This window comes from Diuraphis noxia, unplaced genomic scaffold (genome assembly GCF_037042655.1).
Source record: "Diuraphis noxia isolate RWA-SAM2 unplaced genomic scaffold, SU_Dnox_SAM2 contig0003, whole genome shotgun sequence".
NCBI classification, from domain to species: Eukaryota; Metazoa; Arthropoda; class Insecta; order Hemiptera; family Aphididae; genus Diuraphis; species Diuraphis noxia.
Genome location: NW_028301713.1, coordinates 59,693,012 through 59,765,100, shown reverse-complemented (window position 1 = coordinate 59,765,100; position 72,089 = coordinate 59,693,012). Strand labels below are relative to the sequence as shown.

Below are 72,089 nucleotides of genomic sequence, written 5' to 3'. Positions count from 1 at the left end.
TAATACTTTATATTATCATAGATATATACATAATATACCAGCTGGTTTGAGGATAAATCGTTATCATTACGCGATTTCATAAAAATTTAAAACTCAAACGCTCAAAACATTTTTCCTATAATGACGCTTCAAATTTTCTCTATAGCTAGGTATTTGAAGCAAAACTTAGTGTTAAATTTTATAACCTTAGATATAAATACAAACAATATTATGAGTTTTGAACTACAAAATAATTTGCAAATATTCATGGTTTTGACGAATTTTTGTCAATATTTGAAATTCAAATGCTAATAAAAATTTAATTTGAATTTCCGGTGGTCATTTTTTTTGTGATAAAGATTGACAAATTTTTAAGGAATCTTATATTATATTTTCAAAACTTAGATTTAAAAAGAAAATTTTTTATGAATTTCTAGCTTAAAACAATTAATGAATTTTTGTGATTATTACGTATTATGTCAAAATTCAAAATTTGAATGCTTATAAAAAAAATTGTGACTATGAATTTATTTTATTTTTTAACTGTTATTGTAATAATATGTTAAGAGCCTTGTATTAAATCTTCAATATTTTCTACCCAAAAAATAAATTTTTATCGATATTAATTTAAAAAAAAAACTAATAACGATCGAAAGTTGCATATACCTATGAATAGTACAACATAAGTCAAACATTTTTGAAAATTTCATGGCGGATAGACTATACTTATAAAAACATTCGGTGAAAATTTCATGTATCAATAGTCATTTGTTTTAAAGTTACATCAATAATCAAAATCGATTTTGTCGAAAAATGAGTGTGCGTAAAATTTCCCATTTTTCCCTTAATTTTTAGTTGGTTTATCCCGATTATTTAGAAAAATATACAAGAATTACCATGAATTAAAAATCGTAAGTCACAATTTTTTTATAAGCGTTTATAGTTCAAATTTTTACGAATACTGTCGAAAACGTGAAAATATGCAAGTAATTTTGAAGTTGAAAAATCATAATTTTTTTTGTTTTTATAACTAAGGATTAAAAATACAACAATAAGTTTTCTATTAGTTTTCCTTCAAGTTGCTATAGATAAAACTTGAATTATCATTATATGGAAAATTTTAAGTGCGTTTGAATTTTAAATTTTTACGAAATAGCGTAACGATGACTATTTATTCTCAAACGATTTTAAATATTTGTTATTATTCAAAAAGTATATGTAGTAGATACTTGAACATTTTACCAGTTATTTAGATTGACATTTTCCTTACATCATTTAATTATCAAAACTATTTTAACTTTTGTTGAGATATTTATAGACAACTGAAATTTTCAATTTTTCTGAAAATTTTCTCTTGAAGTGTCGATAACATTTTTTTGGCCCTTTCAAAACACTTGAAAATTTAATACAAAGTTCCTCATAAGTCATTCTTATTGTGATTAAAAAATTATAAAAATACATAGACACAATTTTTTTTATTAGCATTTGAAGTTCAAATATTGACTTAATACGTAAAAATTACAGCAATTTTCAAATTATCTTAGATAGAAATTCATAAAAGTTTTTCTTTTTAGATCTAAGATTTGAAAATTAAATACAAGGCTTCTAACACATTGTAACAATAGCAGTTAAAAAATATTAAAAATACACAGGCACGATTTTTTTTTAGAAACATTTAAAATTCAAATTTTGACTAAATACGTAAAAATTACGGCTATGTTCAAATTATCTTAGATAGAAATTCATAAAAGTTTTTATTTTTAAATCTAAGATTTGAAAAATTAATACAAGACCCTCTCATATTTTTCAATAGCAGTTAAAAAATAAAGAAATATATATGCATAATTTTTTTTTTAAAAACATTCAAAGTTTGAATTTTGATAAAATACGTAAAAATCACAAAAATTCGCAAATTATTTTAAACTAGAAATTCATAAAGTATTTTCCTTTTATATCTAAGATTTGAAAATTTAATACAAGACTCTTAACATATTTTTACAATAGCAGTTGAAAAATAAAAGAAATATATGGTCAACAATTTTTTTATAAGCATTTACAATTCAAATTTTGACTAAATACATAAAAATTACGGCATTGTTCAAATTATCTTAAGATAGAAATTCATAAAAGTTTTTCTTTTTAATTCTAAGATTTGAGAATTTAAAACAAGGCTCATAATATATTTTTACAATAGCAGTTGAAAAATAAAAGAAATGTATAGTCCAAATTTTTTTTTACATGCATTCAAATTTTAATTTTGACAACATACGTAAAAATCACGAAAATTCGCAAATTATTTTAAGCTAGAAATTCATAAAAAATTTTCTTTTTAAATCTAAGATTTGAAAATTTTTAATAATCTATAATATATCCTAGACAGATAAACCGTCTTCGTTCAGAATCGTGTTTCGTATACAATGATACCTCATTGCATTCAAATATAACCTACCCTAGTCAGAGGTCCACCTCACCCTCAATGTACAGCAGAGCGATACCGACTTACCCGCTTTTCTTAAATATAATTTTAAGTCATTTCAGAATAATATTTTTGTTATACGTTTTTATTTTTTAAGTTGTTTGCTTTTTTAAATTACAACATGCATTTTTAGTTTCATACTACGAATCAGAATATTATTGAATTATTTTAAGTATATCGATCTATAAAAATCAAATTTTGGACAAGTAGTTTTTAGTTTATTACCTAGTTCTATTTTATAAATATTTTAATGTTAGAAAAAAATTGTTTCTTATCGACTTGAAATAGTGTTGAAAAAAATATTTGCAAAAACATCAAAAGTTTTTTAAAAATAATTATTGTTTTAATTTATAATTAATATTTAATATCAATAGTCATATTTTATATCAACTTTACTTGTATTGGACCCATAAAATATATTTGATTTTGATTGATAATATATTTCATTATATAGTGTATATAGTGGAATTATTAACAGTACATATAAGACAATATATTAATATATCTACTAGCTATTATTATTTATTATCATGAAATGTGTATAATATTAATGACTAGTGGCGTAAAATTTCAGAAATTTAATATTCAATAATTTAAATTTAAATTTTTAATAAAGCTTATTTTTTTTTACTTATGTCGTGTAAGAATTAGGAATACTCATTGAATTTTTAAATATATTTCACAACGTTAAAAATATACTGTACACATTTTATTTGCTTAAATATTTTTTTTCTTACAAATTTCTGAATGGAAATTGTAGGAAATTAGTTGTCATGTAATCCTACTTACATACTCACAATAAAATCTGAATGATAGCCAATGGGCAAAATTAACGTGAATTCTAACTGGTAAAATCATATTCTAAAATGGAACAAACTAGAGAAAAATATATGATTATTTAATTAAAATCTACGGAGAGCTTTATCACATATAAATCGTTTTTCACATGATATCACAGTGTTTTTTGTGTTTTTCACTCCTCTATAATATTATGTTGTTGACATTTTTTGTTCTCTAATCAAAAAGCTATTTTCATTATATTGAATTTAAATAATTTAATGTAATGCTATTTGTGATATTTTTACATCAGTCAGAAAAACCCCAATGTATGTCTGTACAATATACACAAACTCAATTTCCACAAGCCGCATAAATTAATTGTACGATAGCGTGTTGATATGTTTATTAATATTTGAATATTACACCTACGAAATAAAAGCCGATTAAAAATAACAAAACGTTTATTCGTCTAAATCGACACAGGATAGCAGCATAGCCATCTCATTATTTATAGGTACAATCTTTAAATATGGACTTTGATTCGGGGTTGAAACGGCTCAAATTTGATGTCCAGCTGCTTTTTCTATGCCGATTGCAGAAGGCTGGTGTGCTCAGAAAGTGCGGAGATCCGACATCGGCACGAAGCACGTCCAGTCGGACACAAAAATGAGGAGCTAGCTCGGGACGAACGCGTACAGTATGGCGATAACAGTGGTATGGGAGTGGGTTGAACTCTACGAATGTCTAAAGCCGACAGCGACGTTTAAAAGCGGGTATACCTATCCAAACACTCGTAATAAAAGTTATAAAATCACAGAAATTGTGGTCTATATCATTAGCGCCACGCAACAACAAAACATTCTCCGGACGATTCTCTTCGTCTATATAGCACCGCAGTTACCGACTCCTGTGTCACTGCAACCGCTTCGGGTTATCACATCCTGAAAACTATCCGTCTCGTGGACTGGCGGTTTCGTCGAGGTGATTTTAGAATCAGCCACGCCTAACCGTAACATAATGTAACTTGCCTCATTGTGAGTAGCATGTTATTTACTTTAAATAGACTATTTATTTGTCAAATAAAGTTTTGATAATTACTTTGTTTATTGGTCAAAAACAGATGAGGTGTAAGTTTTATGTACAAAATATATTGTATAGATTATAAATGTATTCAAATAAGAAATATTTCATTCATGGTAATGTATAATTCCAATTGTTGATTTCTCATTATTCTATCGAATTTTATTTGAAATTAATCCATTGTATAGTATGTAGGTACCTACGCTTTGTTATCTATTCTAGTAGGAACTTCGATGTATTATAATAATGATCGCAGGGATTTGTCTAATGGGTTTATGGAGGAAAATTAGATTGTAATCAATACGAAATTCCGCTTACAAAAACACAACCATTGCATAGTAATTTAAAACTTCTGTCAAACTGGCTAACACGGTGTTTTGTATGTGTATGTAATATATATTTATCTATTAAAATTAACTTTAACTGATAAAATATTTATTGGAAATGGGTTTTGTATAATTTTTTAAATTTTATAAGCATTGCATCATTCAATGTAATGGAAAAATAAAATTCAACGATATTTATGTTTAAAGGAATGAGTTTTCAACAAAACTATTTTTCAAAGTATATTTGAGCTTAATAAATAAAATAATATGTATAGTATACTTTTTGGAATATAATAACTTAGATTTATTTTCAATGGGGTTCAGAGGTCTAATATTTGCAAAAGTCAGCTTTATATTTTTTTAGAAGTAAAAATAATATTTTGTATCAATAAATACATACTTATATTAATTCAACAAAAAATATTGTTTATTGCCCTTAAATATCTTCAAAACTAAAATTATGCTTATATTGAAACTATCATAAATCCTAACTAAACAAAAGTATGTATATATTTTTTTAAATAACAATATAATACTATCATGTTTAGCAGAATATATATATATATATATATATAATTACGTATAAATCATGTTTATTATTATAATTTTGTAATGTATAAGCGACTGAGCCATTGTCTGACAGTTTTTACTTACATATTAATTTTTTTCCATATATATAATAAGTCAATAACAATAATATAAGTGATCCAATATAATAATAATAATGATAATAATAGTTTTGAATATATGTTTACAATACATGTTGTGATAAATTAACATTGTTTATACATAATATATGTATACAAAAAATAAAAATATAAAACAGATACATGTTCTTTCAAAATTTTCTATAATGTATAAATATAACAATTTATGCATTTACAATTGTAGTCCAACATATAATTGTATAAAATATTGTTGAATTCTCTTTTGTATGTTAAGACTTATCTAGCTTATAAGAACTTCAATAGTAAAGTCATGCAAGTTATGATTGAGTTAAAAGTGTTAAGCTATAGTGTTTTTCTTCTTAAAATAAAATAAAATAATAAATATTTTCGGCTTTAATGTACCAATAACCAAATATTATTTCGTAAAAATCGAAAAAATACAATTTTTCATTGAACATATTTGACATCAACGGCAAAGGCCATTAGTCACAATTAGTATATATAATTATTTTTTTTAGATTTTATTATACAGATTGGGGTTTGTTTTTAAGAATTTGAGAATCCATGCGATGGTGGTGGAGTCCGATCCGAGAGCTGCGTCCAATGTGATGGGTACGTTTGAATTTCTTCCTTCATCCATAAATTGATGGAATTCCGTGATTGTGTGGCAGACTGTTAGTTCAGTTCCACAAGAAATGCAAAAGTTTAATTATCAAGCTAAATAAATATATTTATCTAAAGATAAATAAGTTAAATATTTATGAGTAAAACTCAACATTTCCGAGGAAAGCTACTAGCTACTATGAACATGATATTTATAAACGTAATTTATTAAGTTTGGTTTGTATGGATGGAGTTTAAATTACTTAAATTATATCATTAAATGTCACTGATATTTCTCAAACTGTTCACGCCACGCGGGGTCGTGTTGTTCCCCAGGTAATATTATCAAATATAGTTTCTTTTATTAAATATATGTATGTTGTTTGTACGGGGCCGTTGGGGCCAAAATACGATTGCATAATAGCATGAGATTCGGAATACAGTCGGTCGGCACTCTGACTGTCGATCGTCGCGAATAAACGCTGCAACGGCGGGCACGTTTGACGTCGGGAGGCGTACATGAGCTACCAACCTCCCGCCGACTGTACCGGCCGGATCTATGTATTATGTAGAGCACGGGTCAGACTGGTCCACAGAGCCACCGGTCGCAATAAGGTACACGATAGCTACAAACTTGCCCAATCGAACTATTCTTGGTGACCCGTGTGTATTCTGCGAAGAGTATTTATGTATAATGTCATAAATGCTCATTCCACTGGTAACAGTATGAGGGCTCACGGTGAGCAAAGACGAAGCGTTCGGCAACCCGCGCGCTCTAAAGGAGCCCGAGTCTGCACGCCGGCTACGGTGCCACAACATGCAAAACGGCCGGTCCCGTGTTCTGTAACGGAACGGACGCGCCAGCGCGCCTTAGCGAATCACAGGCCGGCGTTCGCATATCTTCAAGCGCTTTAACGAATCACAAGATCACGGTAGGCGTGGCTACGACAGCAACAACCAGCCACAGACCACCATTTAGGCAACTACAGCAACAACACCGTTATACACACAACGGCATTATAATCGGACGGCCGAACAAGTTTGCCGAGTGAAAACAGCACCGTTGAGATCAGGTGGCCATAACAACAAGGTTATGTAGACTCGTCATCACTTATTGCCTGATACAATGAAAGCTTACGGAACTCTGATTGACATGTATAAATACGAGTGCATAGCACAAAATCGGTCAGTAGTCAGTCCTACCTCACCGTAGCAAGACCTACCCAGGCAGACTTGCGCGGTTCGGGACCTTCTGATACGACACATCTACGCCATAGCAAGATCCACCACGGGCAGACTTGCGCGGTATAGAACACTCATGACACATCTACGCCGTAGCAAGACCCACCACGGGCAGACTTGCGCGGTATAAAACACTCACACGGTACAGATACTCCGTAACAATCCTCTAAACAACTGAACCAGCATCAATACAGTCCACTCAAACAATTCCTGTACGGAACATTGGTCATCTTCGAACCGGATCGGGATGGCTGCCGAGCTAAGAGATCTCGTCAGTCGTCGGGGAGTTATGAAACGGCAGATCATTGCTTTTCAGAAATTCTTTGACAACAGTAACTTCTCAGATCCATAGAAAATCATGGAACTGGAAATGCGAACTACGAGGTATGAAGCTGCTTACGAAGACTTCCTCAGCACTCAAACTCGTATAGAGATATTAGATCCCCGTGAAGAACAGCTAGACGAACGCTCGGCTGTAGAAACAACTTACTACGAAACTATTTCAGTATTTCACCTGCCATGGTTCTTCTTGAATCGAAAAAAACGAATCAAAGAAGAGCAACCGAATCCTCAAACCACCAATAAAAAAGAAACATATAAATATAATAATGCATAATTAATAATTATCCAATATTAAAGGTTTTCTGTATTTATTTTTACTGAAACGATAAAAAAATAAAATTTATCTATGTTAAAATGTTAAATAGGAATAGTAAAATGTAAAATATTTTTTAAATAAGGTTCTAAAATGTCAGGTGTGCAGAAAAACAATAACACGACAACTGCTAATCAATATTGTTTGGTTAAAATATGTTTTGTGTAACAGATAAAAACAATAATTATTATTGTTATAAAAGTGAAAAAAATTATGATAATGAATTATATCGTGCGAGTGTGAAAAAATTGGTGTAAGAATGTAATATCTATTTACAAAAGTTCTTATAAAATATATTATTCAATGAGTGTACTCGGTTTCTTAGTAAAAAGTTTTTGTGGTTTTGTTTTGTACGTGCTGGTTTTTAAAGAACAATGTTTTAGTAAATACATATGCTATCAAAAATGTTTGGTTTCGAATGTAGTTCAATCTTTAAATTAGTTCTTTTGAGAAAACATTTTTGAAATATTATATTATAATGCTCCATGTACTATTATGAATCGTTTAAAAATAATTTTTCTATTATGGTGTATGAGAAAGGAAAGGTTTGTATAAATATTTTACTAAATATGAGTAAACAAAATTGGACGTTCAGGGAATAGAATAAAGTAAATTTTGTATTTAAATCAGACCTTTTGTAATGTTTTGTCACAGTAGAATTTCCTGTTGTCCTTTTTATGTATATTACTTCAAGTTTTTTATGAATGCACTTTATGACCCTTCGTCTCCCTTTCCACCAATGTCTCTTCTTTAACTCATACCTTCAATATCACAGAGGACAGCTTGCATTCCTCTGGGTATTCGCTTGAGGCGGCTTTGAAAAGGTTCAGACCCTTCGATAACTAGGACATTGAATATCGTCCTTTTGTTAACGACAATTACATACAATATGAAAATCGCATGCTAAAAACTAATTGTGGACAATTATTGAATACCAAATCGTAAGTCAAAGTTTACATAGTGATTACCATTTGCGTCATACATTATTTTATAAAATATACCTACTGATAGGTAATAAGATACACATTATCATTTAAAACTATCGTGAAATTTAATTTATATTTGAATAGCCAAATGATTTATACATGTATACCAATTTATTATATTATAAGACATAATAAGTAATTAGTGCGTATAGTAGTTATTAGATTCCTAATTTGTTTGTTTATAGCATTATAACATAAGACAAAATTAGTTTTAACAATCATATTATTATATATTAACATATTATAATAATATATTGTGTTCATTTTACATAGCATAAATATTAGTTAAATATTTCAAATTTTAAATATATGATTGTTGACTAATTTTTATTACAATTATTATATTATTTAATAATTAATATTTTGGATCCATGAGATTTTTAGATTTTAGATATGTATTTTTTGCGTCTCATCATATGACAAAAATCTTGCAAATTGTTTGGTTAATAAATAATTTATCAATTACAATATACTTAGTTCCAAAAATAATATTTTGAAAAAAAGTAATGACTTTTAAAATTAATTTACTCAAAAAATTTTACATATTGATATTTAAAATAATTCATGAACAATTTCAGCAATAAAAAATAAAAATAAAAATGTTTGTATACTATACATGTAGCATAAGTACCTATAAATTAAATATGTATAAACAAAAATAAAATATCAACTAGAAAAAATGTTATTTTATCTATTAGGTCTTCCTGTTACACTCTGAATTAAAATTTGATTTTTGTATTATCCGAAGTCAATACACATATAAACAACTAAAGTTATATTAATAAATTCTTTGATACTTGGAAGATATTTATATCTTATTTTTTCATATCCTTTAGGTAACTAAAGCAAAATATGCATTTTTTCTCAGCTCACAAAAACTAATATTTTCTGTTTATACCTTTATAGGGTTGACGTTAGTTATACATATAATACTAGAAGTTTAATTAGTAGAAATATGGCATACACTTTTTTCACAAATATATTTTGTATAAAAAAAAAACAAAAAATGTTCGGCACTGGCAATGCCGGTTGGACAGTTATTATATTCCATAAAATAAACATGACAGAAGAGAACATTTTTTTAATTAAAAGTCTCTGGATATGCACACAAATTCTTAATGACCAAACAAGAATTTCCCTAGTGTACAACCTTGTTATCCTAACAGTTTAAGATAAAATAACAGAGTACTACATCAATATGACCTTAAAATGTATAATACTCCACCAACATATTTGACGCATTAGGGACAAACACCGAAAACGCCACAGACATAACGAATGGAAAACCTTCATGAAAAAAACTAATTTATGCATTGAGTTTAAAATATGTAGCTGAAAGATAACAAGTGTTAATCATACCATATGTATTTTATAGATTTAATTAACTTATTAACTTTGATATGAATTTATGATTATTGTAATATCGAACTCTAGTAATATGACTATTAATTGTATACAACCAAATTTCATATTATTTAACACTATTTACAATAAAAAATTAGAATCTTTGATGTTGATACGTTTATTATTTTAGTAAAAAAAAAAATATACATCTGACAATATTTGAATAATGTTAAAGGTAACAGGATAAAGTGGAATTTACAATATATTCATTTTATCAAAAATTGTAACATTTTATTTTTGAAGTAGAAGCAGATTCACAATGTATGAAAATAGATTAAAAAAATCTTTACCTGCAGAAAATTAACCTAATGCAATGTTATTTACTTTGAAAATGTCAAGTTTATTTAGTAAGTTTTCTAAATACAATTTAAACTGCACTTTGCAGCATATTTACTTTGAATACATCCATAAATATATAAAATATATATTCTTATGTTATGGTAATATATTACTCCTTATAGTTATGCACCGAATACATGTTTACTATAAATTATGTATAAAAATATAATATGTATACGACATATCGTATAAATAATTTATAATTCATGGGTTTTGTAATTTTGAATGACATAATATTGACTTAACTTTGAGTTTAAAACTTAAGAATTCATGAAACATTGATCATAGCGGATTTCAAACCCAATCAAAGCTATCATGTAATATATAAAATATAAAAACAGTGAAGAAAGTTGTCTATTTTTTTTTATCCTCGTATGAGATACGTCTCACGTACGGACGAACTGTCCAAACTTTTTCTACCACAGAAATATAAGTAACAATTGAACAAGATAAATAAAAACAAAAATGTCAAATTCCGAGTATCTTCGAGTATTTAGCTTTTGTTTTTACTACTCACAGACACGATAAAAATGTTGAGCGGCTAATATAGGTCGCCGGGAGCAACCGTGGCATGTCAAAACAATGAAAATAAATACAAATACCTTATCTAGTTTGGTGTGGTGGGTCCGGAAATTTCATTTTCGTCCTTCTGCCGCATGGAACTCGACAAGCATTTTATTTAAACTCGTCTAAAGCGCTTAAAACCTACCCACATAAATCACATTTCACAGTCCTTCCCGTCCCCCCCCCCTCTTTTTTTATAACCCAACACTCCGATGGTAAATTTTGATAAATTCATTCCGCTCTCCTTTTACCTACGTATGTGTATACAGTATATTATATGAACACCGGTCGGTTTAGAATCTCGCAGCTGCTGGCTGCTTCAAATAATAATGATAATAATAAAACGTAACGATCGACAAACAAACCAAAAAAAAAAAAAAAATCAGTAGCGTGATTTTTATCCGAACCTTATATCATAGTAATGATTGATTTAAATTGTATTCTCTGAACAATGTGCGAACATACGTCGCCAATGTCCTCATTTTTGACGGACACAGGGACGTAATTATTGACAGATATTATAACTTTAGACCCGTATCACGTCACTACGCTCGCTAACGTCTTGTCATATTAATTATCGTTATCATTATGGCTGATCACGTGCTCATTCATTCAAACAACTAATTTTCATTGGCATAATAACAATAAATAGGTACGATATTATTTATCGTACTACGCTGTGTGATTGATTCGATTAAAGATAGTAGGTTGATACTATAATGATGATATTTTAAATTTTTTCACTTGTGGCACGCGATCATATTCGATCGATTATACATTCAATTCTGATTTTATAGTATTGTGATAAATGATAATGAGCAAAGTACACTAAGTGTTATATATTATATCATATACAGGATAAAATGAATCTTGAAATCTTTTACTCTTTATATATCAGAGAATATGGCATCATTATAGTTTTTAATTATGTATAACTAGCTGAATTACCCGTCGTTGCCGGGCTTATTAATTGCTGTTATCTGGTAAGATTAAATATTGTCTAGTTAAATTAAATTTAAATAAGATTGTTTAAAAAAATATGTCATATTATATTAATTGTTTATTAAGCTGATTTTTATCGTTAATATAATATTTCTCTATAAACTACATTAGCTGTAATTCCTGTTTTCCCAAAATAACTAAACTCGTGGGCGTTTTGACTCTGGAGCATGCCACATACAATTGGCCATGTGAAAAATAATCTTCTCTTATATCGATCCCTGTAAATTTCAAGGTTTGCCCTTGTGATTTGTTTATTGCCATGGCAAAACATACTTTTAGAGGGAACTGCATCTCTTGAATTGGAAAGGATAATTTTATGGTATCATTGGTATGCGAGGAATAAGAACTGATTCACCTTTTGCAGATCCAGTCATAATAATAGCTTCAATCAAATTCTTTTGTAGACCAATAATCCGTAGAGGTGTTCCATTGCACAATTTTGGTGGACTAAGATTTCTGAGAAGCACTATAGGACAACCAATTTATAATATTAATAAATGTAGTGGAAATCCAGGAGGGTTGATTGAAATGAGAAATTCAACTGGATAATTAAACTGCATCGTCTACTTCCAGTACTGAATTCACTGATCTGTATTCCATATTTTTTGCTTTGAAAGAGTAATAATATTTTGTTTATGTCTGCTTCTGTATCATTTTTTGATGTCAGTATGGCCCTCTCACATAACCAGTACATTGGTTTATCTTTGATGTGTTCGATTCCTGAATATATTTTGTTTGTGAGTTCATGTAAAGTTTTTACAACAGTACCTAATCCGGTCGGCCAAGTAATTTTCCTTCATATTCCGGATATTTACCATATCCTATTTTTAAGAATAACTTAGAAAACTGCTTAGCAGTCCTGTCTCCTTTTAAATGTACTCACATATTTATGATCAAAGAAACTTTTTCTATTAGAAGCCACAAATATTAAGACTCGATGCATGCCTTAATTTCATTAGCTCGAGTTCCTCTTGGTACGACTGGTAGAGTTTGTCGAAAATCTCCAGCCAGTAGTACCGTGACTCCTCCCATCAATAAATTCTAATTTTTCAGATCCTTCTGACAGTTTTTTAAAGCTTAAAATCCTTTCTTATGAGACATTGGACTTTCATTCCTAACTTTCGCCAAATTTGATCATTTATTAATATTGCGCGTTGGAGTCTCGATGGTGTTCAAATTCAGTAGCAACTTGAAAGCAGAATGAGCAGTTTTTACTCCATGTAAAAGCGTAGCAGCAATTTCTGATGATGCAGCTGCAATTGCAATCCCATATGAGCTTCTTACTTTAGCCAAAAGTAGATTGATTAAGTGGGTTTTACCGGTTCCACCAGGAGAATCCAAAAATATACATTTTCCTAAATTTAATTTGATGCTATTTAATATTTGTTTGTAAACAAACCACTGTTCCTCAGTCAATGAGTGTTCATTTTGCTTTAAAATCTCATGTAAATCAATTAAATCAAAGCTTGTTTCTTTTAAATATTTTCTATTTTCTAACAGCCCATAAAATCTTGTGTAGGAGTTGCCAAACCATATTCTTTTAAGCTCATTCCACCTAGATTCAAAACAAAATCTTCAATTAATACCAAACGTTTATTGTTTATTATAAAGTTCATCGTCTTTTATATTAATTTCCATGTGTTGTCTATGGTATTGTCATCGGGTATCGTCCAAAAAATCGTCCTTATACTTATTTCAAAGCCTTGAAGCGTCTGATAGATCGCAAAATATTAATATTAAACCGAATAGTTCTCTAATTTTATCAGTCGAACGACATACTGCTGCTTCTCCTAAAGCTAAATTCCACTGATTGCCATCTTCTAATGATCCAAGGGCTCTACATGTTGCTTGAAATGTCGGATATTCAGTGTTATTTACAGTCTTCAAAAATGAATACGATGTTGGGCCTTTTACGTGATGAAGAAGAAGACGAAGATGGTAACATTCAACATTCTTTGAGCGGGTTGTATAAACTCTACTTAAAGCTGTATCATACTTTATTCCTTCTTTCTAAACTCGCGACTAACCCTCGAAATTTTGGTCATATTTACGTCTAACCCACACATAATACTGTTATCGGCACTAAATTACTTGTATCTCTAATTTACAATTTATAATCGGTTTTGTTGGGCGCCAGTTCACAATGAACACATTTTCAGTTTTAAATTAAACAAATGTTGATTTATTTTGCCAAATGATAAGTAAATTTAATTAATACATTACTAATAAAGTTTATAACAAAATAATTCAAATATTTTCTTCGGCCAGTATATTATACGAAATATACTGTAGCATGAATATAATATAAATCACACGGCTTAATTATACAATACAAATGAGTCTCAATCACAATTAATATTTGAATTACTCACTACAGTGTTAGTATGATGACGTGGTCAAATTCTTATAATTTTCCTTCGCAGCTCGGTGGACATGAATAAGAGCATACGTTATCCCGGCGTGTTCGCCTGGACCTGGTAAAGTAGTTGTTCGTACTAATCGACGATGTTAGATGGCGGCGATACTGATAAACAATAAGCAATTTCAGTAGACGGCTACGGCGAGTTTGGATTCGACGGCGGCGATACTGGGCACGAAAAGTAAAACATCGCGAACTTAGAGCCTACTATTAGCCTTGGCCCAGCAGAGTAGATACGAGCTCCACTAACCGACCTATTATATTATGGCAACTTGTGGATAAACCAATGTTCTTGCAAAATCATCGGTTTGACACTTCAAAAAAAAAGCCTGAAGATTAGTTGTAGGTGGATTTTTTATGCTTTCTGTGACATTATCTGCTGTAAAGTAAACACGTTGTCCATTTTCTAGGTGAACATCAAGATGAGTAATAGCTGGATACCTATCGCGTATATGAAAACCTAAAATTTTCCAAGGTGCTTCGGAACTACTGATATACCTGCCAATTTCATATGTTTTTATTTCATCTGTATTGTCAGTTTTTCCTAAACCAAACACTGCGTGATCGCTACCTTTTGTGACATATTTGCATACATATAGACTTTATGGAACTGGTTATCTCAACATTTATATGAGCAATAAAAGTACGCAACAAAACTGGGTTGTAGGAACAACCCACCTGTTATCCAAGTCAAACGACTTAATACTCGATCACTTTGAAACTTCCATCGTTTGTAGATTGCCTTCTATATATTGGATAGCCGTCTTCTCCTCTTTGAGTTTCTTTAATGAAGGTAACTGAATAACGTTTGCTGTAAACACCTTCTTTCATGCAAGGAGAATTTCTGTTCAAAAGACCACATGGTCCATGTATCATGTTAGCCTTTGCTATCTCGTATAATAAAGGATATATAACTGGATTCGGAATCTCAGCACACACGAATTCATCTATTATATCTGATGATATTCGATTCTCCAACCATACCAATATGTGTACGTGAGGTAGGCCTCGCTTCTACCATTCAATGGAATATATATGGAAACTCAATTTCCCAAAAAAATCACCTTTTAACCATAATTCTGTATGAAAAAAAGTCAGAAGCTGATACAGTTTTATCCTTAAGGGGAAATTTTTTATTTGTATCCTTCTGAGTATTATTCAGAGTATTATTCAATAAAACATCTAGTATTCATCTTCTCCATAACAAAACATTAGATGATATTGAAGTGCGTTGTAGGATCTGTGTAATTCACTTATCTGTTAGAGTGGATTATCATGACTTTGAATAATAATATCTTTTTTTTCAAATTGCTGTCCAACTATTACTAAAGCCACTTCATTAGCCGTTGCTGCGTTGTAACAGCCTTTGTGTCCATTAACAGGCTTTCTATTTGCGTTAATCACCACTACTACATCATCTCTACCATGGTTTTAAATTCTCGAATATACTTATTTTCAGTATGCAGCATATTTTGTAGTTGTTTGACCAATGTTCGTTTAACTTCTGGATAAAGAGAACATCTAAGTTGAACTTATTTTTCATCATCACCAACAAAATAAATTTGTAAAAATATTGGGGTTTTCTGAGTTCTTTGAATCAAGCTGCCATACAAATGGTATACTTGGCTTTAAATTTTAAAAAATGGCATAAAACTTGTTTAACACCAAACGATGTCATTTGAAAACAACCATTATATTTCCTTGTTCGATTAATGAAGTGATCGGGATGGTTACCAATGGGTAAACTGCGTAAATGTTTCTATTGTCTGTAGAAAGATATCAAGTGATATTAACCAAGATTTAGTGGTCATTTTTTTTTTTTAATGCATTTAAATGCATATTTTATTGATTTTAGAAGCATATTTGTGTATTTTTTTAGAGCTATAAGTCCCTAAGCCTAATTATTATTATAATAAATTTCAAATACATATGGGAAAATATTGCCAGCTGCAAACAATTCACAGTAAACACCGTAGACAGTAGGAATTTCCATATCATGAACATAATCCTCAGCAGTGGAAAAGTTGTCATTATATGAATTGTAAGACATATTAACAAAGGTATTGCAATATTATCAGAGATTAATTAATTATAGATATATATATATTAGTGATGGGTCAAGCTCTTATTTTTTAAATCGAACCGAACTTGAACTGAACTTTAAATATTTTTTTTTGAACCCGAACCGAACCGAACCTTTATATTTTCTACCGAACCGAACCGAACCGAACCTAGAATCATTTTAAGTTGAACTCGAACTCGAACTCAACATTATTTATTGATATATATTATATATAAATAAATAATTAACAGAGACATACTTAACAATTGTGTTTTGGATCTCCTGGCATCTTTCTTGAGTCTTATATAAGTGAAAAGAAATTGAACGGAAAAGGCAGGCACCATCACCGACCATTGGTACAACTATTTAAGATGTCAACATCCCATTCACAGTAATTTCTTCAATAGATGACATTTTTTATAAATGAAAGTGAAAAAAATAACTGAATAATAAATAGTATCTTATGCCAATTATTATATTAGCAATGACAACCTCTAATCAATATATATAGAGGTACAAATATATATAGATTTCAATTTTGTTTATGATTTGCGTCACTTGCTAGTAAAAATTATATACTAGAGTTATATAATTATTAAAAATTTTATAATTTTTCACGGACTTACTAAATAATTATAATTTTAAAACTTGTTAGAAACAATATGAAGGAATGCAAATACAATTAGGAACATCAATAGAGTGTATGTTTGCTCCCATTAGTAATACTCCAGATAAAAAACGCGAAGGACTACACATTGGTATGGTTTTTTTTGTTGTTGTTGAAAATTGGTGTCCCTAAGTAGATTCTATTCAAAATAATAACTACATTATATTGAATTATAATTGAATTGGGAACAACTGTCGTTCAATATCAATACTTCGGTCCTTTTGTTTTTATTTGTATGCATAATAGTAAAAATAATGTATGGTTTAGTAAATTATTGGTTATTATTGTCAATGACATGTAATAATGTTTATAATATAGTATGTGAGACTGTTTAATGAATGTGAATCTCGTTTTATTCAAAAATAGTAGTATTCTAATAAAAAGTATTAGAGAAGGTTTCAGCCTAATTACAATTTTAATTTTATGTTACTTATAAACTCTGAAAATATTACACACTATAATTTTTCTAGTAATATTGTTATAAATTATTTATTTTGTTGAGACTGCAGTTTTTTATTTTTTATACGTGACATGCCTAATTGATATTAAATGATATTAATAATATATGAATAATATTAATTGATATTTTACAATTATTTATGCTGGCAAAAAAATGATATTATTGCTGGGACAATGTTAAATTAAACCTTATGTGAAAACGTTACACTTTAAGTATATGTCTATAATTTTCAAGATTTTCTACATTCCAAAAAATATAAATAAAATTTATTTTGATAAATATTTGCTGTCAATCATTTTGATGTCAGTTCCAACTTGTATGCCCAACCTAAAACCGTAAATCATTATTTTTTTTTGGCACAATAGGTTAACAATAAATAATAATTTTTAGTTCTAAAAAGCAAAACTTGTGTATTAACTATATTATATAATAATGTTCAATTATAGATTTGTAAATCTCTGATTATAAATGTTAGCTATACATTTAATATATAAACGTATAATGTTATATCAGAGCAATACTATTCATATATTATGTAAACAGTGAAGCTGTATATATATCTGCTACATAATTTTAGTAAAATATTTGTGATATAAATTATATAAATTAATACATGTGGATGTCATGGTACTATAATATGTGATGATTTTTTTAACAGTAAACATTCATTATCTCGAAATGTATGAACGTGTTTGAAATTTATTTTTTTCATAATTTTTAGTTATTATGAAATAAAATCGATGTTTTTTAAATGTTTTAGTATCATGAAAGCCAATGCCCATTTTTATTTTCATATTCTAATAAGATATCAAACTATAATGGCTTATCAGTATTATATAAGATTAAAATATAGAATAAGCATGTTTTGTTTTCGGATAGCAAGTCAAATAAATAGTTAGGTGAAATAAAAATTCTTATTTAGTAGAGAACAGGAATAGTAGTTTGCAACTAGCAGCCATATATGGTGTTGTTCAGATGTATGTAATTAAATTAAGTTGATTTCGGCAATTGAATCAAATCAGTAATTATAAATTGAATAAAACACAAGTTTAAATTACAATTATAGCGAAGTACCTACAATTTCTATAAGGGATGAAGGAACTTAGAATTCAACGACCATGGCACATCTGGTATATTATGCTGATCTTCGATATTTCTGTTATACATTATAGTATATCTATTACCGTTTTCATATATCAGAGGTCCTGAAATTTGGTGAACGCCCTTGATGTTGTTTTCTTAAATGCCGGTATGTATATCATTACTCGAAAAGTGACTGGCGAACGTCTCTTTAATTAGTATTAATTGATGCATTAAGTCCACGAGACTGATTAAAAAGTATTTTTGGAATTTAAGTGAGGAGTAAAACGGAGTGGAGTGAATCTGGTTTATACCACAATATGCTAGTCTACTACTCCGTGGCTTAAAATACTTGTAACTAATTAATTTCTCATTAAAAATTTGAGTTTTTCTTATAAAAATTCTCAGAAAAATGGAAAGTTTAGGAATGTTAAATTAAATTGTAAATTTTTAAAAGAAAACGTTTAAAAAAAAGCAACAATAAGATATAGTTAGAAATATTATTATTGAAAAAATAAAAAACAATTATTCCATTATGATTTCTAGTTCTTTATAATATATATATAAAAAACAAATATAATTTAATAATACAATACCTAGTGCATAATCAAAAAAATTAATATTTTTTAAGTCTTCGAGATAATACCTAACTTTTATTGATTTGCTTATATCTGTTATATTATTGATTCAAATAATTACCAACTAGAAGAGAATTGGTTATTTTAATAATTTAATGCTCTTTTCCTATAATGCATGTATTTAATTTGAAAAGCAATGCTTTGAATTCATAGTATTGCCAATCATCGACGAGAAACTTTGAAATTGTTTAGAAAATGTTTGTAATAGAAAATAAAACAGTACCTATCGGTTATTTTGTTGCCTGTTATTATCATGCATCTGACATTGAAAATAAAAGTAATTATAATATTGAGCTTTTATTTGGATTGAACTTTACAATTTTTATCACTGTGTACATTCATAGTCAAATATTATGACATAATAATTTATTATCATTATTGTATTGTTTCCTTGACATTTACTCTTTTTCTGTAACAAAGCTACTCCATCTTTCCAAAATCTAGCTGAGGTTTGGTACCGTCAACATTTCATGTTGGATTAGGTTAAGTATGCAAATCATCAGAATGTCCAAACATTGGCCTACAGTGATTGTAATAATTTTTACTGTAAAAATTGTAATAGGTACGTCTCTATGTGTAACCTAAACTGTGTATATATAAAAAAGTAATACTTGTTATCTACAAAAGTTCCATAAAATATATGAACCTTTTTGTGCTACAGATTATGACCGATACCATAGACTACTGGTAATAACTGCATAGGTATCTATGCTTAACGTTTGTATGCTCGTAAAAAAACAAAATTTATTTCGGAGAACATCATAAATTAATTAACGGACGAAATAGTTTACACAATAAAATTAAATGTATACGATTAAATAATCAAAATAAAAACACTCAGTCGAGTTTTGAAGGAATTTTATATAAATAGACTCATAGTAAAATATTAAGAGTATTTTATTTTTTACATCTCCAGACTATCGTTGGGTTCATAAGTATAAATATGTTGAACAGGGATTTACTCATAACTGTTGAGGACAACAGTAGCACTTATAATACTATTAATACTACTACTCTATGCAGCCTGATTATATTACTCGTACTTTTAATCTTTAATTACTCTGCAATGCTGATGAAAATTATTGTGTGTTTAAAGAGTCAATTTAAACTCTAAGGTCAAAATAAATGTCCTTAACTTCGCAGTAGTTTATTTAATAATATTATGACGTTTAGTGAATTGTTGCTATTTTAGAGTAAATATATGTCCGCATTGAACTTGCGTACGTTAACCTTGTACATTTGATTTATCGACTATTTAAATAAATTAATTTGATCACCTTTGAGAAAAACATAATTCATTTAAGTTTTCATCAATATATTATATGGCTACTATATATTATATTTTACTTACTTGTGTATTTAGAATTGTATCTCATCTTTGATAACTATACACATTATGTTATTAATACTATTTGAATCAAATTAAAAGAATATGAGTATATTTGGTATTCATGCCATAGCAGTAGCTAAAAGTTACATGCGGACATGTGGTTTATTGTGTTAAATACATTTTAAAATAATAATAAATTAATAACTAATATCATTAAATTAAACATAGTGCCAATTAAAATAGTATAGTTAAAATAATATTTAAAATTTATATTTCAAGGGATATAAATTGCAAATTTTAATAAAATATCTATCTGTGTATAATTTAGTAGGTAAGACTTAGTAGTTTATACAGTAATATTATAGATTACATGTTGTAATCTAATCATCTAGTTATAAACACAATTATTTACTTTAAATTTTGAATTAAGCAAAGACGTGCTATATTATAGTAGGTATTGATATTGTATCTGACCATTGTTGATAATTATATTTGCGAGCCTGGACTATAACAATTTAAAATTGTATACCTATATTTATAATTAATACAAAATAATTTTGAAATTGTTATGACATTGACGAATTTCGACAACATTTGAATTTAGACGCAAACAAAAAAAAAAAAAAAAACAATTCTGCTCGTGTATTATAAATAATCAGTGTTGCGACTATCTAGATAAAGTTATCTGAAAGATATCTATAGATAACGTCAACATTTTCTTTTATATTTTATCTAGATAAATCCAGAGTAGGTATCTTTATCTTATACTTATCTTTTTGCGTTTTTTCTATCGAAAGATAATAGATGTTACCAGCAAACTGGTGATTTATTATTTTAATTTTTATTAATTTTTATTTTTTCGTTAAAATAAGATTTTATTATTTTATTTAGCCGTTTGTCATAATCGTAGAAAGAATAATAATTGAAATATGTGAACTGTGAGTTGCAACAGGGTAATAACTAATAATAGCAATAATTGAATTGCTTATTAATTATTATTATAAAATAGATAATAGATGACGAAGATAACGAATAAAGATGTATGTCTTCAATCAACCATTGGAAAAAACACTAATATTAGCCAGAATATTTAATTCGTTGAACCTGACGGATTTTCGTAAATGCAAATATTATTATTATTTATAACTACCTAGTAACTATAGTAACTCTAGATATGTGTAGTGTAAACATAGAACAATATAGAAGCGACAGTTGAGCAGCTGATTGTACGTATGTTCATTATTATTTCTTTATTAGGTGATTGTTATTTCAAGGGAATAGTATACGTAACAAATAATAATTATACGTATTGTAAATTGTAATAACCATTAACCATTCCCTGCTCTCTATAAATGCTATGATCTCTTATAAATTATATTACGTATAATTTCAAGCAAAATAGTTTTTTACGACAATATTTCCTAACCTCAAACATTAGACAAATTGTCGTGTAGTACAAGAGTACAACAAATATTTACTATAAACTGTTTTTATGGATACTTGATTAACATTTGTTAAATTAATAAAAATAATTTTGTGTGCAATATGATAATATGTTTTTATTAAATATTAAATATATTACCTAATGATTATGCAATATGTATTTCTAAAATTAATCAATATAACATATTAATGAATATGAGATTTAATTATTTAATTATTTCAAGAATGAAATTTTATATACATTTATATGTCTTTTAAAATTTAAATTACTACATTAAAAATATTTTAATAGAAATTCTAGTACAACCATATGTTATATTTATATACTATTTTAAAGAATTATTTTTTATCTTTGTCTTTAATCTAGAAAAAATATAGGTTATCTTTCCCAACCCTGTAGATAATATTATAAAGTTATTAAAAACTACAATAAATTATTTTGTTTTACACTATCAATGTTTTTTTACTACAAAAAAACATTTTATCAAACGTGAAACTAATTTAAAATTTCAATTTTTATAAATAACACAAAAAATAATCAGAATATTTTGAAAATTTTATTAAGTTTTAATATGTTATTATAAATATTTGATGAAAAAATCGAGGATTTTAAGTTCCTCATTTTTTGAACTATATAAAAAAAAATTGGTTTTGCCAACATTTTTCGTTATTCTTGATTATTTTGTGAATATATAGGAAGTTCTATTTTATACTTTTTTACCATTTTACGAGTTTTTTAATTTCGAAAAAATTGCACTCAAAGTGTAAAAATAAAGTATTTATACTGCTCCGAACGTCTGATGACAAATTTCACAGTTTATAATGTTGATATTAATTTACCAAATTCCATGATTATTATCGTCCAATGAGTTCAGTGTCATGCTTAACCAGATTTCAGCGTACATTCAACTGCAGCTATAATTTAACACATAAGGTACGTACATAAATTAGTTTTTACTTAAAAAACAACAGTGGATCAACACCTGGTCCCAAATATACCCTCTAATACAGAAAAACAACTTCAAACAAACAAGGTTTTTCAGTAATGATATCTCAAAACGTCTCCTAAATCATTTTAAACGTTATTGACTGTGTCCCTAAAAAAAAAAATGATGTATTTGAATTTATTAAAATAATCTTTCTAACAAATATTTTTTTTTTCAAATCCAGAATATTTCTATGAGTATAATTGCATTTACTTAAAAATAATATATTTAATTAATATAATAGATTAGTAGATCAACTCATCCAAAATAAACATAACATCATAATTTCCAGTCCTACAAATTACATGGTAAAAATATCCATTAAATATATTATTATCTTATAAAACGTATTGCCGAATATTCCTTATAGTCCAATATATTTAGATGACCACTTAAAATTCAATATAAAATCTAAAAGTTACATTTTCTATTATTTCTTTTTTTAGATACAATTCAATTGTTAATGGTTTCGATCTCTCAACTACCGGTGTATCCGAATTGGTTCCCAAACGTCCGAATTGGTTCCCGGGTTGTTACGAAGGGTATATCCGAATTGATTTCCGGGAAAAAGCATTTTCAATTTTCCTTCTCATCCGACGACACTGTTACATATTTCCTTTGTAAATAAAAATTATACCTTTAATCCATTGTCAATCACAAAAGATACACATCTAATACTAACTGTTAGGCAGTACTATAATTAACTCTGATGATAAAGCCAGTTAATATATTCCAAGTATAACAAAATTCAATTATCTCAGTTAACGAATGCATATGAAACGATCACGGCATCCAATAAAACATAGACGTTTCAATCAATAAGGAAAATTCAAGTATTATACTTTGCATAACAATTCAACAATTAGACGCATTTTGATTGCGGGTATCAAATATCACACGAAGGATATCAAAAGATAGCCACACCTAATTTGTCACACGATTCAATACTATCACAATCTCCGCCATTCAACAATAATACAATAATAAAATAATTACTTAATTACACTAAAAAGAATTATATTTAAACCAGACCCTAAAAAGAAACTTAAACAACGATCTTCAACTGAAGATGTTATACTTTGTGTAATATTCAACAAAGTATCATCTAATAGTCATGTAAATAATATTCTATATCAAAAAATACTTCAACTTCCTACAGAAGACTAAAGGACCCATGTACTTGAAATTTATTTTTAAAACATTGCGTGTCTGGGTGATGTAATTCATTTAGGTGGTTTTATAGTTCGATATAGTTGTCAGGAAAAGGAAATCATAAAAACGAGATTGAAGTTTTCACTACACATATTATTATATACGTTGAATAACCGATTCGAGAAATCTTCGTTTAGCGTTTCAACGATGTATACATGCGGTGCGAATGAAATATTTACAATGGCGCAAACATGATTTATGCTAAACTTACGCGTCTCCTATATTATGATAATATATTTGTATATCATCGTCAGCTGAACGTCGAAAATGTCTGTAATCGTTTTGCGCGTTACGTGTGTAGCGATATCGTATCATCCATAATATTTTTTGGACGAATATTGTGACATAGATTTGTCCATTTTATATATTTATTTTATATCCGTATAACTGATGAAGTCAATTCGGAAAAATGAAAAAAAAATCTAAATACATATAATAATATACGAGTATAATAACAACAACAAATAGCTATAAATAATAAAGATGACATCGTTTGTCAGTGATGTCCGGAAATGCGTGTGTGTATAAATTTCGAGCTGTTTATCGGTGGCGAAATGCAGGCGTGGATGGTTTATTTTTATAGATTTAATAATCGGCAAATTTTTGCGTTCGCCAATCGAACCGTATTTAATAATATAACATCCAATGGTACGTGTTTATGTTATATAGTACATAATATGTGTGTGCGTGTGTATCTATATATCGATTGTAATAATGTAATTGTCTCGCATCGATTGTGCGTTGCACTTGTGAAAAAATTCGCACTTTAAAACTGAATACGACGATAAAAAATAACGACAACATAAAACCCGAAACCCTTTCATTAAGAGCGCGCACCTAACCAATTATCATTTGTGTCGCGTCGCATTCGGGTAGGATAATTTTATTTTTTAAGATATATTTTTTAAACTTTTTTTTAAGTATAAAAAGTCAAATGCCGTAAACATTTACGAGATAGTGAGAGTAAGAGAGAGGAAGAATTATGCTTGGACGGGGGAGATTATTGGCATATAGATGTATAGATGCGGAGGGTGAGAGAGGCGATCCCACCTCCGCCGCTGATTATACAGCGTTCCACTCGATTGCGACTGGGCGTAGTGGGACTGGTGACAGCGTTGCGGAGATGGGTGAGAGCTGCTGCGGGGAGGGGTGTCAAAAGTGGAAATCGTCGTACCATGCAGGTGCAGCACGCAGGGCTCTCCGGTTAATTAAAGACAGCGGTAATAGTAGTTCGTATTAGTATTATAGTAATAGTAGTAGTAGTAATAGTAGTAAAAGTAAAATGTAATAGTAGGTAGTTGTTGTAGTAGCAACTAGCATCAGTGGTGTCGACGGCTGTGTATACAGTTTTGTGTGCGTGGAGTGCTGGCCGTTATCGAGCGTTTAAAATCTTATCGTTAACGTGCGCGTGGAAGGACGTCCTTAAACCGTGGCACAGGACGAGTGTTATGGTTGTAGATGGGTCCTGAGGGAGGGGTTGGCCATTGCAGCGTGGAAGGTAATGTTCCCAAAAACGGGTTAATCGGTCTAATTAAAGAAGAAAGTATGCGGTTATTCACGAATGTGTATATTAATAATTTGTGAGCTGAACCCTATGAATACAAAAATGGTAATGATGAATATAGTTTAAATTATACAATTTATTACAAATACACAATTTGTACACTTAATGCTAAACAATTAGGTAGGTATACAAATGTGCAAAACATTTCAACAAAACTGAATGATTATTTTAACTAGAAAGGCATGTGATCCATAAAAAGTTTGGATAATTGCAAACATGATAGATATTAATGACTCATTTTTTATGTACCTACATAATATAATTGAATTATATATATCGTGCAATATATAGGTACTCACTATATAGTGATAATATATTAAATCCCCCCGTACACAATAATAAAATAAATACTATTATTACGTGATAATTACATAGAGAGTGACTGTTGAGTGTCAAAAACCAGAAGTCTAGTCTCTAGTAAACGCAAAGGCGATTGCAGTTTCTCCGAAATTGTAGTTTTTACCGTCATTATTCCATTGTTACATGGTGCAATAATACTATTGTTTTGACTGCTCTAAGCTCTATCGATACGGACGCTGAGTACAGTGTATACCTTTGTGTTATTCTCCAAATGCCACGATAATATGCGTGTGCTCGAATTTTGGACGGGAAACTGCGAAAAACGGTTGGGTAGAGGGCTTTGTGGAAAGGATAGTAATGCGCCTACGATAACGTTAAGGACGAAACGCATAATCCTGGTACACCAACTGAAAACTTCTTCACCTCACCCATCGATGAAAACCAAACTTCTTCTCCCATAAAGTACCTTTCCACAGAATTTCAACACCAATATTATTACCTATGTATATCTACGCATGTGTGTAGAAGTAGAATAAACTCCTCTGTGTGAGTTTCCTGTTCAACAGTTTGCTCTTGGGTTTCCGGTTATGTATATAATGATTAAATTTCAAAAATTGCTATTTTAGACGAAATATGCAACAAAACATTTTGAATATTCGAAAAATTCCTGATATGAGGTTTGTATTGTATGGATATGTAAATTATAAATAAAAAAATATTTTATAAAGGGTAAGCTAGTCGGTATTTGCTATTAATATATATTTAAAAATATTGTATCAATAATAATAAATTAGGCACTTGCCTAGCAAAAATATTTTTTAACATTTCTGAATTTATATATTTATAAAACTATGTAAAAAAAAGTTTTGTTTTACGCACCTGATATATTTTAATTTTTATATTTTTCATGTCATGTATTCTCTTAGCACATAAGCTTATTGTACATTTCTTGTATAGATTGTTTATTTCTAATAAATATTTAAAAAAAATATATATTTGGGCTATTTTTTTTCTTCAAATAATCAAATGATGGAAAAATATGTATTTTGAATTTTATTTTAAAAATTGTTACATCCATGTTCGTTACATTCATGTATAGGTATAATTTAATTAAGTTATACGATAATCAGTTTGTGTACTTAGAGTTAAACTTTCAATGGTTTTCACGGGATAAATTTGGATGATTCCAGGTAAAAAGATTTAAATAAGTAAAAAAGCATAATTCCTTGCTCAAGGTGATTATTTTAACGCAATTGCCGCAAGAAAATATAAGAAGTTTTTAATAAAAATGTTGTGAAAAATTTTTTATTTGAAAAAGTTTTCGTTTGATTATTTATGGTAAAAATTTAATTTTTCTAATGAAGCCTAAAATAATACAATAATACAATTTTATAACAATTTTCAATTTCTTCTTCATTTTCAATTCTAAATTATATTTTGTTAAAACGATTTGTTTACACGGTGTTACAAAAAATTATTGTTAATTAATATATTTTAAATATCAAGTAAATATAGGTATGCCGTACGGTGTTGTACTTGTAATCATGTGATCTTTTTGTCGTTGAGGTAAAAACTTTTAAAGTAATACAAATTAATATTTTTCTATCATATTTCCCTCAATTCTAGCATGTACTGTCCATCGTATGTATTAAAACTTAAAACAACAATTAAACGGGCCTAGAAATATAATTGGATATTACAATTTTTATCAGTCAAAATTGGAATTTTATATAAAAAAATAGGGTTGAAGATTTTATGTTGTTTTTTTGATAGAAATATGATCGTATTATTATTCAAATTTTATGCAGTTGCATAAATCTATAGTGAATTTAAAATGAGGCTCACTAGTCACTCTCATGTCTAAAAGTTTGATGAGTTTGACGTACCTTTTTGTCTCAAATTCATTCTGTTATTTTTTTATTTGGGAAAAAAATTCAACTATTAATTTAAATATATGAATTTATATGAAATAACAAATTTTGTGTCCTGTTTTAATTTTTTTTATTTAGCAAAGATATCTTAGAGCCAATCTTACTAGAATTTAGAATTTATACAGTTCCCTAGATGCCATTTCATTTTTTCACCGACTTAGACTTGGCCACAGTTTACTTCATGTTCATTTTTTTAAATTCTTCTTAAAATAGTATACACATTCTATTCTTCCAAAAAACATGTGACGTTGAAAACCTTTTTTAAATTCATTTTTGGCATTTATAGACCTATCCATTTTTTAATGTATTTCAAAGCTTTCAATTATTTTCCATTGATGTTTGAATTTTGAAATAGGTACATTAAGTTATAGAAGGAATATAAATAAATGTATTAAATTTGTTCGGAAATAGTTTTCTTATGAATATTATCATTTTTACTGTGGATAGACCTGTCGTACATTTTGTGTACATTATATTATAATGTACACAAAATATTTTTAAATTATCTACAATAAAAAATAACAATGTACCTACACATTTTATATTTATTTCTTTTTATAATATATCACTACATTTTCTTATGTAAATAGTTTTAGAAATTTATGACAGATATTTTTTTAATAAATATAAAGAAAAATACATGGAGACAAGAAACTAATTACCACGGGTTGAAAATGGGTTTTAATAATTTATTTAATCAACTGCTTGTAACTTTTTATAAATACCCTATGGCTAATTTACTAATATTACGCTATCGAAATTTTTTTAAAGTTGTTTGTGTTTTCACCAAGTAAATTAAAAATTAAAAATTAAATATTTTTTTTTAAATTAAGATTTTTAAATTGTTCATGTATTTTATACAATGTTTATTAAAAACATTATTTGTGTCTAGTGTGTAGCTACTGCATCTTCCTGAAAGTTAACATTGTTAGAATTATTAAAATAATTTTAGTTGAATTATGTAAAAAACAATCAATATGCATTTTAATCATGTAGTGCAATTAAATGTGAATTCCAGGGAATTTGATAAAAATGAAATAATTGACCAAGCGGTCATTATTGAGATATGAAAATATTTACTTCCTTTTAGACTCTGAGCGGAGCGATGAATATATTGAGTTTACCATGATGTATGTTTTTATTTTTACTTTTACGTCTGTCACACGTTTTGGGGCAGTAAAAGTGCTTCGATTTTTGACTTCAGTACCTCGTTCGATCAGAAAGTGAATCTAGTTGGTAGTTTGGGGGGAGGGGGGTGGAGGGTCAAAAGTAAAAAATTCTTGATATTTTTCTAAATAATCGAGAAAAACAAACTGAATATTAAGGGAAAAACGGTAAATTTTACATACAATCAGTTCTCGACAAAAACGATTTTGGTTTTTTATGTAACTTTAAAACAAATTACCATAGATACATGCAATTTTCAGCGAATGTTTATATAAGTATATTCTATCTATCATGCAATTTTCAAAAATTTTCGACTTAGGTTGCAATTTTCGATCATTATAAGTTTTTTTTAAAAATAACATCGATAAAAATTTATTTGTTAGGCAGAAAAGCTTGAAATTTAATACAAGGCTCTTAACATATTGTTACAATAGCAGTTGAAAAATAAAAGAAATACATAGTCACAATTTTTTTTTACAAGCAATTAAATTTTAGTTTTTACAACTTACGTAAAAATCATGAAAATTCACAAATTATTTTAAGCAAGAAATTCATAAATTTTTTTTTTTTAAATCTAAGATTTGAAAATTTAATACAAGATACTTTACAAGTTTTAAATCTTTATCACAAATAAAAAGTCCATCGGAAATTCAAATTAAATTTTTATGAGCATTTGAAATTTAAATTTTTACAACATTGGATTTTCACTGGATTTCACATTTAGCCGCTATTTTTTATGATTTAGACTAATAATTACTTATTATCCAATAATATTATAAACTGATATACAGTTTGAACAATATAATAATAATATGTTCAGTATCGTACTATAAAGTGGTATTACACATGATTTATTTCATGCCGAAAATCAATAAATATACAATTTTAATTTTTGCTATGTATATTTTAGTCATATGTAGTCATGAAAGTCTTTAAAGTAATAACTAGGTTCAATATTTCAGTGCAAAATCTGGTAATTATGTAATATATTACATGTATACAGGCTATAGAAATCATTTCCATCCGTATGGAGTGTATCCAAACTAATTATAAGTATGGAAATTCATCATTGGGAAAATATGATTTTCGTGAAAAGGTTATGGGCTGCTCTCATAAATTAACATACTTCAGTAATTTACATATTATTATTGAAAAGAGATCATATGGTTCACAGAAATTGCATTGCAGGTTATAATATTTACCATATTCAAGACTTAGGCCACAAAATGAGTAGCATGTGTGGTATATATTATAACGGGTATATGATAGACACTAGTCGGAAACAATATATAGTGTTACACTATCGACACCCTTATAAATATTGCGTTCATGTCAATGGAAGGAAATCAGCATGTAAATATCAACAACCATAGAACATAATATTTTGAAAGTTTATCTTTCGATATAAAACTATCTTATCCACTATCCAAAAATTTCAAAACTTAATATCTAGGTTTTTTGATTTGGTCGTATTGACATTGGTGGCTGTCGAATGATTAACACAAGAATATGGCTGATTTTTTTTTTTCATGCATTACTTGATTACTACAAATTTAATTTATGATTATAAGATCTTAAATATTGAAAAAAATACTTAGGGATTTATCCCTCTTACCTCCTCATCTATTTCACCACCTATCGATCGGATTTCATTAGAATATTTTTGTTTTCTCTTAAAATAAAAACGTCATCTTGATCTATTGTATTTCTTTTCATATATTTTCTTTATCATACACACATTACAATAACTATCTGAAAATATACAATTATAATCAGATAAGTGATATAATACAAATAATAAATATTGCCGCATTTGAAAGTTGGCGATAGGATACGAAATCAATACTTTTGTAAATACGGGAGATAAACAAGAATACAATAAAGAACTGTTTTCATTAAAAGAACATGTTATTTAGTACTATTATAGTAGTTAGACCTATGTGGTACGCTTTTTTAATTTTAATAGGTATCATAAGTGTTCGGAAATGTACGAAACAAACAAAATTAGAGTTATTAGAAGATCAAACAATTATTTGTTGTATAATAAGTCAGTGGTCATAATAATATTATTATACATATATGTAATTTGAATTGTGAATTATTAACATAGGTCAGTAAAGCTAGATATACTGAAGTGACATAAATATTTCCTACGTAACGCCTCCAGACACACAGGCGCAGGGAGTCCCGTTGTCATTGAGTGATTTGGTGAGAACGTAGGTCAACGATTGTACGTGTGAAACGCTGATCGTAGTACGAGCTAGGCAATTTGGATTTGCTAAGTGTTTTATTTATGTTTGTTTTAATTTAATAAAAGCGTTTCAGACCTGAGAACCCTAGTTGAATATTATTATTTCAAGACTTCTTCGTTTATACCTTTATATTGGAACAGTGCTCAGACACACAAACTTATAGTCAATGAAGTTTATTTTAAACTATGGCGCTATGGTCGTGGGTCCTAATAGTCATTTCCAATTTTATGAAACGGACGTAGAAAAGACAAACGCACACCGTAGTCGTACCTAAATAAGTTACAAGCGCTAATCTGAATTTATTCTAGAGAGAGTCAATAACTTAGAGCGTACGAAGGTGAGGCGTATAGTTGGTTTACCGCGTATTAGCTAATACGGGTAATGTCACATATTATTGATTTCTAATTTTTTAATTTTTTTTAGTAAATGTATTAGTTTGAAAACTCTAATTAACATTAAAGAAGCTTTTTCTGGAAAATTTGGGTCATGGATTATGAATATACACACACACATTACAAAAATATTTCTCTGAAATTTGAAGCTAATCAAATAAGACTACATGTGTTTATACACATATAAGACTAATACATATAATTTCCTTATTGATATACTGTTATTATAAAAAAATATTATACATGATATGATTATGAAGTTTATACTTTGTATATTCCGACTATAAAATGTTTTGTATTGGAATGAACATGATGAATGGTTAGTTGTACAAATTTAAAATTTAATTAAAACAATTGTATTTTGAAAAAAGTGGGGAGCTTTTTCTGAGATTAATCAGTATATTAAATGAATTTGATTTATCCATAACTATAACTTATATTTTTTTTGTATAGATATCCATTTTTATGAGGTAATATGCATGCTTATAATAATATATCAGATACTAAACTATTTTTTGATCCAATTTGTAATACTGATTAAATGTTTTTTTTTTGCATTTTTTTAACAATAAAATCATTTTATGTTGTTTTATAACCCATACATTAATTTTATGTTGCCGGATATTAATTTATTCTTCTATGAACACTTTTTGTGTACATAAAATTACTACGTAATTACGGTTCAAATGTTTAATTTATACTATATTAAATCAGAACAATTGTCATTATGTTAAGTCCGAATTCATACAATTCAACAGGGTTGATTTGTGTTTCATCCCTCAATTATTTATAAATGTTATGTGCAGTGTATACTGTAGGTATATGTCATAACTACACATTGCTGGTGAAGACGTTGATCAGTTATTTAAAAAAATAAAAAATAATAATGTATTTTTCTAAAACTGTATAGTTTTTTTATATTATTATTATAATTATTTTTAAAGTGGTTTATAAATTACGAATTTAATAATTCGTGATTACGGTAAAAATTATAATTTTTTTTATGTTCATTTGTTCTACAGCCTGAGGTGTATTCCTGTTTTCATATATTATAGTGTTATGAGTCAACAGTTTTAATCTGTTTCATAATAATCTGAAACGATGTTTTTTCGTGCTACCACCTGTTCTTGTCCGAACCTAAAATCCTCATCGTGGTTATAAACAGCAAATTTAATTTTAGTGATATGGAACATTATGTCCCGTACGCTTTTATAATTTTTAGATATAATGTACCTTAATTTTTGTTTTTGTTTTCTAACCCTTATCAAATCATAATATATAGAGTGGCAACCGTAAGAGTAAAAAATAAATAATAAAAAATAATATTATTTTTAACCTCGTGTGTGTGTTGCTATTAAGGTACAACACTTTTAGAAATAAAATAGTAACATGATAACAAAATTGATATAGTGCTAAATTTAGTTAGGGTTGAAAATTATTAATTTTTTATACTTATCGTTTTCAAATATCTTAATACCGTTTATGGGTTAAATTCATACATTATTTATCATCGTAATACTTTTGTTTTTATAGTTCAGTTATCTAAATTAATTAATTAATCAAATACATTTTGTATGTTAAATTGGTAGAAAAATAACTTATAGAGCCTTATATATGCTGTCGTCCATTTCTGTGTTTTAACACTTTTATAAAATAATAATTAATGTTATGTAAATAAACTCAATAAATAAAAAAATTTCTTTATTATGAGCATAATAATTTATTAATATTATTCTATTGTTTGTTTAAAATAACAAGTTTAAATATAACTTACCTAAAATAATTATTGCCGGAACAAAGCAATAATTTATATGTCCAATATAATATTTAAGTAACATTTAGGTATTGTAATTTAGATTAATATTGCATATTACACACTCTACAGGGCACTGTACCTTAAATTATAATATATGCAAACATATTTTTTTTTGACACTTCTAATCAATATTCTCTAACGTTAAATAATGTATTTTACTTAATTTAATTTTTTAATTAATCAATATATTTAATTTATTTAAAACCACTAGACAATTACTAAATCAAGAATTAAATAACTTGGACTTGTTCAGTGCATTATTTTATAATCTACAAGTTGAATAACCAGCTATAAAATATCATCTATTTCTTATTATATATTATTTATCATAATATTACAATCATTTTGTAATATATTTATTTAAGTGAACCCTAATGTAATTATTGACATTATCAAACATATTTTATCAGTTAATTAATTAGTAAAGTAATATACAGTACACAAAAATTACTTGGATTTATTGCGAGTTGGTTTCTGTAGAGTACTATTATAGACTATAATATAGTTACTAGTCGGATTGAACCAATAAATTACCGACGTTTATAATACCAGCTGTGCTCATAATTTGTTACTATATTAACCACTCGATATTCTTATACATTCTTTAATTATTTTAATTTTATTGATATTTTTAACAGTTAAGATTTCTTTATGGATTGGTTGGCTTGACTGAAGAAACTATTCAATAATATAGTACTACTTGACGAGGGTAGTATCGGTTAGTCGACGGATAAGTCACGGTACCAGCTATGCTTTAAATGTATGTAACACTTATAATACAGAATACATAGATAAGTTAAAATAGTAAAACTTTTACTTTATCTTTCAATTTCAATCGATGAGTACAAGAATATTATGTCAATATAATTGAACTATAAATCTAAATCACGTTGAGTGTAAGCTGATTGTTATTGTAAAGCCTTCCTTATTGTGTATGCGATACAATATAATACAACAGAATTTCCAATCTCATTAGTTAAGTTTATGGGTAACAATAATATTTAGATAAGTTGATATATTATGTTAGAATGGTTATTTGGATGACATACATATGTGACAATTCAAAGCTTAAAATGTATTACGAATAAAAGCCTAAAGGAACTTCGTTACACAATGCCTCTTGGAAACGTTTTAGTTGCAGAATTGAATGTACCTACAAATCGGATGTCTCAGACGTTAACTTCACTTAATCTACGTATGGATGTATGCCTTGTGCAGCATGTGAATTCGAGTTCAATTTTCGAGCGGTGTTTAATTTAAAATTAATTTATTAATTAAGGGCGAAATTTCATCGGGTCGAATTCGTCCGTTTGGTTATAAAATAATATTGTTATATTAGAATTCATGTAATTGAACTCCTGATTCGAATAATATATACTATGTACACCGTTATAAATCAATGAAATGTCTGGGGCGGAAGATCATTATAATGGTAATGTTTTTTTCGACGATTGCTTCGGCGTGACGACTTGAAATCAGTGCGCATAGTGAAATCGATGTCTGCAAGTACGCGTCATTTTATTATTATTTTATATTTATTGTTTTCCGCAGCGATAAAATACGACATACCTATATTATCGGTGATCACTGTTCACTCACTTTGTACTTATTTCTTTTCTTTTTCCACAGTTGTGTAAATAATATAAAGTTTCTTTTCGTTTTATCCTCTATCAAACCAGTCTTATGTCGGTCGTCGGATCGCAATAACGGCAGAGAACGAGTGTGGAAAAGTATCGAGTGGGAATGAATGGCGGATTTGTAAAAGAGGGAGTAAAACTGCCGTGTTGCGCTTTTTTTTACAGTATAAATCAAACCCGAATGCTGCGGAAAACGTTGAAAATACGCTGTTCATGTGTGTCCAAACGATGGGATTGTTTTCTGCAAGTTAGCTATTATTTGTTATACGCTATTATTGTTGTGTGTGTGTGTGTGTGTGTGTGTGTGTGTGTGTGTGTGTGTGTGTGTGTCTGCATCGTCGGGTGGCTCGTTCGATTCTTTCCACCGGTTTTATGACCTTCGGTTCAGACTGCCAAAAAACTATTCACAAAAATTACGACCGATTCGTTTTATAGCGTCAGTATACGTATAAATGAATTTTAAAACCGCAAGTTTATTCACATCAATATCTGCGATAATACGTCACAATTATTTCATAACAGTAGCAGTGATTATACAATGGTCCCAAAACGGATAATATATAGATCTAATTCCTACTATGTATGGATATTGAATGATAATCGATATTGTTTCAATGTCATCACGTCGGATGCTAATTATTGTATGCGTATTCCTACTTCTATTAACCTAGAATAACAATAATTAAACACACTTATAAACTATAACATACAATCAGAGTCAAAATATTATTTGTTTATTTATGAGAAGTTGTAGTTTTTATTAAATTGACCAGAGAAACGGGAGGAAAACTACAAATAATAGTTCCAACTATATATTTGTCGTAACTAAATATTAAAATGTATTTTAGTGTCATTTAATGCTTCCACAAATGCGTTTATAGCTGTACTAACAAAATTGTGACTTTAAGCCTTTTATGAGTATAGAACTACAATTTAAGCTTCATTGGATAATAATATTTTATTACTTTACGTAGTGAAATTAAAAAAAAAAATAACGAAACAGTAAAATATAAATTTTATTGGTTTTTTTTTAACAGAAAAATAATCAATTTAACGCCCCTTACAGATCCACTGTATTGGAACAGGAAGAGCCAAATTGAGATGAAATTCATTTACAGAATGATTCACCAATAGTACATGGATCTTAATTTTTCTTCAATACTGTAAATGACTGCCCAAAAAAATTTAAAAAATACTTACAATATCGATATAATTGGTCAAAATTACCATTTTTTATTATTATTATAATAATATATGTCATTCAAAAGTCATTAGTCCACAGACAATGTAGGTACCTATTCATTATATTCAATGTAAATGACGAAAAGAACGAACCGAGATGCGCAGATAGCGTGTTAACTGTACATAGATTTTTCATAAATACAATTATATAATGTACCGAAAATTCTCTGAAACTTTTTTTAGAATACAATTTAAAGTGATTTTTATATCATTATCGAATGTAATAATACCCAGAGATGGAGGATTAATTTCTGTTTAAGTATGCAATGGTCGATCAACAAGGATGCTGATCACCATTTTTTCATTAATAATTGATTTACACAAGTTCTGATTTTTAATATAAGTGCCTATTTTCCTGTTTATTTTTTGCAGATGATTGTTTTGACTAAGTAGCTTTGTAGCTATTTTAATTTGAATACTAAAAATAAAAGGCTTAAAGTAAATAAAATCATATTGATATTAAACGTAAAATTATTAATATCAATTACCTACTTATTAACATTTTAAAATTTGTAAGAATTGTCTCGAATCACTAAAATAAAAACTCAAATCATTATAATATATGTAATATTGTTGTTTAATAAATTGTTATCCTTATTGTGTTTTAGGGACACAAAGCCATTGCATGCATCTTACCTAACCATGATGTTCTACATCGAATAATGTACATATTTTTAACCATATATGTATTATTAAGTAACCAATATATAAATAAATGATCATTAACAGTCACTAATCAGCTATCTACGTATTAACCAATAATCAACATACTCCATTAATTATCTCTTTTATATTCACACGTATTTAGGGTTAGGACTACTTAAAAGCATAATGCGTTTGAGTATTATTCAGCAAATTATTGGAAATTCTAAAGTTCTTTTTAAAATCCTTAAATAATTATGAATATTATATTATATTATATTATATTATATTATATTATATATATATACTGCAAATTTTTGTAAAAATGATACAACCATTTTATATTTCAAATAATTCAAACACTTTTATAACATAGGTAGATTCACATACTGATTAATTATTATATCTTTCATACGAATTTATAATCCATAGAATCATACATATACCGTGTGTTTAACAATTTAGGGAACACTGAATTTCTCGGCCGGATTATGTTGGAACAAATCGAATTTTTTTTTACAAGCTAGTGGTACATAAATACACATTTTCAGATAAATTTAAAATTTTTAACCCTCTTGGTACGCGCATTTGCAATTTTTATGGTTTTTTTTTTATATACGTGTTATAAATAAGATAACCATAATATGGATATAAAATGATTTAATTAAAATTGATTACAACTGTATGCGTAAAAATATTCAAAAAGTAACCAATAATAAATAATTATAAATGGTTTTATGCATTTTATAATATTGTAAAAATGTATTATTTATTAAAATTTGGATGGCTCTCATTCAGTCAATTTTGGTTTTAGAGTCATGGTTAATCGATCAAAATGACTTGAAAAAATTCATTCTATCCGAATTCGGAATCAAAAATATCGGTTGATATTAAATAAAAAAATAAGTTGCATTGCGCATGCGCGTACCGAGAGAGTTAACAATTTTAAATTTATCTGGAAATATGTATTTATATACCACTAGCTTGTAAAAAAAAATCGATTTATTCCAACATAATAATCTGGCCGAGAAATTCAGTGTTCCCTAAATTGGTGAACATACGGTATATTATATATATTGTTTTTCGTCTCACGATCACTGAGACGATCATATCATTTCATATTATATATAATATTTTGAATACAACATCGTTTCGTTATAGAGTCGCAAAAATGTTACAAGTGCTCAGCACCGTATAATGGTGATCTCGTGAGTGTATATAATATTATATGTGCACGAGACCTGGTTTGGCGGAGGTTGCGTACGTGTCCGGGAATCTTAAACTCAACGATATGTATTTATTCATTCAGTCAACACGGCCGTGGTTGCTGACGTGTAGAACGCTCACCCCTCCACCCCCGACAAATCCAACCAACTCCTCTCTGGCACTCCCTGGCATCATTTTCAACTCCGTCGACATCAACTACACCTGGAACACGTCGACTCTTGCAATTCTGACCCACCACCGACCAACGCCTACCCGGCTCTTTAAGTCCCGAGCATCGACCACGGAGAACCTAAATCGGTGGCGTCTTATACCTATAAATAATAATAATGATGTTTATCGTGCACTAACAGTAATGACACATAGTATTAAGGTCTCGACCGAAATGATACATTACACAATGTACAATATACACATAACCTCGTACATGAACCCTGCCATGTCTAACTACAACAAATGAGTTTCCCGGTTTTTGGAAACGCCATGACTTCCTTCACTAACACCGAATATTATTATTATTTATTACACACCAAATAGATAGTATAATAATATTATAATATTATTATAATAATATAATAATATTCATATTGGATTCCCAGATATAAGTTTATCGATCAATGTATTGGTTTTAAAATGTTCTTTAATTATTTAATTATTTTGTGCGACCGTCATCACCCTTTTGGACAGTAAGAATGTTTTGATTTTTTACATCGGCATATTTTCTGGTAGTACCATTATCCGCCATAGCTCTCGTCGTGTAGTACTTATTGAGAATGATGGTCACGAATTACTCTCGAGAGGGTACAGCCATCTTGGAGTCGTCTGTACTACGTGTGACTTTGTCATACATCTTACACGAAATTTAAACGCCACCGCCAATTTTCCAGTTCAGTAATTTTGGATTAGCGTCCTGTGTGTCGTGGCAAACCAAAAAGCTCAAGCCTGTCACCTAACCACCAATACCATGACTTAACGTGATGGTATACCCAGCGATCGCAGTGTTGGTACTGCATGATATTTTACACACTAAAAGTGTGTAATGGAATCTACGAAATGACTAACTATCTTGCAAAACGGACCGATCAAACAATATAACAATGAACTCAGAAATAAAATCGTCCATAAAAGGTCAAATATACGTATAAATGTTTCGTATAAAAATATTTAGATAAACACAAAAGAAAAGAAAATAGACATGACAGAAATTAGGTAAGCATAGATCAAGGGCTATTAAGAACAGTACGTAGTGCCTTTATATTAAACTCGTATGCCATATACCTATAATATATGTATAGATATTGTAAATTAATGTCCAGGATTTGTATCCATTCGAATGCACATTCATTAGCGGTATGTAATAAATCGAAGCTATGGTGATAACAATAATATAACATGATAGAAATATACACTAGGTATTATGGTAATTAAATAATAATTAACGTAATTAATGCAATGTTTTAGGCAAAAATAAAATCGAGCTACCGTTATAATAATAGTAAGCTTAAGTTAATTTAATAGTAATATCACAAAATACTTAAGCTTGATGTATAGAATCACAGGCCGTTTCTGCTCAAAATCGTTGATTGCATTGATTAAATCAAATTTAATACATCCATTACATTGACCCACTCGATAACTACTGTACTACTGAGCGATACCCACTTTCCTATTTTTATTTTTGCAAACGTGCATAACATGATTTAGAATCGTATTATTTTACATAATTTAATACTTTCAAAAAGCTAACTTATGGCGCACAATGTAGAGTTGTTGTATTATGCATTGGGAACATTAATTTTTAATTTTTACAACTAAATCATAACTACTTTTGTTGAAAATATGTAAAAACAATTATGTTTATAGGACCTGCGGGATAGAAGACAAATTCCCAAGCACAATATTGTTCAATTTTCCAGCTTCCACAAAAACATAATTTAAATTTCAGGGACTAAAGTACTGTGTACGTTATTACTTCAATATTTTGTCACAATGATGTATGTACAAAGTTTTTTAAAATAGAAACAATCTTATTCAATTCATTTTTGTCTAAAATAAACTTTATGTAATTTTATTATTATAGTTAGGTAGGAAATATAAACGTTACGTAGTTGAAAGAAATGTTTAAATGAACAGTGAATTTTTGATTTTTTACATTTAAAAACTGTAGCGTCATCAATGTCACGTAAACTTTAATACTGAAAAATGAAAGAAACCTGCTCGTGTAGCTAAAAAAAAAAATTATGTTTAATCATTATTTTATTAACACAATAAACTTGTTATGTAATTTGTTTATTATGTTTAATACACTCCATAATATCGCTGACCACAATTACGACTGAGTTCAATTATATGGACGTTTAAAATTTAAGGCTTTAAAAAAAAAAAAAAAATGCTTTTGAAATAACCCATTCACATCAAAATATCACAACTTGCGTGTTCGGATGATTTGATTTTTACAATACTTTACTGACGGAAAGTATTGAAGTGTGGAATTCACTCTGGTTACACGATGACGACGGAGTTGACTATTTACAAATGATATTATAATTAAAATGCGCACTATGTTGGTAACTTGAAATCACTTACTTATCCGTAAAATATAATTATAATATTTTATTGTATTACGTATGTAGGAACACATAATATAACATGGTAATCTTTATATTAATTAGAAAAACAATACTTACAGCGTGTTTTATTAAAATGTATTTTTAAATCACAAGCACAAAAGTCACGAAGAACTATCATGGAGTACGCGACCTCTCCCGTTTAACGTGATACAGGTACCTAAAAATAAAAGGTCACTTATTTAAGTGTATACATTCATTCATTCATTGATGGGTGAAGAAGTGGACAAAATTTTGTTGGCTAATTATTATCACAGCGCAACTCTATTTTAAGCTTTAAAACTTTTTAGTTATAAGTTATAAGTTATAACTAATAAACTTTACTCATTAGATGTTCATATTTTTATACACACATAAAAATACTAAAATGTTCTGCTCCGGAATACGAAAATAAAAATATATGTTGTTATTCAAATAAGTGAAAACTTAAAAAATGATACCTATATTTTTTATGAAAATTTTTGTATTTCAAATTTCAGTGATAGAAAATTATGTAAAAAATGTTTTTTGTCATGGTTACACCAAAAGTTTGAATAAATAAATTTCAAGAGGTGGATGAAGTGTTGGAAAATTATCTCTTTTTATCCAGCGTGGACCTATAATCTCCCACCGGGCGGAAAAGTTACTGTCCAAATCAGATTAATAAATACGTCATGAACGTATCGTGACGTTTGGTGTAATATAGACTAACTGATAAATTGTAGGTTAGTATCACTCATGATGTTTTACAAAAATATCGGGTGATAATCTAGATGAACGCAGAATTTGTGATTTATCCGAGAAAGTACTATTACCGTTATTGCACTGCCACAGTACCACATAAATAATCTACAGGTACCCATTTCAAAAAAGTTAGAACTTTTAAAAGTAATCTATGTATATACTTATTTGAAACACCTTGTGAAATATATATTTATTTTAAACTTATTTCAATAACCATTAAGACTACTACCGATAACACAGTGTTTTAGACTTAGCAACCTACCATGTTGGAAATTTCGTTTTTCAGAATTTCACGCGGTTATGGAATTGTTCAAATACCTTTTTAAAAATAAAATGTATTCTATCAAAACCACATTAAATACTTTTAAATCTACATTGGTATATGAGTTGCTTGGTAGCGGTTTTCGTTGAAAGACTCGTCGTGGTTTATGTTGTGGACGTCGCATATGATGAGAATAATATAATATAATGTTCCATCGCTGCAGTGATATTAACACACATTTAACTATTTTATTATTGTATTCGATTTGTTTTTGATTATTTAGTAGTGTGCTGGTAGTTTAATATTGCGTAGTTGCAAACATTTTTGTGAAATATTCTATATTAACTTTATAATACTATACTGTAAAATATTATAAGCTACGAATAGGTAAATTAATATACATACAAGTAGATAAAGTATTATTAATATTATACACTATTTGATTTTTATAAAATAGGTACTTACAGTATAAGTTAAACAAAAAACACTGTAGATTTTGATCATTCGAACGCAATGCTTTGTGTGAAACCTGAATCGTCGGTCACAGACGATGATTTTGTGAAACGAAAAATGTGAAACATATTATTTTGAATGTATTCTCGTCTGATTGCGCATCATCGAACAGTTTATAAACCAAAACGCTGTGCATCGTGATATTATTATTGCGTCCGTCCTTTACACACATGAATATACCAACCCTCGCCACAACTTCCACCAACAACCATAGTCAATATACTCGGAATACTTTTATGAGACTTGTTTGTATTCCGACCTAGCGTATTCCAAACGAGGTGCTATCGAAGCGTGGCGGTTAACTTTGATACAGCACACACAATATGTAGCAGTGTAGCACATGATATAATGGTTCCACTGTTTGCCATCCGGTCTGACACATTGACCCGTATTATACTTTCTTCTGACCAACAGCCAAACACATATATCTAAATTAAACTTCGTTGTAACTTACTCTTCTATATTAATACAATTTTGATCAGTTTAAAGGCCCGGCAAATCAAGCGCATCGAACATGTCTGTTTTTCGAGGAGGGGGGCATAGCCTTATTGAGTTTTAAACTTTTAAAACGATTTCTATATAGACAGTTTGACCAGTGAAACATATACATAAGATGCGAGCCTGTTAAATAATATATATTTATTGTGATGGACTTTGTGATTACAACTCATTAAGTACATAGTACCTAATGCAGATGTTTCTATTATTATTATTTTTTTATTTAGTTAACCCGCGGCAACATAGGCCATTGGATGTAGGGAGGGTACTGTAGGGTTTTTTTCTATATAAATTTAATGGAATTGTACAACTATGTCCCACGTTATTATATCTGTTGTAAATATCATACACGTTATTTGATTCATTAGATTATATATTTTAATATTTGGCACTTTTCACTTGGTGAATATACTTTGTTCGGTGAGTTAATAGTAATGCTAATTCTACGCATCCCTTCGCGTCACACTGTTATCGAAATTGGTTCCCAATTTGGCAGAATTTTACGTGTGAAAATTAGTTTTGGTCAGCGCGTGGCGTGTACTATCGTTAAAAGAGTATAATGCAGGGGCGGCCATCATGAATACGTCCACAAGCCACCTAGATAAATACAATGATACCAAGAGCCAAAATGTTTATAAATATATTTTATAATTTTATCGTTAATTAGTAATTAATGGGTTTTTTTTTTCAACAAGACGAGAGCCGCAAGTTGGCTACTCTGGTATAGTGCATCGCTTAATTTGTTGGGATATGAGGAAAAAAATGTGAATGTGTTGTGTACAAGAAAATACCTCTCAATGGAAGTACTTGGGGTTATTGAAAACTAAATAACTTATAGTTATTATAACTGCTATAAGCATGACAACAATCAATATTATAATATTATATGTTTCATGGTCTAATAATCGTAACTATATCATGATAAAATACCTTCAGAGTTTCCACCAATCTTATTTTTTAATTTGGGTACCTATTAACTTACTATTGGCTAGTGGGTAATAATGGTATACAAGTTTTGTTATTACGGTTTTTATTTACAACTAGACCATTTGAAAAAAAAAATAGTTCTACACTTACAATAAAATAAAATCAAAATGTAAAATTCGAATAAATTCACGATTAACGGATAAAACGCGGGTGATGAGTGTGCTTGGTGAATATCACCGTGTGTACATACATATAATATTAGGATTACGAAATTGCGCCGTCTGTTATTCGGTCGGACCCGCATGACATCGATTGGCGGCTGAAATCCGGAGGAAATAATGTATTATATTCAACACATCGATTCGATATACGTTATACGTTTTTTCTCACGTGCTTGTACATGGACTGCAATATATGTAGAAGCATGTGACATTTTGTGCAGTGGAGTGAGGAGCGAATGCTGTTTTCATTGACCAGATATATCTATATTATATAATACACGGGTGTTAGCGGGCTTGTATATGCGTAAGAAGATAGCCCGAGGAAATCGCTTGGAGTTTATCCGGCATGTATACTATATTTATCACCTCACGCGTCTATCAGGGTTGCGACCAAATATACCCACGGACGAATAGACTTCGCCAACATAAAATACACGGCCTTGGTGCGCAAAAATAAATTATAGTATGCATAGTTCAGTATATGGCTAAATATAAAGCCATCGAACTGCAACGTCTACACAATTATTTGACGAAAGGTGCGTTAAAAATACGATTTCGATTACCGTATAAAATATTGAATAACACGCAAAAGGTTAATATGGTTGAATGTCACAAATACCAAACTTTACGGCATGGCTTTATTTTTATATGGTTTACGATTTTTTAATCTTTGTCGTAACTCGCGCGTTAGAATATTTTTTTCTTCTAACTTTCGTTTAAATTTATTTACATAGGTGTTATAGGTATGTATTTATTTGTTTTGTGTAATTTAAATAGACTTGTGCAGATACATATGTGGATTTAAATTCATTCACATTGGCATACTCGGTTTTGAAAGACAAGCGAAAAACTAGAAGTTACCTGCTAACAATTTAAAAAAATGTATGGTCATTAAAAAAAAGAAATAAACACTCTATTATCATTTATTTTACATAATAACATAAATCACAATACATAATTATTATCAAGGTTAAACAAATGTAATTGGTAATAAACACACACACCGAAATACGGACATCTGTATATTAACACTCGAATTTATAGTACATAGACACATACTGCAGTGGGTACCAACTATTTTATTTCAAAAAGGTTAAGTTGAAGTATTTATTTGCGCATTCTTTCGTTTTTCACGTCATGTTTTATTCATAATCGGTATTTTTGTATTTTTGTTTTTTAGCGCGATGTTATATTCTCGCCATATTTCGTATACTTTTGAATATTCGCTGTTAATAGCTACATGATTTATTAATTCCTATGGTCCCTCCCTGCCAATATACGGTATACATCTTCAAACAGTTATCATTATTATGTTCTCGTGAAAGGAAATTAGACGGTAAAATATGTATTAACAATGTATTATAGGTACATGAGGAATGACCTAAGAATATTCACGAATTACGCTATGCGAATATATACTATATAGTATTTGAATATTTGATACGATTACTCCACCATGCACTTGTACGAACAAAACGCTGTTTTTTGCGTCACCGCGATAAGAACCTGATTGAAGTTTAAATATGTATTTTGTAAATGGAAAACTTTGTTCGTTTTTAGATTTTATGATTAGTTACGCTACGTGATATCATATTTTATACAATCGATCTACATTTTGAAGATTCATGAAAATTATTATTTCTCTTAGATATTTTAATATTATTAGATTTTGTTTATTTGCATAGATCTGTTTACCGTTGTAAAAATTAACGCTTTTTACTGGTAAAAATATTTTTATACAATATGGTAACAGTTTTAATATGATAACTTTATTTCATAATCAATGCGTTTAATAGGTAGGCAAGTGCATGTGAAACCATCTTTTATTCCATTACACTGTTCCCTTTTATATGTCCAATGTCTGATTGTTATTTATCATGAGTTGACAATATAATATTTCCCTTGAACTTAAGAATTATAACTTTAAAGTATAACGAACTTTATTTTCAAGGAAATAATGCGCGTTTAAAGATTAAAAATTTAATATACAAATATATAAAATTAACAATAAATAATATGTATAATTTATATGAAATAATTGCATTTGTGCAATAACGAGGGGTCACTGATTGATCAAACATTCCCTTTTCAGGTTGTAATTGAATGTAATCCATGTTTCCCGCAGTGAACTATGTTGGAATTATAATTTTTTTTCAATGCACATTTGAACAATTACTTGACAAGTGTTTTTACACGGTTTGTGATTGTTATACAGACCACAAAGAATTTCATAAATATTTATTATGTTTAAAAATCTTGACGTTTTAAATAATAGTTAATTAAAATTGTATTTTACACAAAAAGTTGTTTGATTTTTGGCATATCACAAAAATGATGTATCATTTGACGAACATTTTCAACTTGAATGAATACTATTCGAGACATTCATTACGGACCTTCATAAAAGATAAAAAAATAATGTGTGGGTACATTTATAGTTTTATTATAATATATTGAATAGAATTTGTACCTATACAGATATAGTTATTAGGATTTAAGATTTTTTTGTAAAGTTAATTTTTGTTTTGTACTCGTATATTGCACACTAACTAGTCAGTATTCATTATGTGATTTTCAGTTATATTTATTTTAATTATATTTATTGAACTTTTGAAAAAGTAAAACTAAATTATGTTGTGTATCTTAATTGAGTTTATAAAACATCTGGTAATTATCTTTAGTGTGGCAACTCCCAAGTTTATAAAGCTATTGTTTCTAGTTATTATTATTTTTAGTACCATTGTTTTTAACAAAACAAAAAAAAATAGACATTATCAAATTTTTATGTAAAAATAACGTAGGTAATCAACTCTTTAAATTTCTTTTGCACGAGAAATAAATATTTTTAAAACAATTTAACCGAAATACGATAATGTAATTATATATCGATTTGGAATCATAACCAATATATGAAGATGATTACTTAACAAAAAATAGTATTATTGTTGGTGCCTAAATTTATTTAAAACTTTGTAAAATTTAGTACATTATTCTTATTATCTTTAAAAAGGATATAATATGATTTTCAGCAAGTGCGGCTACTGATGTTCTCAAAACACATTCCAAAAAAGATAAATGGCCAAATTATCGTTTAAGCTACATTTTTGGATTGTTTGGTCTTTAATATAATATCATAGTGTTTTTGATATGTCTTTATTATTATCGTGTTATAATTAAAACGATTATGCATTTATTGTGTTTACCTTTACGAGATAATCTTTCTCATTAAAGTTTTATTCATAGTTTTTGAATATTTTAACCTCATATATTATTACTTATATTTTCATCAAAAATGTCTTCCTTATAATACTATTTTTATAACAAAATCTATAATAATTGTATAATCTTATTTTTTAAGCAGTTTAAATTTAATTTTTTGTCACCACATCAATCAATGGTACTCTCTTAGTATATCAGTCTTTATTAAATCATTTTATAAGCTTGCGAAGACCTTTATTATCTCAGATGGAACCTTTACAGTATTTAGTAACATCTCTTAACAACTACAAGACGAGTAAAGAGTGACTTAAATAAATTATTATAGTTATGGAATAAATAAAGGTATTAGTAAATTTTTTTATGAAATCAATTCTTAATCTACTAATAGTGGTATACGATTTCCGAAGGTTTTGGTTTACAACATTTCTCATTGTATACAAAAAATATTTACAAATGTAAAACATTCGATTATACATTATGTATTATAACACTGAACAATTTTATATTTTTTTTTAAATTACAAACTTATGTTTTTAAGCTTATTGTTTATTTGGTTACAGAACTTACATCAGATAAAATTTGAGAATCTGAGGTTTTATTCGGAGGATTAATTTTTAGGGGTCCTGCAGGCTACAAAATGTCAAATAGTGAACTGTTCAAGCACATACAGCAACTTACCTTTGCATGTCTGCGATGAAATTTTGGTATCTTCCACTAACCATGATCTACCGTAAAATTTCCAGAGTTGAGCTGAGTCAACTTTTGAATACGATATGACAGACGATGCAGCTGTGAATCTGACTAAACGATGAATTATGTATATGCGTAATTATACATTAATATTATCAGTCATGTGAAAATGCTGCAAGTTATATAGTTATTATTAATTGTCGTTTGAATCAATAGGTTTATACATTATATTTTACATAGTATTGTATATGCGTCTACGATACTTTTAATAATAATCGTGACAAAAATCGTGTAGATTAGTAGGTATGTTATTGTATACTATAGTTGGAGTAAATCGTAGCTATATTTCGCCAGTTCGTTATTGGTTTATTTTTATGTGTTTTATGCAATAGAAAATTTTTTCTTGACCACCATCGTTAAATGAAATTAAAAAAGTAATTAGTTTTATGTCATGGTAACTGTCGAGTGTTATCGTGAGGTCCTATCAAAACTCATTGTCGTCGTCTTAATTAATATCAAATACACGTTTTCCAAATAATATAAAACGTTTTGAACGCTGCTGCCATCTCCGTTAAAGTTAATCAACAGCATAGTATAAATTCTTAAGGACAAACAAAACAATTCATTGATGAATTGTTTATTTATTTTTCCCACCTTCTGTTCGAAATAATATACTATGCGCATTTTAATTGTTAATTTTTATACACTCAATAACACTGCCATTTTCAAGTACATTCTTGAAAATAAACACTAATATTACATCATATTCTATAATGTCATAATATTATGTTTATCAGGTTGTTTACTTCTTTTGATGTTTATAATTTATTTAAAAACAATTATTAATTATTTGTTATACTTATTCCACATGATAAATTATAATAATAACCTTCAAACGTGAGAGATTTTAAAGGCCTTTCATGTTTTAAATAACATCAAACGTTTCGCATAAATTCGTAACAAATGGCTTGCAACTGTTTTATTATTGAATATATGAATAATACCATAGCTCGACATGAACTCCTTGAGATTGTAATTCTGCACAACGTAAAAAAAGTTTTACATTCTTGATAAAAGTTATGAATATAATATTGTATGACTGAAATCAAAATTCAATTCATGACATTAAACACTGAAACTGGTTACTGAACCACTGAAACCTAAGTTAGGTAAGTTAGGTTATAGGTTTACACTTATACACTTTACATGGATTATTATAATATATATTCCATAAAATTCGTTTAATATTAATTATAACTCTGCAACAAAATAAATGCCACTTATATACCTCCTAATATTTATATTTGTTTTTTTTTTAATAGGTCTTACGGTACGAATTTAACAAATGTTTATAAACATTTTCAGTTTTCTCAGTGTCCTTAACAATGAAGTGGTAATTTAATGTATTTTTACCCTCGTTATAATACTTCATGGTAATTAACTATAACAGAATATATACATGTAATATGCATGCACATTCTAGTTGCAAAAAAAAAAAATAATATCTACTCAAATCACAGCAAAAACAATATTTAAATCAAACGACATTTTTCGCAATTGTTTTTATTTTATTTCGTATCATTATTATATGTTTAGTGTTAAGTATTTTGTTTCACTCCTGAAATGTATTTTATCAAATACATTAAAACAGTATTTATACGTCTTACTGTCGACTGGAAAATTAAAACACATCAAATAAACGTTTCCTTACATTCAGAGAAAACTTTTTCAGCTGCCAGACCTAAAGTATTAATTTCAAAACTTAAACAGACAATGGCGGTAAATAAACATATTTTTCACTGTGGACAACTTTTGCAATTATTCATTTTTGATAAATTTTTTTCTACCGAATTCATTTAGAATCACTTTTTATTCAAAACCTTGTAAGAGTGAAATATTAGGTTTTTTTAGTTTCAATATTGTGTAAGTCAAAAGTTGAATCTCTCAACCTCATAGCCCATGTCTTTTCAATTAAAAAAATTATATCAAACTTCTAACGAAGAAATATTGTTTTCATATTTGGACGATTGAATGTCTATTATTTTCGTTTTGAAAAAAAAATAATTACATTCTTTATTATTATTAACTCTAAATTATTTAATGTATAATTTTTTTCAAAAATATTGATTCACCTAAATACAATTTTGATGAGTTGTTTCTCACATATTAAAATGTTTGTACTAAGAATGTAGTCTTTATAAAAATGGTTTTATAAGAATATAAACAAACATAATATAAAATAGATGTAATATAGATTACCCAATATACCTATTAAAATAGATTACCTAATATGACTAAACTTTCAAATCACCATAGTTTTCATATCATATAAGCCCAATTGCCATGGACTTTTTATCCTAAGAACACAAGGATAACTAAAATATTATTGGTACGAATTTTGATTTTGATGCATAAAATATTTTAGAGAAAATAACTGCTAAATATTAAACAGTTAAAAAAGTGTGGTTTTCGATACAAAAACTGAAGTATTTACATCTCAACACCGCACTCATTAAGAAGTAAATAAAACTTCAAGAATTTGAAAACATCATCTTTAAGAGTATGTAAACATTCTAAAATCGAATTTCGAATAACTGCATTATTGAAAAAAAGGGGATGAATCACCCTGTATATCTTATAATTACCAGATAAATATAACAATGTAATATTTCACCAAACATATTATTAACAATGATTTTCATAAGAAAAAAATGTTTATTATAATATTACGATTATGATAAAATGGATGAAATTAAAAGTCAACTTTAAGTGTGTTTTAGTAGTTTAATATTACATGCTATCACTGAAAGTAATCTGAAACATATGAAAAATACTTTAAATCTTGAAAAAAATAATGAATATTCATATTTTTTTTAATTGTAAAATTACTTGTTATTTTTAATTTAATAATAAACTGATATCGATTGTCGAAATGAGATGAAGAGAATATTAATATATATTAATTATAATATTCGAGTGCTTAATACATGATTAAGTATTATTTCTAAGTTATTTTCTAAATAAAGATGATTTTCAGTTTAAATAATAAGTATTTATACCTAAATTACGTTTAGACTACGTAGGTATATAAGATGCTGTTTTAATACCTAACCATTTTTCACGAATTATTAGTTTACCGTTATTTAATGTTTGTTTATTTAAAATATGAAAATAAAACTGTTTTTAATTTTCAAATCCAAAATCAATGTAACTCTGAATTCTTATACCTTTGATGTTGTTCAACACCGTTAAACGTTTGAGTGTTAAACAAACAACAACTAACGTCAAAATTATCCCAAGACAAAGGTTATTAGTGATTTTTTTACTTAGTCAATATTTGAAAAGAACTTGATTATTTATTTATTTTATATTTTAGTTTACTTAGAATTCAAATAGAAATAGTTCTACCTTGATAACTGTTGTTTTATAAGATAATAAAATAATAAATGTGTTATTACTATGAAATGGAAATATTAGACTGTAGAAGATTATTGAACAACATTTTTAATAAGAGTAGTCTTAGGCTAATTATTATGAACTTAGTTCATTGAGAAATTAGGAGACTGTATTTTCTGGTTGAATCGATGATCTGTTAGTTGTGATATTGGTGTACGATTTTTGATATATTTGATTAGAGCTGAGAGTGAAGTCCCTTTGTGGCCATATTACGAGTACAGATATTCCATATCGTTAATATTGTTCCCATTATTAGCTTGATTATATTTTACAGTATAATATATGTTACGAGAGATATGTTCGTAGACGTTACTGTATTTTTTTTAGTCTGGTGTCGAGTTGATGGGAAAGTATGGTCCCGCACATTGAAAATGACCGTATATAAACCAATTTATTATAATATAACCACTTAATTTTGGCTGAATGGGATAGAAATCTTTTCCAGTATAAAATAACATTAGCTATCGACGGAAAACATATTTAGCGACAGATTTTCTATCACAATGGACGAAAGTTTATCAATATTGTTATGTAACATTAGGTATATAATATATGCCAATATAAAGATATATACATAAGAGGGAAGACTAGTGTAAATAGAAAAAAAGCTTGTATTTGATCGAACCAAATTTAAATTAAACTTACCCACCATTGATCACCAATGAACAATAACCAAAAAAGTTCCAATAATTTTAATAAGATGTTTTATTTTGTACTGTATTACATATTTTAAATCTTTTATTGCATGATTAAAAATTAATGATTTTATTTTTTTACATTTACTCTTCTTATTAAGGATATTGTTTATTATTTCTTTATTTTTTATAGACCGATTAAAATACTTACTATTAAACCTTAAATATAAATTATGCATGACTACAAAAACAAAATATCATGTCATCGTTCACTATTATGTATAAGATGATTGACTTTTATAAATATTGTCTTATAAATTAAATAACTGTGCATATTTGAAGTTATTATAAAGACCAAAAATGTCGTTGGTAAAAAAAAAAAGGTCAACTGCTTATACCTGTCCATTTTGATGAATATTAGATTATATTTACATATTAGGTTATTGAAGTATAAAAGGATATTTTAACGTTTCCCAGCAGTGATTACACTTCAGGCTAGAAAACATATTAATTTTTAAATCGAATTGAGCACTTAGTCATCGATGTCCGGTCAGTCTGTCACCAGGGGCTAAATACTCCGTCCTGCATTGATCTCGTATTATATTTGTTGCCGAGGCTGTAGCTCATAAATCGCTAATTTTGTCTCCGTGTACTGCACAATATAATATGGTACCCTAACTTAAGCTCTAATTTATGTCAACGGCCACTGTCGTATACTATGTATATGTATAATTACGAGAAAATCGGTCCACATCGTTGATCGACAACGACCCAACATTTTCTACAGTCGCAAATAGGTCTCGACGGTCGTATGGCGATCAGGCTCCTGTCATTGATCGAATACGAAACTATCCCGTACGGTACCACCGAGATAAAATATATTTTTTTTACAATTCTTGTATTATTTTTATATTTTACATTTTAGATTCTGAACGAAGAGATGAATGTAATGATTTTACAATGATGTGTTTTTTTTTTTTGTCCATGTACAGCATAACTTAGTCGAAATAATGCTTCAATTTCAAACTTTAGGGGTGGTTTCCGATGTAAAAGTGAATATCCTTGGTACATTATAAAGGTCAAAAGTAAACATTTTCTATTAATTTTCAAAAAATCGAGAAAAACAAAAAAAAAATGACAGAAAAACGGGAATTTTTACGCAAAACCAGTTTTCGACCAAATCGATTTTTTTATATGGTTGTAATTTAAAAACTAATCACTGTAAATACTTGAAATTTTCACCAAATGTTTATGTTTGTGTTATTTTTATACAGTTTAATTTTCACACATTTTTGATTTTTTTTTTTTGAGTTATTTATAGACCACTGAAATTTTCAATTTTTTTGAGATTTTTTTTTGAAGTGTCGGTAAAAAAATGTTGGACGACCAAAAAAACTTGAAAATTTAAACCAAGGTTCTTTATGAGTTGTTCTTATTGTAGCTAAAAAAAATTAAAAATCGTAAATCACAATTTTTTTAATAAGCGTTTATAGTTCAAAATTTTACAAAATTTGTCGAAAATGCAAAAATTTGCAAGTAATTTTGAAGTTGAAAAATCATAAAATTTTTTGCGTTTATAACTAAGGATTAAAAACTGTCTCCGTTCAGAATCGTTTTTCGAATACAATGATACCTATCATTGCATTCAAAATTAACCTACCCTAGTCAGAGGTCCACCCCACCCCCAATGTACAGCAAAACGATACCCACTTACCCGCTTTTTAATTATGTAAATACCAATATTATAACAGCTTATTTATATAAGGACCAAAATAAAGAAAATTTTAGATTACTGAATAAAATACGAGAAAGATTTACCTGTGGCAATAACTCCATTATCGTATACTCCAATTGCGAATTTGTTTTGTATTTTGATATTCATACCCCGGGGGTATGATTTTCTTAGAGTAATGGTACCCTCGCTACGAATTTTCAATGATATCAATATACCCTCCAAATAATATATCGGAGAGTAATACTTCTAAGGGGGTTAAAATACTAAAGGAATATTATTCAATTAAAATATTAATATCATTGAGGGGAGGCAGATTGCTAATTTTTATCTCCCCCAGAATACAATACCAAAAAGTAAAAATATGCAAGAAAAATTTTATTTCTTGTAACTAATTTCTAAGATATTTCTATCTCCCAATTTATTATACCTGGATGGATAAAGAGAAATATAATTATTGGGATAAAATTATATCACCTGGTGATATAAATATCAGTGGATATGATTTGCCATTTTACAGATCCTCAAAAAACGGTTACTAGCTGATACGTGAATTTAGCTGTTGTGACGAGATGAAACGGACATCAGGATACACAGTGAACCCTATGGATGATGGATACATTAAATTTTTTTTACATTTATAGTAAGTTCATTAAAAAAAAGTGGGCACTGGTATCGCTCTGTTATATAGTAGAGATGGAGAGTAGGTCACTCTAAATTCAGTGGGTCAAGGTCACATAATTGATGTGTTAAATTTAAATACAATCACAGGTATCATTTTATACGAAAATCGATTCTGAACGGAGATGATATGTCAGCCTAGGATATATTATATTACCTATTTTTAAATATAATATATTTTTATACGATCACAAAATGTTTTCTTCATTGACTATGGAGTTTTTTCAAAGTTATCAGAATAAAATGTTATGGCTAACCCTAACCTTGTTTTGGGTTTTTCAACCTTAGGTATTACAACATTTTTATGAAATTTCAACTTTACAATTATTCCATGCAAATGTTCGTAATTTTGACGTAGTTCTCAAACATTTAAACTTTAAAATTCTTATAAACAAAAATTGTGACTAACGATATTTTATTTTATTTTTACTATGATAAGTACAACTTATAATAAAATTTTTATAAAATTTTAAAATTTTAAAGATTTTTGGACAGCCAATTTTTTTTTTATATGTATTTCAATAAAAAAAACTTAGAAAAACGAAATTTTCAATTGCCTATAAATAGCTTAAACAATTTCGAGTATTTACAATGATTTGGTTTTGAGTTAAAACAAAATAAAATAATCGATTTTGTCAAAAACTGATTACTAAAGCTAGGATCTAGGTGAGTTTTGTATTTTTTTCTTTAACTGCTATACAATTTTAATCAAAACTGAATTTGTTTCATGATATAACAATTTTGAATATGTAATTTTATTAAGCGTTTTGTTTTTTGTGTTAAATATATTTTATTGCATTTTTACATAATATTACAAATATTACGTCCTTTTTTTGTATTTAAACAAATTTTTGTTCATTTTAAGCTTTAATATGTGTTGATTAAATATTGAACGAACCAAAAACTATATAGGTATACAATACTAGCTTTAGTAGTGAATACGACACGTATGTATGTGGTTCTATACCGATCTTAACTGTACTCAATATTGAACAAATAATATTACGACTAATATTAAAAATTAATATCAAATCTTTAAAAATCTTAAAAATTCCAAAAATTAAGCGAAGAGTAGGAAGCCATTTACGTAGTTTTGTGAGTGAGTTTGATGCCGATATTTTTTCTACGAACGGTATGGTATATATATATATAGGTACAAATAACTTTTATGTAATACATTTTATATTTTACTGATATTATTTCAAACAGTAACAATAAGCATTTAAGTATAAAAACATTTAACTAACCAATTCGATAATTTCTTTTTATACAGATTACCGTCACAACACAATGATATAAGAACTCGATGAATAAGTATTCAATCAATATCATTATTATTTTCATATTATAGTCTAAATTTAGCCATATATGTATATTATATTTCCAATATAACAATTATGTATAGTGCATATAATTTGGAAATATAATATATGTGATATAAATTAGACTATAATATGAAATTAATAAAGGTATTGAGTAATAACTTAGACATTAAGTGCCTAAGTCACTGTGTAGGTATGACGGATAATAAGTGTAAAAAGAAATTAAACAATTGGTTAATTTAATATTGTTTGTGTTCTTCAACGAATTTTCTTTAATAATTTTGGCGATGACCATCTGAAATTAAATAATTTTATGTATTTATTGATGAAAAATTTAGAAATTAATAAATATCGTAAATAATCTACCCATAAAAATAATTTAGGGCCATAATGCTGATTTTTACCTTTGCCTCTTTTTTTGTTGGTGCTGTAAAGTATAAATTAATACCAATAATAACTGATTATTTTATAAGCATTATTTTATCTGAGTTTACATTATATGAAATATTTAAAGGAATGAAAAAAGTATTAAAATATTAGTTGTTAATAGAAGGATGTTACAATATAAAAAAATACCTCGTGCAACAAAAGCTTTTTTATGTACCGTACTTACCATACTTGCCGTATTAACGGTTTAATTTTGCCCTGGGCGCCAAATCTTAACGGCACAGCCTGGTTATATGCATTTATATCATTCACCAAAGTATCTATTTTATCTAATTAAATTGAATTTTACATGCTGTTAATACCTTATGATAATCAATAATATATATTTAAAACTATGATACGGCGCGCACGCTAAATGCGCGCTGCTGTCTCGTAAAAATGAATTCGTTGGTATTTGGTTAATAATAATCCTTTTATTTCTGTGTAAATATAATATTATATACAAAAATGAGGAATCGGGGACCGATGGCGTAGCGGTCTTCGAAACCTTGAACAAACATGGGAACAACGTGTTTAATATAATATAATAAATACTAGCTCGTAGTATGTACATAAATTGGTACACAAAAGATCTGATCACGTCGGGGCCGCTCATCAACGCACACACACTGCAGGTGAAAAACCGTACGCTTGCGATGTGTGTGGCAAATCGTTCAACCAAAGTGGCTCTTTGACAGAACATCGACGCATACACACTGGTGAAAAACCGTACGCTTGCGATGTGTGGGGCCGCTTATGAAAGTGGCATCCGTTCCGTGAGTCTCATTCGGATAAGTGTGACCTAAACAATATAGAGGTTGTCCTGAAAAGGACAATTCTGGTTCCACGGAGACTAGTCCTAATCGGCGTGGGGTATTCGTTGGTTGGTCATTGAGTCGGCTTCAGGGTTGTGTGTCGCTGGTGTGCAAATGGTTGACAACTGGCGGTCGTCGGGGTTGGGCATCAGAAACGATAACGTGCAGCAAGCCTGCAATTAAGTGGATCATTCGTAAAATGGCCGTTATATATGTCACTTGATGACAATAATATAATAATATACAACAATCGGGATACGCTTTTCAGGTATGCCGCTGGTGGCACCTGATTGTACTATTATGTTTTGACAGTTGAGGGTTAGGATGAAGACTGATTTAAGTTTTGTAGCTGCACCGTTATATATAATGCATTTATGGGGAATTCCGGTGCCGGTTGGTTGAGTTTATTAAGAGTGACGAGAGAATGTCGCACTTTTGCAGTGGTGTGGGTTACTTGATTGGTGCTTGCGTTTTTCCCTCATCAGCCTCTTGTAACTTATTTCTTTACAAACCACCTTCGTCAGTCAAGTTTCCTTGACAAAATTGTGAAATTAAATTGTCAACGTGTGGTTTCGTACATACTGTTGGTCTTGAAAAAGACCTTTTTACGCGCTCGTGTGTATGTGCGCCGTTATAACTTTCATTTTCGCAAAAATGTTTCAGTACCCAGATGGCAAGCATATTTTTGGCGTCCTTTTTTGAAGAACCTACATAAAAAATCAACGATAAAAGTGATTAGTGATATTAGTAAATAATCTTTTTTTTAATCTTAAATAGACATTTTTTTTTTTAGATTAAGATAATCTCGACATTAATTTTTCGACAGAAAATCGTTTATATCATTATTGTACATATTAAAGTGATCATATAAAAATCATACATCACATCTAAGTGGACCTTGAATTAAATATAATATTGAAATTAAGTTATAGTTTATATTAAAATTGTCAATATGTACAATATAAAAATATTACTTTGTGCATCAATAGATTGACCATTGATGACACACACCACCATTATCACTGGTGGAGAAATCGCTATGACGCTGACTGTGTAGTTGATATATGGATACATTTTATTTAATAAGAGAACTGGTCGGTACTTCAATTTGTACTCAAAGTAGTTCATCACCTAAAGTAAAAGGGTTTAAGTTATAATATTTACTATTATATCTAGTGTAATAATGAACATTAAACTGATAATTTAATGAACATTTATGTTGCCAATACAAGCATATTTCGCGGTATAAAATCAAACTCAACCAAAATATATTAAAAAATAAAAAATATCTAAGTAATTGAAATGTTGTATGTGTGTAAGACGAAGGCAACAATTGTCCATGTGGCGTCCTCTTAACACATGAATGCTTAAGATTATCATTTTTTTTAAAAATAAAATATCTAAAAATATTATCCAGTAATTATTAAGATCTTGATCGTTCTAAAGGTTTAAGTCACAATATTTTATAAAACCTAATTGCGTATATATTTAAAAGATATATTAATTAATTATATTAATTTTACTGTATCAGTCGTTGGAATGTCGCGGACGTAGCATGGAGTTAGTTGAGCAGCCGAAGTACTCTGTACTTTTACTAGATCTTGTTCGTTCTAAAAGCTTAAGTCACAATATCTTATAAAACCTAATTTCGTGTATAAATGTATTTAACTTCTACGTTTGTAAAAAATTAATTTATCATTTCGATTATGCTGACATATTTGGCATAATTATGTATACCTTTAAAAGTCCTCTTGCTTTTTTGTACAAAAATCGCCTGCTCATCCATACCAATCCTATACCGGCTGTTGCTCCTAGTGCTATAAATGATTTTGTCTTCATCTTGAAACCCAGACAATTGTAGTTTACAATAAGCAATAATAATTAACTCGTTCACTATATTTTGTGTATAACAATATAGGTACTATAGAAATAACGTAACGTTCCGCACAGGCGTTAAATTGTCAAATGAATATTTTAATTGTTACGCAGATAGTATATTTTTGGGTACCTAGTGATGTATTTATAAATATTTTGCTGTTTATATTTTCATTTAAGTCAGATAACATGATATAATAAAAAAATACCAATGCTAATGAAACTACTCAACCGATTTTAATAAGATTTTATGTTTAATGTGGTAGCTTTTGTTCGACTTAAAGTATAGGTCATTATTAATCCTCCGTCGGGTGGCCCTTAATTGTTTTTTGAATACCTAATAATGGATTTTGATGTCGAAGGAAATTTACTGGTGTCGCCTTGTTGAGCAATTTTTACATTTTAATAATTTTTATAAATAATTTTATTTTTATACGAAATATATCCTCGATGACATAGGCCATTGGGTGACAAAATTTAAATTATATTGGGCTGTATTTACATTAAAAACTATATTATTTTGCAGTGTTCATATTTTATTTTGAAGTTCTGCCTAATAACTTAATTTATTATATTACTGTTATTAAATTGACTGTAATTCAAGTTTTGTTCTACGCAATTTACTTAATCATATTAAAGTTTTGCACATACCATGATTTTTTTTATCAAAATGTGCTCAGGTGTCTACTTCTGACATTTTAAATATTTCCATTAGATCAATTTTGATTTTTAACAGTTTCAATCGTATCAAAACCTATGACATTTTGAAAATGTTTAATAATAGTTAATTATTAAATATTCGATTTGTAAGTGTTATTAGTCAAACTTCGTTAAATAAATGTATTTTGTTCTTTCTGAATTTTTTATAAAATCGCATGTGTAGAAATATAGAATGTACCATTGCACCGTGCTGACTGTAATTTTATTTAGGTACCTCCACATATCCGTTCGGCGATAATATTAAATTATTTATAAATTAATAATATCTATGTTATAATATACCGGGTGATTCTTTTATCATTGAACAATCATTATTTAAAAAATTACTAAAGTTTTTGAAAATATTTTTTAGATAGTTTCAAGTTGTTCAAAACCCAACGTTTTTATTATAATTATATTTTTTAATTTAATTATTTCCAAAAAAATTAAAGATGGTCATTTTGTAGAGTTTATTTTTCTAAACATTTTGACGTTTCAAAATTTTATTTTCATTAATTTACTGATTTTTAATATTTTTTCTAGTTTTGAAGAAATAAAATATGATTATAAATTTATAACTATTAGGAACACGGAAAATATTCGGCCGGCCGTATGGGAATGCGCGCGGCGCGGTTAGTCACATGTTTGATAACATTACAGTGTTAAATGATTCGAAATTTTACTCGAAACTAAAAAAAATATTAAAAAACAGGAAATTAATGAAATTAAATTTTTTTTTTTAAATAATTAAATAAAAAAATATATTTTTTAACTTTTTTACCAAAACATTAAAATAAGAAATAATTTTAGTTTTATCCCTGTGAGTCTTATTACAGAACCAGAATTTCGATATCACCGGTAGATATTTCGGTAGATATCGCAATGGGTAAATCCTCACGGGACACCCTGTATATATAAATATAATATATCGTTATTTTTTGTAAAGTTTTTAATGTTTCAGTGCCTTCAAAAAGAAATTTACAATTCAACAACCATCATTCGAGATAAGCATGCTTGTAAAATTCAACGAAAACTGAATGAAGTGAAACAAAATGATTAAGTACTATTATCTAATTTAATAAATAATATTGATCAATAAAATTGTCATTTAATTTAGAGCTTCGTGAAAAATTATTAGCAGCTAATATTCCACTTCCATTTATCAAGTTTATTTATAAAGAACACACATTTTAGAAATTTTTATAAAAAAATATAAAATTTAAAATCCCAGACGAGTCTAAATTGCGTAAAAATTATGTTGAAAAATGCTATTTAAATACAATACGAAATATTAGACACTATGAAGGCGATAAAAAATGTGGGTTAGTATAGATGAAACGAAAGATGTTGAAGGCCATTATGTGGTAAATATTGTTATTGGTACCATGGAAGTAGAAATTTCAGGAATATTTTTGTTATATTCTGATTTCTTGGAAAATAAAAATCATTCAACCATTTGTCGTATATGCACCTTTCGATGATATACCTCTATCGACACTTGAGTTACCAAAAGACCATAAATTAACCGGTTACAATTTGGCTCTCAAGAAAGACGATATCGCTACCTTACTGTTTAGACTTTCAATCCTCAACGACCATAAATTAACCGGTTACAGATCAGATTTGAAAGAATACAATTAACGTAGGACTATACCTTCACCGTTTAAACCTTAAATCGTCAACGACCATAAATTAACCGGTTACAGATCGGATTCAAGGAGTACGGTAGAATTGTGTGACTACTCAAACAAAACATATAATCTTATAGGTCGGAAACACTTTTATTAAAACAAAACAAACATAAAATAATAATAAAACACTGACAAGTCCAGATGGGTAGCCCGTACTATAATCGTCATTTCACACGTACGATCGTAGTACCAGCGTTCTCGCCTAAACTCTCAGCGACCTTGGACTCTCTCGTGCCTGCGCGCACGGCGGTGTTATATACAGAATATAATTGTCGCCTCAGCACATTTTGCTTCCTCGGCCCGACCTAAGCTAGCAATTTATAATAAAAATATTTCCACCTATATTACATATATATTAAATAATTTTATTCCGATGACTGTCTACAATATACGACACATTGCAAAAGCGTTCGATAAAGCCATGTTTACATCATGGTCTGAAGGAATAAAACACAATAATGTCCTCATTTTTGTATCTGATGCTGCCCCATGTAAAATTTTGAAAGTAGGAAGAGCCATTTGCACTTTGTATTCAAAAATGGTGCACATAATCTGTGTGGCGCATGCAATTCATAGAGTTGCGGAAGAAATAAGATAAAATTTTCAAGTTGTCAATAAACTTTAAGTTGCGTAAAAAAATATTTTTAAAATCATCATATCGTAACATAAATGTTTAAAACTCTTGCTCTAGAAATTCCATTGTCACCTAAACCTGTAATTGCGTGATGGAGAACCTGGCTAAATGATGTAAATTACTATTGTGAAAATTTTTGTCATGTAAAAAATGTTTTGCTTGAATTAAATCATGATGATTCGACTGATATAAAAGAAGCAAAAAAACTTATGTCTAAATCAAGTTTAGAAGCTAATCTAATTTTGGTTTCATTCCTTCAGAAATAAAAAAGCTGGAGGCTTCTGGAATCTTATTATCAGAATCTATTAATAAAATAAAACAAATTGAGACTACATCGTCCCTTGCTCCTAATGTAATCGGAGAAACAATATCAAACAAACTGAAAAATGTTTTGATGAAAAATAATGGGTTCAAAGTTTAAAAAAATATATCTGCTATTCTGGACAGTGAAAATACAACAAGGAGAGATGGTATTTCGGAAAACCTAACTTTAAATGATATGGTTCATTTCAAATATGCCCCTTTTACTTCTTTGGAAGTGTAACTAAGTTTTTTTTCATATAAAAACATTTTATCTGACCGCAGTCACAGCTTCCAGTTTGAACATCTTAAGAATCATCTAATTGTGCAATTTAATAATAAGTGTACAGGTGAAAAAAATATGATATATTTTTCATTAAATTATTTTAATTTATGATTTGATTATTGTTCAGAATAATAATTACACTAGGAAACGGTTTCATAAGTTAAATATATTCCTATTTTGTTCATAATTGCCAACGACCTAGATGAATTTTATTTTTCAAAATATGATTAAAATCATATATGGCTAAAATTAAAAATCAAAGCATTATTTCTACTCCAAAACGTGATGACAGACACTAAAAAACAAACATACATCATTGTAAAATCAATACATACCTCACTTCGTTCAGAATCTAAAATATAATAATAATACTATTAACAATAATTGCGTCACTAAAAAATTGATTACGATGCTTTATGAGTATAGTTCTTCATTTTTAAAACTTTACTGTATTACATACATTTACCAATCACAAAAATAGGTCAGTTAATATCAGATTATCTATTTCTTATGTAAAATCATAAAACAAGAATTTCATGAAAATGGTATATCGTTAGTAGACCAAAAACTAATAATATTTTTTTTATCTGATACTGCTATGTATGTTGTATCGTTTAATCATTTAGTCGATCACGGTTATAACATTTCGCAAAGCTATAATATTGGTTTCTTTAAAAAAAAACTACATATTTTTCTCGTTATATTTTTATTCAAATAGAAATATTTTAAAACCCATCGAGAGTAAATAATTTTTATACCAACGGGTATAATAAATATAATTTCACACTACATATAAAAACAGTATAGATAAACATAGTAACTATATATTATATATACAATTTAAATATCGTACGTTTGCACAATCTATTCCGAAAAATCTCATTTATTAATAAAGTGATTACAAATTGAACTTTGGAGTATTCTATTAAATATAATCATATTTGTATATATTTTTTAAAGTTGTTGAAATTGTCGTATACCAGTGTTTTGTATGGTTATTAATAATTTACACTGTTAAAATATCTATTTAATATTTTAAAAAAAAATTCCAAAATATGGGTCTAAAACACCAAAATCATACGTATAATACCTACCTATCAAAAAACTAGCACTGCTCTGCCCTCCTAATGTAGTGCTTACATTCTTAAATACATTTTTACACTATGTAGCCTCAGCCCATTTTCTTCATTGACATATTATTTTGAAATTGTCTTTACTTTTATAATTTCATTTAATTTGTGTATAAATGATGATAAGAAAGACCAGATTGAAAAAAGGGACCAAGAAGATATTTATGGGCCTTCAACATCAAAAATATTGAAAACTAACTAATGCGGTGTGAATAAATTATCATATATTTTTAATTCTGTATAATTCAATAAATGTAACTATATTTTTAATTTAAATTATTTTGTTCTAGAAAGAAGTAGATCAGAATGAGCAGTCGAAAAGGATAACATGGGCCATAACAAAAAAAATAAATTCAATTAGTTTCAAATAAATTAAAACAAGTTACTTAATATATGATATATTACTATTATATTTATATGCGTAAAATTATTTTATAAGTAACTTTACTCATACTATTATTATAACTATATTTGCAAGTAGGTATAAAGGAGTAAATATTTATTGGTTTTTTTCACGATAAATTACTTCCGAATTTGTTACAAACGTATTGCAATGCCTACATATTTTTTAACCGGTGATTTGAGAGTCAAATATCAAAGTCTATTATTGACCTTGATACTTACTCAAAATTATTGAATATAACATTGTTCGACGTAAAATTACAATTTCTACAAATTGTAAGTTATGACTTTTTGTTGTAAAATTGACAGATTTCAAAAAAAAAAAAAAAATTAAAAAAACTAAAAAAATCAATTTTTTCAAAAAACTTAAAAAACATGTACTTTTTTAGCGTCACTTATAAACTGATTAACGCACGCAACAGAATGATTGCCCCAAATATCAATTTTGATCCAATGTGAATATTGGAATAGGTACCTACTATAATATATAATGAATTGTTAACAATAATAATTATTGTTTCGTGTTGATTATTGGGGTTCCCCCTCAAAATATCCCTCGTTCGAAATATCCCCCGTTAAAAATATCCCCGTTACAAATATCCTACGTTGAAAATATCCCCGTTACAAATATCCTATATTCAAAATATCTCCAGTAATATTATCCCTTAATTTATAACAATATACATAAAAAAAGATTTTTTAACTTTAAACTTTTTTTAACTTCTCATCAATTAGGTTATAGTTATATTAACATACATATTATTTGTAAATCATAGTGTAAAATGAATATAAGTAGAATTCAATATAATAGTCATTTATAATGATGCAGTGAATAAAGGGATAATACTACTGGAGATATTTTGAATATAGGATATTTTTAATTGGGATATTTTTAACGGGGGATATTTTGAACGAGGGATATTTTGATGCATGGGCTATTTTGAGAGTGCACCGATTATTGGCTTGAGATATATTTTGTAATTTAACTACCACAATAAGATGGCGATATAATGTATATATATAAGTATAGAATTTTACAACGGATTAATCAATATTTAATTTTAGATTTCAAGTTGTCGAAGTGCCTTCGCTGGTTGGTTCTTCCCTCAAGACACTCAAGCTAATACATATATATAATTTTTTTAAAATAACATCATTTATGTTTATTGCAGCTACTTTTTTTTATATACAGATTGTATAAAACCTAAATTTAAATTTAAAAAAAATATTTAAAGTTGTTTTTTATTTAAAATAATACATTTTTCTCTCTGTTTAATAGTTACTTACTATACAATTATAGTTATATAACTAAAAGTTGACTATGATAAACCGATACTTTACTTAAATTTCAAATTTTTAAAAATCTTTTATTTTAAGTATTTAATTAGATATTTTTTAAATTGAATTCGCTTGTGGTAATAATTTTTCCCAGAACTAAATGTTAACATAATTATAATACTGATTTCAAAGTTAGTTTATAATAATATAGCCAAAATAAACTGAATTAAGCAACATCGTAAATTCTGTTTAAATTATACAGTGAAACTCGCTTGAGACACTCCCACTTAAAACGCTTTCCCGCGTAAGACGCTGTTTTCTGTCGATTCTTAGACATTTCTTATACTAGTCAATGTAAAAACCACCTGTTAAGACTCTTAGTTTTATCTATATAATCGGATAAGACTTTATTTTTTTCAGCAAAATATGATACATTTTAGTAGTTGTTTGAAATAAAAATCGGAATTTCACTCGTTTAATTATTCTTATCGTTTTATTTTATAAAAAATGTAAAATAAGTATAGCGATACTTATTTTATCATTACCTACTATAACAGTTTTAGTGTATTTCGTCGTATTCAAAGATTTAGTAAGTGCAATTCGTCCACAATCGTAAAATTGTCATTTAGTTATGGATAGTGGTATTAAACGTAAAGCCTATCAATTGCTAAAAAAAACTTGAAGAGTTATAGACCGAGAAAAAAAACAAAAGGATGTTTCTAATCAACCAGGGAGACCTCATTTCATTTTAAGAACTTTGTTGAAAAGTATACATGCCATCGAACAAATCGGCTTGTCAGGTGAATGAAAACGACAACAAATAAAACACTGGAAGTATTAAGAATTGGAAACTGTTTTATTGGAGTGGTTTTAACAAGTTCACGTAGTTTAAATTATTTACTTATGGAGATGTTATCACGGTAAATACTATGGAGATAGCGCATGTCTAAAAATTACCAAATTTAGTGTATCGAATGGTTGACTGGACATAATATTTCGGAGTAGGCACAGCAAATTTCAGTGAGGCTGAAACAACTAATAATGACGGTATTATAGCTTTATTGAAAAGTAACCGGTTGCTTTAATTGCTACGTAATTATGCTTCTGTTACTGATAATGTCATGACGGTGATGAATTCAGAATGTTTTTTAAGCTCATTGTAGATAAGTCTTTTTTTTAGAAATGAGACATTCTGTGGCGGAAAGTTGAAATGGGGCGTCTCGCGATTTTAGTATGTAAAAATTCTACCAGCACCCATAAATTTAAGTTAAACATCATTGGAAAAAGTAGGTCTCCTCACAGTTGCAAAAATGTTCATACGCTCTCATATGAATATCTGTTCAACGTCGTGCTTGGATAATAGAAACACTTTTCACGAGGATTTAACAGCTAGGTACACTATTCTGTAAACAAATGAAAACAATTATTCTACTTATCAAAAATTGTCTAATTCACCCATGAGACATTACTACTACCAATATAAAACTTATCTCTTTGCAACAAATAGAAAATTCTGCATATAAGATACAACTCTTATTATAATACAGTATTATGAAAATGATAAAATAAAAGTACCAAAAAATATTTAGTTCAGTATACTTGAGAATTGAGATTAGTACATGGAGAGTACCAACCAAATGTCAATCAAAATTAATGTTTTGAACTCCATTCATTATACTAGAATAGCTTACGATGAAATTTAACCAGATGTTATAATGAACTCTTAATATAGCCACACAAACTAGAAAAGATATTAAGAAATTATCGTGACATATATTTTTGTTTCAAATGAACGTACACTAACATTAATATTTATAGGAAATAATATCGAAAATACGCTGTATAATTATCTAACTAAATATATTTATATAATATAAAACTATATAAGGATCCTTGTTATGTTTTGGCTTAATGCGTTTGGGTTATCTCAAGTGGCTCATTGTTAATAATGAAGGCATGTAAAAATATCATCAGTAGGTTTAGTATACACATTACACATAAGTATTCTAAAAAATGTTTATTTTATTCAATAATGTAACAGACATGCATAATAACATACCTTATTCATCAGGTTTACAAAGTCTTCCGGACTTCTGATGCATTTGAAGATTTATTTTAGTTGACGTGTTATTTTAAATACACCAATATTTATGTACAAACTGATCACAAAGTGAATAAAAGTTAGACTTCGACGTTGTTAATGGTAAAAGTTCCTTTTGATAAGTTTTTAATAGTTGTATACGACTTCTTAAAATAAGTTCAGCTTATATAATATATGCGCAAGAGTAAGTATGAATAATAAAATTATATATATTGAAACTGAAGTATTACCAATATAAATACAAAAATAATCAAACGAGAATGGTGTAAATATAATCCATATTTCGAAGTTTTTTTTTTCTGGAGAGTTTCCGAGGACTGAAAACTGCAGGGAAATCAAAAAAGAAAATACAATATTGTTGAAAATTGAAAGGTATACTGTTTTAATTATTAATTTATACAAATCACTGAATTTATGTAAGACAATTTTTTTTTCAAAAATTATTTGTCTATACGGTACAGATAGCGTCTTGGTGTATTTTAACCGCTTGATTTTTGGGGAGTAAGAGTTTGATAAACCGAATGTATTTTATGTTGTTTTTGAAAAATTATGTACAATAATTTATAATAATAATAACAACAAAGAATCGATTATTAATATTGAGTTAGTAGTTCTGTATATTCCCTGGTGGCCTGGTCTAAAGATCTTCTTTCATGAATAGAAATAAATGCATCTGTATGCATATTTTGGTATATATATTTATATAAATGTGTTAATGCCTAATAAGCCGTTGTGACTGGAGAATATCGAGATACGGGTCAAGGTCACGCTCCACGATCATCGTTATCCCGCATTCCTTGCTTCACGCCGCACCAGTTGTCGTATTTCGTACGACCTATGTTGTTTCCCGCGGCTCTCCAGTCCAGTTTGGTGTTGTGAGCCGTTTGTACCATCGTATCCATTTTTGTGCCGAGACGATATTTTACTACGGCTGAATGTGCTCCGCCGTCGAATCTTACCACCATAGTGCGTCATATTGCGTATAACACTAACTATCGTTTGCATATTATTCGTAGGTACTTTTCGTTTACGTTCGATGGGCACTATTGTGCGTCATTCATGGATACCAGCTGTGTGTATGTTCGTACGATTTGCATCACCCTAAGTCTGCGCCAACCACTCTCCGGCAGTCCACGTCACCTGTTCGCCATCGTTACCGCCAATTTCATACCAGCCCGAGTTACAGCTTAAAGGTTAGGTCACTGTCATATATACGTATTCACATATTACCAAATTACAATATTTACAGTATTTTAATTGTATGTTCGTATGATATCGTTATCACCTCGAACCGTATGATAAGTATTTTTCTTACATTTTTTTTTTTTTTGTTGGATTATTAGCGCATTTTTAACATAATTTACGTTGAAATTAATATTTGCTTTAAATCCCTACTTCTTTTGTTTTATCCTAAGATTACCTTATACAGTCCATAACCGTATGGCTATTGCCCGTAGATTTTGGGGCCATAAACTTCGTGAGCGGACAATACCAGACGAAAACAACTACGCTGTCGAGTTGCACCACGATGACTGCTCTAATCAAGTTTGCTCCCCACACAAAATGGATAGATAATATTATATCAATTGACAGCTACAAAATTGATGGATTGATATATATTAAGACGGAATGTATAAGCCGCTTAGCAATTCCAGTAGTATGCGTATTGAATTAACGTATTCAGCAAGCATTGCAGAGTAACGAAAAAACCGTAATGGAGAGCAAAACAGAAAATGATGATTTTAATATTGATCAATAGCAGAGATTTATGAAAGTTTCTTGGGCTATTGTCGAAAGGATATAGTTTCACAGTGAATTCAAAATGTCAGTTTATTATTTTTATCCGAAGATATTAAATATTTAAACATAGCAGAGGTATACAATGTTTATTTTGAAATATTTGATAGAGATATTTTGGCCCAACCGGCTGAATAGTTTGGTCAGGTAAAGATCATATTTTCCCGGTGCGGTCACGCTGCACAGAATTAAACTAGCATTTTTTTGTTTTTTTAGGGGGACAGACGAAATGGTAATAAGTCTGCATTTATGGTTAAACCGAATACCTATATATTAATCGTCCGAACCGCTGTCGATACAGAAAAATAACGAGCATACGTAAAGGTGGTAACCGCGCCCCACCACCCCGACGGGTTATAATCGACATTAATTTGTACCATCGACGACGGGTTGGATTTCATTAGCCGAATGGCTTTTAAAAACAATACGCAATTGATTGGGGCATGTTTCAATTCCATTAAAACCGAAACTTACAACCATAAAATATGTAGGCCGCGCGTGCATAATATATTCGATTTTTTTTGTTTCCATTCATCTCTTCACGTTTTGGATCCGATCCAACAACGATCACTATTTACCGGGTCGTCGCGCGGTGCAGGGTTGCGGTGGGGTGGCAAAGACCTCTTCGAATTTTATCCATTCCAGAACATGCGCTCGTGCGCGCATACACACACACACACACACACACACACCTATATCATTGCACGTAGGGTTTAGGCGACGATCCGTTTCGCCGTAGACGTTATATTGTCGCGTCGCCGGACTAGCAATAAATACGTCGTCGACCCGGCCGAAGCTTATACGTACGGTTTCGTCGTCTGTTCATTTTACATTTCGCCCGCAGAATATACGCGTTTGGCGTTTTTTTTTTTTTCCCCAGTTCCAATCGTCGTGATACCCGCCGCTCGAGCGTATATATTATTACATAGCGTTTACGGTCCGGCGCGTGCCCGCCCACTAGGTTTCCGCGTTTTAGATTTATGGCCCGGCGGCGCCACGCGATATTTATCGGAATTAAATTCTTCTCGACACGCGGACAAACGGCACGGTTCCGGTCGCCGGGGAATTAAGATGTGTATAAGTCTTTTCCTCGCAACCCCTGCCACTCGACGAACCACTGCCACAGTCGATCGTGCCCTTCGTCGCCGATAAACGCTTCGTCTCTCCTTGCCATCGAAATCCGATATATTATTACTAGAATACGAGACAACCGGGCGGGCTCCCCTATTATACGCGCAATACATCCGATCGCATATTTATGATATATATAAATGTGTACAATTACGGCCAATATTGTTACAAGTGCCACGTAAACAAAACTTCTTTTTTTTTTTGGAGGGGGGATGTTGTGGTTGGTTTTATCTTTCCACCCCTAAAACCTTATATGATCGAATTAGTATCCCTGTACAGAGTTATATTTTATCCTTACTGATTCTCATAACAAACAAAGTCAATAGAGTTATGAAAATATTTCTTAAAAAAATTAAGTTATCATTAGTAAGTTAATATTAATTCAATACTGTATACCATGGGTGAGCAAGTAGTTTTTATTGGAGTCATAGATTAATAAATAAATGAGGTTTAGAAAAAAATCTATGATCTTTATATTTTTAAAGTAGTTATATGAAAACGAAATATTCATTGTAAGATAATTATTATGTTGACGGTCCAGTTATTCTGACTTCCATGCAGGTTCAGTATTTTGCCTTACACGGTCTGGATTAGAATCGCGTCGGCCGGTCGCCGTTTGTTGCTGTATATATAAGTGCTATAGGGTATTACAGTGTACCCATACGGTATTATAAGTATACAGTGTATACGTTAACAAAAAAATAATGCTTCTACAAACTTACTACGAAAATTCAAATAAAAAATAGGATAAAAACTAGTTGATACGAGTATTAACTGTAGTCCAAACAGCGATAGACTAATTGTAAGATTTGCTGATTTTTAAATAATGGAATACAGTTTTCGTACATTTTATATAGGATAATATACAATATAATATGATAGTATAAATAAAAATTTCAATTTAATATAAACGTGTTTAACTAAACCCGAAAGATATATATTGTACTTCTCAAATTAAAACGTGTTTACCTTTAATACTATACTATACTCGTATCCTAGATTCCATAATTTATTTTTTTACTGAGGATAAGTATGTTGGATAAATAAAGACGGATATCATTACATTTTATTTTGATTTTAGTACAGTGGTGGCCTAGGGACAAATTACTTGGTCGGTTAGATAAAAAAGGTCCCCTCTATTTAGGTACATTAGGAAGACATTAGGGTCTTGAAAATATTTTTCAAAAAAATGTAAGAGGGCTCAGTCGGAAGTAGCCGTCTCGCAGACCTAGTCACACCACCTCTGTACTAGTACTTTCTATAATATATTTGCTCATTGTACGACATGCGGTGTCATGGAGACAGTGCATAAAGGTAACATATTATTATCTTATTCACTATATTTGTAATAATTATTTTAAGACATAAGATAATATAGTAATTGAACAACATGTTCTTAAGTATATAATTATTGTATCAAATATTTAATTTCCTATTGCCTTTCGAACCT

General features: G+C 28.7%; 1 long non-coding RNA gene and 1 pseudogene across 1 annotated transcript; both read left to right on the top strand.

The window, feature by feature from the left end:
• Positions 1-34,460: 34,460 nt before the first annotated feature.
• LOC149057608 (uncharacterized) lies at positions 34,461-64,308 on the top strand. The gene is made up of 3 exons (XR_016190729.1): positions 34,461-34,583; positions 60,851-60,949; positions 64,221-64,308. It is a non-coding gene; the product is annotated as an uncharacterized LOC149057608 (long non-coding RNA).
• LOC149057609 (uncharacterized) lies at positions 62,002-62,911 on the top strand (annotated as a pseudogene).
• Positions 64,309-72,089: the final 7,781 nt, after the last annotated feature.